We start from the raw sequence: 72089 nt of genomic DNA on the forward strand, positions 1-72089 counted from the left end.
CCCTCCTTAAGGCAGGCCATGTAGCACCCCACCCCACCTCTGTAGAGTGCCAAGTACACCTAGTCATGCCCCTGTGTCATCTATGTGTGCAGATGTGGCGTAGTGCAGGGGGCTTCTGTGTCTGTCGTGTCTGCCAACGGTAGCGGCACGCAACATGTCTTTCTTCTGTCTCCCCCCCCCCTTTTTGTGGTCTCCCTGTTCTTGTGTGCATTAGCATCATCAGGCGGAGGAGCAGTGGCACAGGAGCATGAGGGAGCTGCATCCCACATGGCCCTGGAGGGCGACAGTGCGGTGTCTGAATTCACCAGTGGGACGGAGGGCGAGGTGAGCTCCACGGCGGGGACAGGAGCTGACACCAGCGACATGGAATCGTCCTCTGATGGGAGCTCCCTTGGGGCGGCGGCAACATCTGTGCCCCCCGCATCTACAGGTCCAGCCGCCACCCCCCCTACCAGCACCGCCCTCCCAGCAGCCCCTCAGCTTTTGCCCCGTGCCCGCTCACCCAGGAGGGTGGGCATCACCTTCGCCCCAGGCACCTCAGGCCCTGCCCCAGTCACCCCTGCTGCCCTCAGTTAGGAGGCCATTGACCTCCTCAGATCCCTCACTGTTGGACAGTCTACCATTTTGAATGCCAACCAGGGTGTAGAGAGGCAGTTGCAACAAACCAATGTATTCCTGGAGGGCATTCATTCTGGTCAGGCGGCCCTTCAGCGAGCTTTTCAGACTCTGGCCTCTGCACTGATGGCAGCCATTGTCCCTGCGTCTAGCCTCCCCCCTCGAACTTCCTCCACCCCATCCCAATCCCTTGTACCTCAGCCTATCCCAAGCACACCTACAGACCAACGTGCACACATGTCAACACCCAAGGGAAGCTCAGGCAAACATAAGCACCACACATCCAACAGGCATTCATGCAAGCATCACACACATGCAGACACACCAACATCCACTGCCTCCACTGTGTCCCCCTCCTCCTCGTCTCCCTCCTCCCTCCCAGTCTCGTCTACACTTACACCTGCATGCACTACCTCTAGAGCCACTACGTCCCTCTCCATCACACCCACCACCACACCCTGCTCACATGCAGTCACCACCCCCACTACCATTCACACGTCCCCTGTGTCCTCTCCCAGTGTGTCTGTGACGCCCCCTCCCAAGATACACAAACGCAGGCACACACCCACCCAACAGCCATCCACCTCATGACAGCCTCCAGCGCATGCACCTTCACCCAAAGTCACCAAACCTACACCTCCTACAAGCACAACCTCTTCCTCCACTCCCAAACACCCTCCAGCTAACCGTCCCAGTGTGTCCAAAAAACTTTTCCTGTCCAACATTGACCTCTTTCCCACATCACCCCCACCCCGTCCATCTCATAGGTCCTGAACTAGCACCTCAGCCACAACATCTCCGGGACCAGTGGTGCCTGTAGTCACCGGAATCTGGAGTGCACCGGCCACCAGGGCAGCCAGTGCGGCACCGAGCCACAGCACAGACAGTCCCCCACCTGTGAAGCATCAGAAGTTGGTCAGTGCCAGGCGGGAGAAGGGGAAGACTCCAGCCACCAAAGCTGCTCCCAGGGGTCCCGGTGGGAGTGTGGAGTCAGCTGTGACACCTTCCCAGGTGGGGAAGGGCCACAAGAAACCTGGCAAGTCTGGGAAGAGCAGTATGGCGGAGAAGACCGCCATCATCCGCGATGCCCAGGAGGCCACCGCCAGCACCAGCCCAGCTGCCCAGGAGGCCACCGCCAGCACCAGCCCAGCTGCCCAGGAGGCCATTGCGAGCACCATCCCAGCTGCCCAGGAGGCCACCACCAGCACCAGCCCACCTGGCCAGGAGGTCACCGCCAGCACCAGCCCACCTGGCCAGGAGGCTACCGCCAGCACTAGCCCCGCTGGGCCATGAAGGACCGCCAGCAGCTGAGACCCTGCAATGGAGACCGCCATCTCAAGCACCGCTGAACAGGGCAGCGCTGTTATCCACTTGAGAGACTGTGGCTTTGCACTCCCCAGGATGGAACAGTGGGCAAGCCACCCACTGTAGAGACTTGAGAGACTGTGGCTTTGCACTCCCCAGGATTGAACAGTGGGCAAACCACCCATTGTAGAGACTTGAGAGACTGTGGCTTTGCACTCCCCAGGATTGAACAGTGGGCAACTCACCCATTGGAGAGACTTGAGAGACTGTGGCTTTGCACCCCCCAGGATTGAACAGTGGGGAAACCACCCACTGTAGAGACTTGAGAGACTGTGGCTTTGCACTCCCCAGGATGGAACAGTGGGCAAGCCACCCACTGTAGAGACTTGAGAGACTGTGGCTTTGCACTCCCCAGGATTGAACAGTGGGCAAACCACCCACTGTAGAGACTTGAGAGACTGTGGCTTTGCACTCCCCAGGATTGAACAGTGGGCAACTCACCCATTGGAGAGACTTGAGAGACTGTGGCTTTGCACCCCCCAGGATTGAACAGTGGGGAAACCACCCACTGTAGAGACTTGAGAGACTGTGGCTTTGCACTCCCCAGGATGGAACAGTGGGCCTGTGGCCCCCTCGTGGATTTGGCATTGTGCACTCAAGCGGCTGAGGTGCCCCCCCTTTCCCTCCCCCCGAGGTGCCTGTTTAGTTGCTGTCTGATGCCCCTGCAGTGTTCTCTCCGTCACGGTCGGGGATCTTGTGTGGGCTCCTGGTAGAGGAGCAGGAAGACTATTTCAGGGAGAATTTGGAGTTCCGGGTCCATGGTGTCCTCGTTCCTCGTGGAGTGTGTAGAGGTGAGCGTTTTTCCTTCGGAATTCCTGTTTCCGCCGTGTTTTTTTCCACGGTGAATCCGCCCCGGAAAAGGTGGCGGATTGGCCTGTCATAATAGTGCGGGCGGTACATTGTCTCCCGCCTATCTGTTGGCGGTGACCGCCAAGCTGTTTGTTTGTTCCACCGTGGTGGTCGGAGTATTAAAGTGGCTGTCTTTGTTGGCGGTTTCCGCCACGGTCGTAAATGCAATTTTTTTTCAAACAGCCTGTTGGAGGTCTTACCGCCGCTTTAACACCGACCGACAGGGTTGTAATGACCACCAGAGTCTCTAGAGTCTGTGAAGTCCTGGAATAACTTAAATTAATCAGTGGACCTTCACGTCATGCTGAGGAGTTTCACACACACTCCTGAGACCTTACTCTGTGTCTCTTCTATACCTTATATCTCTAGGTAGGTGACATTAATGTTAACTTATGTATTTTGCACTTTATTTTGAGGGGGCTGAGTCTGGTTGCTCAACTTAGAAGCAACATATGATTATAATCTTTGTCACATCGGTTTTAGATGACACGGAGGGCTTACACGTCCTTTTTCTCTACATACACGCCAGCTTAATTATCGGGGAGCAAGACACCGCACCCCCAACACAAGAATTTACACAAAAGAACTGTTTTGTTTATAGATCGCACCGTAAAAGATTTTGGATCCATACGTGCTGACTTACGAGTACTCCCTCATGAAGACTCGGGGATAATAGTGTTTTGCCCCCGTCACCTGATTCCCACTACTCTTTCTCTATTGATCGTACATTTTCTTGAAGAGTTTTACTTGATTAGGATAAGCCATTTATTTGTGTTAACACCTTACTTATATTTGACCCTGAGGAAGTCAATGAGATTAATTTCTCGGAGACGAAACACGTGTTGGCTGTTGGATGTTGTTGTGATGACCACATATGGAATCTTTCTGATGTGATGAACATGTATATAAACCTCGCACAAGAATAAAGACACTGAACTTTAACTCTATTTGGATTATATATTGATTCTCCGAAGACCAAGAACCTAACTGTACAGACTCTTATCTTATTTCATACAAGTGCCCTGGCCTTTTGAATCAGGAATAGTAGAATAGACTATAGGTTGTCCTACAGTCTGAATCATAGGTTTTTAAGTTACAGTGCTAGCAGGAACGCTAGCTGCAACCTGTACTTGACTCTATGTTACAACAACTGGTACAGGTTCACTTGGACCAGTACTAGTAGCTGCACTTGTCTCTTGTGCTGCATATGGTGGAGGATGACTTTTCAGGAGCTGCATTATAAATTCATCATCATCTGAGTCATCATCATAAGTCAATGATTTTCTACACTCATCTGACTTCGAATCATCTTCTTCAGTCCTTATTCTTCTTCTTGGTCTTTTGTCTGGCACTACTCGCCTTCTCTTGTGTAACTGCAGGAAACATTCCAATTCCCTGTAAAGTTTCAGTTCTCCAAAATGTTTGCTCATTGTCTCATCTTGCCTCTAATAATGTCTTCTCAGCTTTTCTCATTCTTCTCTTATATTTTATTTTCTCTTGTTGTCTGGCAACTAACTCTCAAATGGCTATAGCTTCAAATTGTGCTGGTCTCAGAGGAGGTTTTAACTCATACACACTCTCCTCAAATCCTCTAAAATTCTCATATTAAAAGTTCCATGGGCAGGAGACGCTAAGCTCCCTTTCTTCAGGGGGCGTGGCCTGGCCGTCCGGCAAGATGGCTGCCACACTGTGAGGTTCTGCCCAGCCCATGAAGGAAGGGTCGGGGAGGCTGCTGGTTCTGGCAGTTTGCCGTTTGGAATCCAGGGGACGCGCTAGCCTGCCCGGCCTCGCTGGGCGGGCCTGGATTGGTGCATGGTGCTCATGGGCATCGGCAGTGCCTGCCGACCTAATAGATGGAGACCGTACTGGTGAGTGCCGTGGGGGGCGGCCCCTTTTCATTACTTCATACCTCGCCCCCGCGATCAGGGCCGGAGACCCAGGGGTGGCCTTCCCAGCCCACGCAATTGACGCTTCGTCACCCCGCTCCTGCGGGGCCTATTCGGCGGCTGGATCGTCCCGAACTTGATTTGGTGACCGATGCCTCCTGCAGTTCTTCCTTATGCCTTGGTGACCTCGGGAAGACTGGTGACATCCTGGGAATGTGGGTGCCACCCCTGAGGCAGCTGAGATGGGGTATTTACCCCCTTCTTATTGCATAGTGGTGGCCGACTGGCAATCCGAGACCTAGCCTTTCAGACTTGGCTGGGGCCCCCAACTGACGACCTGCGGGCCTGTTCGTCGGCAGCTTCTCAAGCCGCGTGACCCCGTGGGTGAGAAGGCTGCTGCTGTGGGCTGACACAGTTGACTTATGTGTCTGCGATTGGCCGTGTGGTGACAGCCATAGGGCTAGCTTGGAGGCCTGGCACCCTCCCTCCTCCCCCATGCTTTGATGTGATGTGAACAACGAGCGGGAGTGAGCACCCACATGGAGCTTTTGTCTTTAGGTGGCCCTACCTCTCAGGTGACTTCTACTGGTGTGGTGTGGTGGCGCCTTGCTGGATGCCGGCCCGGCTGGCTGCGTAGAAGATGGGGAAGGCTGACCAGAAGCAGCCTAAGTTTGCTTTTGAGGGTGGGAAAAAGAAGGGCCATGTGGCCGGCCGGTCGGCGCATGACCTGCCACTTGATGAAGAGACTGCAGCTTCCTCCATGAAGGCTATGTTCCTAGACTTCAAGCATAGCCTGGCTAGCATTGACGCCAAGCGTGACCATTTGACCGAGCATATGGATCATCTAAAGGAACGGGTAGATGGTCATGATGCCCGTTTTGAGCAGCTAGAAACTCGCACCTCGAATTTGGAGGATGGTCGCCACAGAGACGGATAACATTTGCTACGCATGGAGCGAGTGCTTGAGGTGATCCAGAATAAAAGCAAGGACCTGGAGGCCCGGTCCCTCTGTAAGAACATTCGCATTTTAGGCCTCTGGGAGCCGACGGCCATGGGGCGCATGAAGGACTATGTTGAAACCATGCTCTCTTTGTTGTTTTCTGGCAAGCTCTCCTGGTTGCTGGTGGTGGAAAGGGCCCACAGATCCCTGGGGCTGCAACCACCGCCGGGAGCCCCTGCATGTCCTATTATTGTACGTTTACTGAACTACAGAGATAGGGACACCATACTTAGACTGGCCAGAGAGCGTAGACCTGGGATTCATAATAACACTGAGCTGAGCATCTTCCCTGACTACACACCTGGGGTGCAGGCGGCCCGTACTTGCTGGTCAAGTGCACTCTGAGCCAGACCGATGCTAGATACTCCCTCATTTATCCAGCTAACCTGTGTGTGCAGCTTAAGGGCAAGATGCACTTCTTCACTGACCCGAAACTGGATGCTAAATACACTAAATCTGTCCCTAAAAAGGTGCTGTTGTAGAGCCCATGGGTTGGTGGCGAAGAGGGAAATGCCCTAAGTGATAATGACTAAATAGCTTCTACTGTTTGGGGCCCCCGCAGCCTTGCTCGCTGCCTCGTGGCCTGCAAATTTGTTGTTGATTTAAATGTTAATGCTGACTTCTCTACATTATACCCTACATTGTGAGTCCCCTTGTCCTTCCATCACATTCGGGAAGGTTTGTCGGATGGCCTCGCTTACACCCCATTGGATGAGTCCATTCACATTGTTTATTATTATGTTGTGGGATTTGCATTTGGGGATGGGAGGGATTGCAGTACTGATCCATTTGGGGGGTCAGCGTGGGTGGGGGTTGGTAATGCTCTATACTTGGTTTACTCCCTCTATAGTTTTTCTTTCACTTCTGCTCCCCTCCCGGCATGCCGCTGATGCCTCCATTTTGATGGTATGGGAGGATGTGTGCATAGACAGGTTGCTGGGATAGCGCAGAAAAGCGTGACATCTGTGCAGTGCCTCACTTGGAATGTTCGTGGGCTGAATGATGGGCACAAGATGAGACTGCTGTCTGCCTATATGCAGTGAGATGCGATTGATATTTGTATGCTGCAGGAGACCCACCTGGTGGATGCCACAAAACACTGGAGAAGCTGCTGGTTGGAGTGTCATGCCGCAATGTATTCGCGATATGCTCGAGGCGTGGCAATTTTGATTCAGAAGGGACTGTAGTGGTGCACTGAAAAGGTACTTGTGGATCCGAATGGTTGTTATGTTATGTTGCGCGGCACACTGATAGATAGACCCTGCAGAATGGTGAGGATTTACGGCCCTAATACTGCTGACCCTGAATTTTTTGGGGAAGTGTGGTGGCTGATTGGCTCACTAGGTCCCGGGTCGGTTAGATGACATACTTTGCTTTGTGCGGTTCTCTGCGATCACCATCAACTGGTCCAAGTCTGTGGTGTTGCCTCTATCTGAGGCTACGGTGCAGTTCCCCTCTAGATCTCCCCTTGGCTGGGCTGACAGACTGGTGCGGTATTTAGGTATCTGGCTGAGTAGGGACGTTAATACGCTTTGGTCAGCAAATTACGGCAAAGCTATTGTGTTTGGAAGATAGGGTGGAGACGTGGCACTCATTGCCACTTTCGCTGACTGCTCGCATAGCGATAGTGAAGATGGTTACTCTGCCCATATTTCTATATTTATTGATCAAGTTACCTCTTACCTTACAGCAAGTTTTCTGAAGCGACTCAGGTGCTGGCCTGGGCTGGTAGGCAGCCCACAATTTTATGGGAAAAGCTGACACTCCTGTTTGAACCGGGGTGTTTGGCGGCCCCGGCTCTAGCACTTTATTATCAATGTGCGCAGGCACATTTTGCGCATTTTTGGCTGCACCCTACACGATGCCTGCCACATTTGGCACCTGAAAGTAACACTGTGTGGCCTGATAGATTACTGCGGGTACTTGGAGGCCCGATCAGACCCAGACTGCAAGGGTTCGATACTGTGGCCTGCACGCCGAGAGCCTAGACTGTGCTGCTGCGTCATGTTGATGTACGAGGGCCATTTACACCTTCGATGCCAGTGCTGGATGTCGCTGACATGCACTTGTCAGAGGATGCCTGAGTCAGTCAATTTCTTTGTGAGTCTACCTTAAGTACTTTGGGCTCCTGGTTCTCTGATGGATGTTCATCTCCTCGGAGGCAGCACTTGGAGGTGTGCGAGACACAGCGTTGCACCGATTATTCTTACTCAGAATTCGTGCCAGGCTCCGCGTGCATTACCACTGACTCCCTGCCATGCCCCAGGCGAGCCAAGCACTGGAACTTATATATCAAATATAATTATATTATTATATACATTATTTACGCTATTTATTAATAAAGTCGTACAAATCCTGTCCTCATGCACCAATGACGCTCCCACTCTCAACGAGCAGAAGATCTCAATACTGTTGTTCGCAGATGATTCTCTACTTATTTCCAAGACTCCGATGGGCATCCAAATCCTTTTGGATAGATTAAAGTCCTTCTGTGATGATCATGGGTTGGAACTGAATGTTAACAAAACAAAATAGATAGTGTTTACCCCTGGCAGTAGCCGAAGATGCATCATCAATTTGGATGGGGCCCTACTAAGTAGAGTTAAGTCCATAGGCTACTTTGGTGTGAGGCTCTCAAACAACTTGCATTGGGAGGAACAAATCGGCAAAAGTGTGGGGCTTCTTCAGCATAGAACGGCTGCTATTCTGCGCTTTTATAAGAATTCTGTTTCTAAAGCCATACCCCCAGCCATCAAAATCTATTTGGCAAAGGCGCAGGGTGCAGCCACCTATGGCGCTGAACTCTGGGGTTTCTCTGAGAGTAAAAGACTAGCAGTAGGAGAAAATAGCTTTGCTAGGGCCCTATTTGCGTGTCCCCAGAGTACTCCTATGATCCCAGTGTTTTTGGACCTAGGTTGTAACTGTATAGCCAATTTGATAGCCCTAAGACCCTTGTTATACTGGGTAAGGATTTGGACTGTCCCGGAACTTGTTGTATACAGAGATTCAGTACTTGACATTTTAAGGAGGCCAGGAGCGGCTACCATATCCTGGGTTATGCATGTATCTAATTGGTTTTCAGCTCTGGGTCTACGAAAATTTTGGGAAGAGCCACACAACTTGGAGAGAGCTGATAAGACCCTCCTGAAGACAATATATTGGTCCCATATAAAGAGCGATCTGGTTCGCTGTACATCCCATGGTAGATTGACCAATTTATTCATCAACTTCAAGTGGTATCCCCAGTTCTAACAATATCTTGATTTGATCCCTGACCTACTGGGGAAGGGCCTTTACGAGCGCTTCCGCTTTGGAAGCCTCCCGCTGTTATCTCTAACTAAGAATTGGGGCGGGCCCTCATATACTGATCTTTGCCCAGCTTGCCTTGTTTGCACAGAAACCATTGAACACGTTATGTTCTTTTGTCCTGCTTACTCGACTCCCAGATAAAAATGGATCCGTGAAATTTGCCAAGATCTGGGTTTGAGGTAGTGTCTTACAGCTATTAGGATTTTAAAGAGCGACACTTCCTAAAATGTTATCCACGCTGTCAGCAAGTTCCTTGCGACAGCTTGGCGTATACGACATCGCTCACTGAAATAAACGTATTATTCTATGTTAATATCTATTCAGGATTTAGGAATTAGATGGTATGAAGAAAAGGGATGTATTCCTCCTGTTATGTTTTAATCTATCTATATGTACATCGAGTTATTAAGTTAGTTTTCATCTTTTTATTGTAATTTTTTTAATTTTGTTACTAATGTATTTTTGTATGCTTTGATGGCCTCAACGACCGAATAAAGCTTTTATTATCCGGTATATATCAAACGCAATCCCCACGCACGATTATCACCATGCAGAAAGTGGTGTCTGAGTCTGAGATTAAACCACAACACACTGGGAGGTGGACATAGGTGAAGCCATTCCTGATGACGTGTGGCGACAATGCTGCGCACATATGAGAGAGCTGTTCCCTAACTACAGACTACTCCTTATTCACTTCAAATTTTTACATCGTTTGTATTATACACCCCGTGAATTGAAGAGTATGGGTATCCGAGCTAATGCGCGCTGCGAGAGGTATATGGCCCCTGATGCAGACTTTTTGCACCTCGTGTGGAGCTGCACTGCGCTGTGCAAAAACTGGACAGAGGTGCTGCACGCGCTTGAGGAGATTACTGAACTCGTGCTGCCGCACACCCCTAAACTTGCTCTTTTGGGATATGTTGAGGGGATTCCCATCGCGCACAGGAGACTGGTGGGGCAGTTGCTGCAGCCCGCTAAGCGTAGGGTCGCAATGTGCTGGGGGTGTCGCCGAGCTCCCTGTTGTTGTGAATGGTTGCAGGATGCTTCGTATTGTCAAGAACAACTAATGAGATACTGGGAACTTATGCCTGAGGGCTCCCGACCGAGAGACCTATGGGCCCCCCTGTGATCCTTTTTGGAGACTCGTCCATCGAGCGGCATAAAGTTGCCCAGAATTCCCCATTAACTATGCAATGATTATGCTCTCCTTTCATGCCACTGCCTGCATTTATATTAGTGATCTGACGGCTGCAATGTTTCTCTATTCCCCCCCTTTAGTTTTTAATTTCACTCTTCTTTTCCCTTTCTATTCTCTTCATTCTAATCTTAGCTTTCCCTCTGTTGCTATTACTTCCCTTCCCTTCATTGTGCACATCAGGAGGTCTCAAAGATATGGTTGTGTTTATACCATGATCAGAGGTGACATGGCACCTTTTTATTGATTTTTACATAAGATGGTTATACGACTTTCTTGCTCCTTACGCCTAATTTGTCCACAAGATGTAATTATTAACCTCTCTAATGTGTTACATTGGTTATATTATCATAAATGCAAAAATGAAATAAAAAAACAGCTACCTTCCTTCTATGTAATTTTACACTAGTGTTTCAACTAAATACATGCTGCTGTAACTTTCTCTTCAATTATGATATATGCCGGTGTACCTTCTGGTGTGGCAATTTCTCCTATTCTAACTGGAATAAAAGCATCTCCCTTAAGCTCACTCTTTAACTTTTTGAATAATGTCATCTTTACTTTGATCTGGCTTAAAACTACAATTTAAGTTCAAAACAGGATCTCTCAACCCTTTAGCCCTTCACAGTTGTCCACCAATCCGTTCACGAGTCCTGTGAATCGACCTATCGCAGCGCGGACCTAAGTGGCATCACACTCCTACGCTCAGCAGCTGACAAAGTCTTGCGGCTTGTTCTCCAAACTCTCAATTCTCATAAAAACTAGTGCAAACTATTGCGAGCAATAAAGAAAGGTCAACACACCAACTTGTGTGTGCTTACTACAGATAGGGAACACAATCACTTCAGAAGCAATATGGAATTTTCCACTGCGGCTTTTAGCTCTGACAACTACTCGTTCAACTTCGGCTTCCTCTGACTCGCAAGTGAAAATTGACCCACAAATTCTACCTTTGACTAATTCTAGTACCTCCTTTATCTCTCAGGAATCACCAATATCTGTCAAACTAGCAATTCCTTCAACGGACATTCTAAAAATAGTATTTGTCAACCACGCCCGCTCACCCAACTAAACCGACGAGTTACAACAACAACCAAGTGTATCCTACACTTGTACAATACTCAAATCTCCGGAGTCTTAGACCAGTGCAGACTACATATATCAACAGGTACGTGGGCAATGTTTTTGCACAAAGTGCCATGCCCAATTGAAGTTCACTGACTTGCCTACATACACCCTTGAGAGTATGCACACTCCCTAACAAACTACATTGGAGTGCGCAAACTCCTCAATTCTCACAAGCATCACAATTCACCTGCAATTTGCTTAAGCAGTGCAAGCGCAAACCCTAACCCAATCACAAATCACACTAGTAACTCTGAGAACATCTCAAAACAAGCATTGGCAAAACTAATTTCCATCCAAACAAGCATTGGCAAAACCAAATTTCTCATTTTCATCAAGCACCGGTAAAACTAAATCTCCCAATTTTTCCAAATGTCATATAATCAAACTCCTCCTATTGAGACATAACCAAAAACCGAAACCCCTCATATTGAGGCATAACCATCCTCTGCCCTTTCAAATTTGTGGGTGTGTCTAACCTTATATTTCTTTAGATGTATAGGGTCGCCATCACTTACCCTTAGAGGTTGACACAGACCTTTGGACACAGATAGGAGTAAGGTGGTTATCAACAATGGAATCAAATAAATAAAATCACTTCTCATATTGGAGTCAGTCATTTATACGCACCATGACCCATGTGGCCATGAATCACCACACCAGTTTAGTAAAGTTCAAACATTTATTGACCTTTACATTAACAGTGCTAAGATCATGTAAACCATGAGCAAGGCCAAATGATATAAGTACATGAATAACACAGGCTGACGAAACCTTCTAAAGAATCTTAGTCTTGACAGAATATTTATCACTAGTCATTCAAGAATCACCATGCAGAATAACAATAGTAGCAGATGTATGATAGTCACTGAATACCTTTATTTATTGCATATTAATTATTCACAATCAGCTTACGTAGAACAGTCAAATTTAGAATGTGACATCCTTAGCTATTACTCTAATTTGATTAGCATGTTTGGGCTCTATGCAAAAGAAAAGAAGTCAAAAATGTATTTGCATAACATCTGACTATTGCACTAGCCAAAAATAGCGTTAGGGTTTCTAAAAGAGAAAGAGTACAAATCTGCATGAAAGACATATGCACATTTTGGTTATACCTCTTCTACATAAATTCAGCAGGCAGCAAAGTCTTCATGAGTGGAGCATCTTCTGGTCATCTTCATTGGGCAGTGACATAATAGGAAACAGTTCAGTAATGTTTGCCTTAATGCATCTGAACTGTCAGTGGCAGAAAGCTAAACTCAGCACAGTATTTAATAAAGGCGCACAACTGAAAACAGAACTGCATGACTCTAAGACAGCAAGAAGAACTCTGTGCTCTAAACAGCAAGAAGAAAATCCGAGTTTATATCACCTAAACATTGGTATATTGAAGTCCTAGAAAGTACTTAGCCAGGCTTCTATTTATCAGTCTATGGGGTGGTTTAGGTCAGAACCAATTACACTTTCTCTATGTTCCCACATGTATCTTTCTCCCATAGTTTTCATTCTTCATTGGTTCAGCTTCTCTCACTGCCATCACCAGTTTCCGCAGGAGACATACATTTGTTGCAAGTTACATAAAATTACTGAAAGCCATTGTTCTCTGTGGAACATACTATATTGCAGGAAAGGCAAACAATTGTTACAACATGAGAACATGGTTCTTCTGTTGCGTACAAGTTACACAGGATGCTCTTGAGAAACATTTCCACAATGTTAACATTTTAAACATTGCTGCATTTTCCTAAACGTGGGCCTTTTTAAAGCAATAATAAAATATGCAATGTACAACACTTCAAAACATTTAAACCATAAATTATTTTTAATTATAAATGTACAAAATACTTTTCATTAGTCAGTAAATTATTATTATGTCAAACTAGATTATGGTTACCACCAGAGAGATAACATTTTCCAAAAATCACATTCTCAGTATTTCCTTTTAAAAGCACGTTATTTTAATTTCATTTTAGTCACACAATTTTATTAATAAAGTTTCTGCTTCAGCAACCTCAGGGGCAAGGTCCGTTCCCGGGTCTCCAGGCACCAGCTGCAGGCCAAGAAGGGTGGCAGTGGCCTTCCTAGTGCCCCATTAATAATCTTTCCCTGGGAGGAGAAGGTCTTGGCCATCCTTCATCTTGAGGATTTGACAGGAATACCTGGGGAAGTGGAGTCTGTAAGTCACAACACAAAATATGTCTCCAAAATGCAATGTCATGCATGCTCATAGATCACCTTTTGCCACTGTCTTGTTCATGTACCCCACTGACATTCAATACCAAGAGTATCTGAGATTAAACACTGTCAATGTATTTTGTGGGTCCCAACAGCACAGCTTCCAAGGCTCATCACATGCCATATGTCCAATGGGGCCTGTAAGTCTTTCAAAATACAATAATAATAACAGGACTCATGGTATGTCTCAACAGGTAAATGTATGCCCAAACCCAAATGCAGTCTACATACAGATATGTAATACTCAACATTTGTAAAGTGTTTGTAGTACAGAGAGTTACCTGACTGCAACTCCCAGGAGGCACTGTTTCTATTACTCCACACACCAGCCCAGTGGTTACTTGTCCCATTTCCCATGTTTGGAAAATCACAAATTACCTTCACTCATGTGGGAGGATTCTGTTTGTCAAGTGTGTGAAGTAGAGAGAGTGACCTGACTGCAACTCCCAGAAGGCACTGTTTCAGCAACTCAGAACACCAGACCAGTGTTCACTTGTACACATACCCCTGTTTGGTAAATCTTCATTTAAGCAGGAGCGGTTCGCGGGGCTTTGTTGGGGCGAGGAACGTAGGGGGTGTGAGGGAGGATGAATTAATAACAAATAAAATTAAAAACGAAAGAAAAATCAATTACATGCGTCTTTGCCGCCGCCATGCAGGTCTTCTGTCGTTGCAGGCACAGGCTCCCAGCCTGCCCTGCAGCCAATCCTGTTGTGGCTCAAAGCAGCATTAGGATTGGCTGGGAGCACCCAGCCAGGGACCTCCCAGGCAGACTGGGAGACTGTGCATGCTCTCTGCAGCCCAGCAACTATTCATGTATGTTTGGCCGGCCCGAGACGGGCAGCCAAACACATGTGCTCCAAGGGGAGTGCACAGTACACTCCCCTCATCCTTGTCATCCCCTATTGCTGTTCCCCTTTAACAAACAAAATGATAATATAAATGGTTTATTACTATTTTGTTTGTTAAAGAATTTGCAGCAGCTGCTGCTGGGGGGGAGGCGGTGACGCTCCTTCGCTCTAATGAAGGAGCCGCTACTGAATTTAAGTATACTCACCTGGGAGGATACCATTTGTCAAGTGCAGGAAGTACAGGGAGTGGCCTGACTGCTAAGGCCAGGAAAATGTCTGTAAATCCAACCACCAGCCCATTTGACACTTGCACAAATACCACTGTTTGGTAATTCTGAATTGAAGTGTATTCACCTGGGAGGATAACATTTGTATGGTGTGTTTACTCGAAAGAGTGACCTGGTTGTAACTCCAAGAAGGCCTTGAGTCTCTAACTCCAAACATCAGAACAGGGTTCACTTGTCCAAAGACCCCTGTTTGGCAACTCCCTATTGACATTTACTCACGGGGGATGATTCCATTTGTCAAGTGTGTGAAGTACAGAGAATGACCTGATTGCAAATCCCAGGAGGCACTGTTTCTCTGACACTCCAAACATCAGATCAGTGTACACCTGTTTAAAGACTCCTGTTTGGCAACTCTCAATTAAAGTGTACTCACCTGCGAGGTACCATTTGCTAGGTGTTTGAAAGCAGAGGTAGCAACATGATTGCAAAGCCTAATATGCCCAGTAACTCTAACTCCAGCCACCAGCACAGTGGCCACTTGTCCAAATACCTTTGTTTGTCAACTCTAAAATCAAGTATGCTCACCTGGAACTGATCAAGCAGACATCATGCCCAAATCACAGATGTATCTTTCAACATATCTCCATCTTGACTTGCTAACTCAATATAAAATATTTGAGGATAGAAATGACACCTTCCCTAGTGTGTATAACAAGTATTCATAAGGCCTCAAGATGCATCACCAGAATGGTATTGACAGCAGACACATTTCATTCACACTGCACTAGGCACATGATGACTCCAGTCACATATACTACACAGTCCTGGGTCTGCCTGCATCACACTATACTATGCCTCCTAATTGGCAAAGCCATGTCTTGCCTAGCCACTGTTTTGCCTGCACTGGTGGCAAGATGGCATTTTGAGGCCATCCACCCAAGTACTAATAATCTGCACATTTTAGCAGCAGCTTGAATAAAAATAAATTGGCCTGCTTCACACATGTCGTGTCAATACCATGGTTAATTGCCAAAATTGGATCAACTGCAGCTTAACTTTGTATAAGGTCTCAGCTCACTCTAACACTAAACTGTGGGAGGTAGATGTTACAATACAACCTGTAACATTGCATGTTTTACATCAACAGGTTGATCTGCCACTAGGCACACAGAGGCCACAGAACTGATTGCCACTACCCCCCTGGATGAAGCCCTCAGTGATTAAGACACTCCTGGATGTCCGGACGTGGAAGATGGTTCCGGCCCATCTGGGCAAACAGGTCAGATGGCAACAGTGAGTCTCACTGTGCCCACAATGTCACCTCCCAGCCCGGTTGCCTCAACATCACAGACAACCATTCGCCCCCCAACTTGTGTCCCTAGCACAGTGTCTACCATCTCATGCCCCCATTCCTGGATCCTGAGTTTCAGCGCTACACTTTCGACAATGAGGGTCCAGGAACAAGTTGGACATGGTACCCTGTAGCAAAGGCACAGGCCTGTGGGGGTAGGGTGCGTAGAAGGGATGCTGTGGGCCAGTGGGATGAGGCCACTGGGGATGCTCTTGGCCAGGACACCATCAGCCATTTCTTGGGGCTCTATCATGAGTCTCAAGGCGTGATGGTCTAGGTGTTGACTGAAATCCAGAAAATCAAGCAGCTCTATAGGAACATGCACAGAGACATGTGGGAACAGATGGAAGCCCACAATACCAACTTGGCCTCCCTAACAGGAGTGCTGAGGGACATTCACACCACCCTGAACAGGGCTTTTCAACAACAGTCTACCCCTTCCTTCGACTCATCAACACCAGGCACATCACCATCAGTGCCAGCCACTGGAGGGGAAGCCCTGCCAGAGGGAAAAAACAGCCCCAGACATCCCTAACTCTGTAGTAGCAGATTACCCCCCCCCCCCACGCACACAAGCGGGGACATCCACCAAAGAATCCAGGAGTTTCAGATGGCAAGACACCCACCACTGCCAGTAAGTTACCTCTTCCTAAAGGACATGCTTTGTGTGCCACACATTCACTCTTCTTACTGATCCTCAACCACCTCCCAGCTCCAATAGGAGGAGTACTCTGGACTTTAAACTACCAAAGGTTTGGCATCTATTTCAATGATTTCATTCAACATGACTGTCCCCTTCACTTTATATCTTTTGTTCTTTCAGTCCAAAATGTATTTTCTGCATTAGCATTGTAATAAATCCGCTGACCACAAACTCATTGTCTGCTTGCTTAATTTTCACATTTTGCAATTTAGAGATGTAAGACCATGTGAACCATAGGATGAAGACACAAGCTACTTGTACGAGCAGGGGTATGTTACAGATGCACAGTGTTCAGCTCAGGATTACAACCATTATAAACCAATACATTAGTGCCAGTGTATGGTCAAATCACAAATGTGTTATTCCAGCATACAGCACATAGGCTGTCAATATGTCTGGACTTTTAGAAACAAGAATATGTGACTCATACTGAGCCAACATACAAATTTCAAGGTGCAGACCACCAGACCATGGAAGGGAGGGATTTGTCAGGCATTGTTCTGTAGAATAGGCAAACATTAAAGTGGTTGTTGCCAGCAGCTTGCGCCTTATTACATACCACACCAAAGTAATCCAACTCCATATACTACAAGAAGCAGAAGGTGGCAGCACAACAGTCCCTGATCACAGGCCCATCATTATCCAATGTCCATGCATCTGATGGTATGACACAATCATATGTTAGTGTTGTGGCACAGGTACTGTGGCCTGCAACAATGAAACACATCTAAAGCTATATACTGATCTACAAAAATAGGGCCTCATTACAACCCTGGCGGTCAAAGACCGCCTGGGCTGTTTCGGCGATTGTACAGCCAACAGGCTGGCGGTACAATTTTACCGATTGCGACCACAGCGGAAGCACTGCGGTCGCACCGCCGGGACCGGCGGTTTCCCACCACAGTCGTCCCGGCGGATTCCCACCACGGTCGTCCCAGCGTTTTTAATCCGCCAGGGCGTGCTGCCCAGGGGATTACGAGTCCCCTTCCCGCCAGCCAGTCCATGGCAGTAGGAACCGCCATGGAAAGGCTGGAGGGAAGGGGTGTCGTAGGGCTCCTGGGGCCCTCAGGAGGCCCCGGCACAGCCCCACACTGCTTTTCACTGTCTGCACAGCAGACAGTGAAAAGCGCGACGGGTGCAACTGCACCCGTCGCACGGCCGCAACACCGCCGGCTCCATTAGGAGCCGGCTGCCATGTTGCGGCCGACATCCCCACTGGGCCGGCGGGCGGAAACTGTGTTTCCCCCGCCGGCCCAGCGAGGATGTCGAAATGGGCACGGCAGGAGTGCGGCCACATTGGCGGCCCCACAGCCGTTACACCTTGGCGGGTGGCAGTTGCCGCCCGCCAAGGTTGTAATGAGGCACATAGGGGGTGATTCCAACTTTGGCTGGCGGCGGGCGCCGCCAGCCAAACGGGAACCGCCAGAATACCGCTGCGCGGTCAAAAGACCGCCACGGGTATTCTGGGTTTCCCGCTGGGCGGGCGGGCGACCGCCAGAAGGCCGCCCGCCAGCCCAGCGGGAAACACCCTTCCACGGGGATGCCGGCTCCGAAAGGAGCCGGCGGAGTGGAAGGTGTGCGACGGGTGCAGTAGCACCCGTCGCGATTTTCAGTGTCTGCATGGCAGACACTGAAAATCATGGTGGGGCCCCCAGGGGCCCCACAACACCCCATACCGCCATCCTGTTCCTGGTGGCCAAAACCACCAGAAACAGGATGGCGGTATGGGGGTCGGAATCCCTGCTGCGCCGCCATGGAGGATTCCCCTGGGCAGCGGAAAACCGGCGGTACACCGCCGGTTTTCCGTTTCTGACCGCGGCTGTACCGCCGCGGTCAGAATTGCCCTGGATGCACCGCCAGCCTGTTGGCGGTGCATCCGCGGTACCCTACCCTGGCGGTCTCGGACCGCCAGGGTAGGAATGACCGCCATAGTGTTTAGTCAATGTGAAGGAAACATGACTTGGTCAAAAGCAAGGACTACATATTTACAGACCACATGATGACACACATGATGCATCAGGTCCTCCAGAATGCACAAAACAAGTGTAATGTGCACTTCTGTACCTCCACCCAAACATTGTGCAAACTGTCTTGGCACAGGTCTCATACAACCAAACTCTGCAACTTACATTACCTGGAACAGTCCATGCCAACTGTATGTCAGAACAGCATCAGAAACCTGCCAACGTCACAACTCTGAAATGCCCACATGACGATGCCATGGTGTACCTGTACAAATAACAAAATAAGGAGTATAGGCTTGATACCATACTAATGACACAAGTCACATAGCAGGCAACTGGAAAACAAAGTACTTTGTTTGAAAACTGACACAAACAAAGCAACATCCTCAAGGTTGGGATGTGTCAAAAGCTATCTTTACAAGCAGCCTTTGGCTGAACATTGCAGAGTGGCAGCTCCCTAACTGTTTCTAAAACACTCAACTCCACACATTCTCACAACTACAGTTCATCATACAGTCGCAGTCACAACTTCACATTACATACTCACACTCATGAAAAGTAGCTGTTGATGAGATCTGTCCACAAGTCAGCTCCTTCCTCTTCACCACCGGCATCCTCAGTTGGCATTTCAGGAGTCTCACCCAGTGGCACAGCAGGTTACTCTGGGATGTGTGGGATATTCCTCCACAGGGTGAGTTTGTGCAGCATGCAGCATGCAACAGTGATCTGACACACTTTCCCGGGTGAGTAGAGGAGTGCTCCACCAATACGGTCAAGATAGTGAAATTTGGCCTTCCGGAGCTGAAATCCCACTCCACTGGCTGCTGTGTTCTTCCATGGTCCTCATTGAAGCGGACTCACCCTGGTGTAATTGGATTCCTTAACGGCGACAACAACCAAGGATGGTTTGGACATGCGGGGACTCCTGTCAAAGAAGAATGAGACATAAGTGCAACAACGAGTCACTTGCTTCATGATTGTAGCACCTGTCAATGCATATACACAATAAGGACAGACATGACCTACAAACCAGCCAGGCCCTCTCTAGGTGCAGTTGTGGCATCAGCTGGAGTATGGTGCTGCCCAACATTATGAAGGTTTCATTGGCTGAACCCGGATAATGGGCACAGACATGTGCGATGTAGAGATCCACCAAACAGACTACTTGCACGTTGACGGGCTGGAAGTTCTTTCTGTTGCAATAGACTTGTTCAGTGGCCTGTAGTGGCACCAAGCCAACATGTGTGCCGTCAATGGCCCGACCTTATGTGGGAAGCGGGCAAAACCATAGAAGTCAGCCTTCACAGTTACTAAATCCTCACATTGGGTGAACCTGATATAGCTGTCAATATGTTTCAACATTGCTGAGAGGAAATCCTTCAACATCTGACTGAACAAAAGTTGTGACATACCAGCAGATAAGGCCACTGTATGTTGGAAGGATCCTGTGGCTAGGACGTGCAATACCGACATTACTGGACCAATGGATGGCATGCTGGTTGGATAACTAGTAGCTAGCATCAGATCTGGCGCCAACTGATGGCACAGGTATACTTTTATTTGTCTATCCAGACAATATAACATCATATTATGCCATTGTTCCATGAGCTGAAGGTCTGGCAGAGGACAGTAGACAGGAAGTTGTCACATTCTGCCTCTCCTAGGGTAGCTATGTATGACAAAACATGGCTTGTAACATTAGTTAGTGTTTCCATAGCAACATACATGAAGCATGCCAACAAGATCATGTGGCAAAGTATTTCTGATTGGATAATCATGACATGCAGTACACATCTGGCAACTACATAAAGGTCTTATGTGACCCCCATGGTTTTCAACATATGTCCACAACATGGATTTGTACGGAACTCAAAGATGTACGACACAATTGCCCTACAAAATGTGACTGTATATTGAGACTGCCAAAATGACCGTTGACGTTGGTGGCCCGTGGACCGCTGTAAAATGCCATCTGTGCTCACATGGTCACACTTTCAAATATGTGCATTATTTTCCTCTAAGTTATTACATTTTCTACGCAAATCCAACACTCAAAATACATGAATATTCATTAATAAAATCAGCGTTAACAATCCCTCCTCTGATGACTAAATGCGTCATCACACTAACCTTCTCTCAGAAATTTTTGCTACTGCTAAATTTCTGTCATTTCTACCCCTTCAAATTCTTGTTCCCCTTTCAAATTTCTTCTAAACAAATGTTCCCTTTTCTTTTCTTCCCTTCTCTAATTATTCTTTGTCCTCCTCAATTTAATCCTTTTACACAATTCGCATATTCCCTACATTCCAATTAAGTAAATCACAATAATTAATATCCCCTGTATTATTTTAAAAAATATCCCTTTTCCTATGTTGCTGAGCCATTTCCCACTGAAGTAAATCCTTTGCCAACTTCCTCCAAACAGCTGGTTCCTTCAACTTTTTCAAATCAGCACTTTCATTAGTCAGATTAGTATGTAAGCTTCTAATTTCTTTACTATTGTCAGGGATAAATGAATAGCAATGCCTAGAATTAAGCATTTTGCAAATTTCGCAATTTGTTTCTAAAAGCATGTCTAATACAAGGTAGTTCTGAAGAGTCATAGCTCTTTAAATAGCTAATTTAGGCCCTCATTACAACCCTGGCGGTAAATCCCGCTTACCGCCGTGCAGAAGACCACCAACATACCGCTGCTGCCGCAGAATTCCACTACAGGTATTATGACTCACAGCCCGGAATCTGCCACAATACAGACACCCACACAAGTCCGCCACACCAAAGGTCAGTGATAAACTGGCGATAACAAAACCTACACCGTCACGCCAACAGGAACACGCCAACACTATCACGACTCACGAATCAACGTGGCGGTCTTTCAACTGCGGTAATCCATTGGCGGTACATACCGCCGCGCTCAAAATACACACACATATACAAAACACAACCACATTGGACAATTCGAAATACACACACGTGATACACATACACACACCACACCCACACACCCAATCCAATATAAAGCACACACCCACATCACCCACAAACCCTTACTACCAGAATTTTGAAAGCACGCAAGAGAGAGACACTACCTAAAACAACACCAGCATCCACAGACACACAACACCATCAACTACACAACATCCATGCACCTCAAACAACACACACCAACACACCCCCTTACACATCACAATAGACACCACCTCACACATCACCCACACCACATCATGACACCTCAACGACACCCCAGGTTTTCTGAGGAGGAGCTCAGGGTCATGGTGGAGGAAATCGTCCAGGTAGAGCCACAGCTATTCGGATCACAGGTGCAGCAGACGTCCATTGCAAGGAAGATCGAGCTATGGCACAGAATTGTTGGCAGGGTCAACGCAGTGGGACAGTATCCAAGAACTAGGGATGACATCAGAGAGAGGTGGAATGATCTATGGGGGAAGGTGCATTCCGTGGTCTCCAGACACCAGATTGCTGTACAGAGGACTGGCGGTGGACCCCCACCTCCTCCCCCACAACTAACAACATGGGAGGAGCAAGTCTTGGCAATACTGCATCCTGAGGGCCTCGTAGGAGTAGCAGGAGGACTTGACTCTGGTAAGGCAACTCTTTACTACCTTATCCCCCCACCCCACCTGCATGCCATCACATACTCCCACCCTTACACTCACACCCATCACCTCAAAAAACCCACAGATACCACACCCACACAACCCACACATCCCAAAACCAAGCCCTGCATGTAACACCAATGCATGGACACCCATCACCCAGCATGTCCACTACAGAGACTCACTCATGCCCCAAAATCACTAATCACACAAGGACCAAGCCAATAATGCAAGCACTGGAGTTGAGGGTCAACCACCCATTGCACACAATGGCACACACACATACAATAATTATTCATTTACACCCCAACAGGACCTCAACCCAATGTCACTGGACAGGAGGTGCCAGACATATCCAGTCCCCCCACACAAGAGGTCCACAGTGATGACAGCAGCTCTGCACGCCTGGATCAAGATGACCAGCCCGGCCCATCTGGGACCTCGGGACAGTGGGTTCCCCTGACACTGTCACAAGCCACCACAGAGCCTCCCCCTTCAGAGACACCAGCACAGCACCCACCCAGCAGGCCCATCCCTCTGTTCCCAGGACACATCAATCAGCAGTTTGTCCACCACTACTGGGAACCCAGGCAAACCCACCAACCCAAGAAAATCAGGGACCTGTGGGCAGTGGCAGTGGGCACACGGTTCAGGGGACAGAGGCACAGGATAACAGGGAAACTGGGAGGACTGCTGTGCGACAGGGGGAGGACAGGCCCAGGGAACCCACTCTCCACGAGGCACTCTCCAACATCATGGGAGCTTACCATCATTCACAGGAGACGATGGCAAAGGTACTGGCCAAGTATCAGGAGACCCAGCGGCTGCAGGAGGAACACTACCTTGGGATCAGGGAGGACTTGAAGTCCATTTACACCACCCTGGTCACCATTGCAGGGATGCTGGCAGACCTTGTCAACACCAGAAGGGACAAAGTGGCACAACAAGGGGCCCCTGACACTAGCCTGAATGATGAACAGCCCTCCACCTCCACTGGCGCTAGTGGACAGGAGGCAACACCACAGGAACAACAGGACACCAGCACCCCATCCCCTGCAGATGGAGAACCACCCCGTAAATGGTCCCTGAGATCCAGGAACAAGACAGAGAACATTGCCAAGACCCCGCCAGGAAATGAGACCCCCTGAATGTCACCCTTCTATCCCACTATGTCACCCTGTCCATCCTTAAACTGCCATTGCTCCACTTCCTATGCCCTTTTGGACAATGCACCTGTGAAACAAATAGACTGTACTCTGCCATGGACATTCCTCCACCACCCCCCAGCCCATTTTACAACCCCCTCCACTTATTAGCACAGGATTAAACGCACTTCAATCACAAAACAATCTGGAGTCAGTCTGTGCTTTCACAAATGTGTAATTGCAATAACTATGGAATATAGCAATGTCAATTTACTTGTTCACATACCAATGTAACACAGCTGTAGGCCAGCAGTAAACATAGCAGAGGGCACAAAGTGGGACCCAGATCTGTGAAATGAAAAGTCAAAGTGACAAGTCAGGGTCCATACACTAAATGAAAATGACACACTTATGCTAGTTCCAACAATAGAATGATATGTGGGAAGCAGTGGCATCTTCTCACCTGTGTCTCACTTGAAGTATTGCATGATGATGTTGTTTCGGTTGTCGATATCCTCTTCTTCTGCTTCCACTCCTTCACTGTCCACAGGCTGCACAGCTGCCACAAGACCACCATCTAGCCCATCCTCCTGGAGAAAATTCACCTGGCGCCGCAAAGCCAGATTGTGCAGCATACAGCAGGCCATGATTATCTGGCACACCTTCTTCGGTGAGTAGTATAGGGAGCCACCTGTCAGATGGAGGCACCGGAATCTGGTCTTCAGGAGGCCGAAGGTGCGTTCGATCACCCTCCTAGTTCACCCATGTGCCTCATTGTAGCGTTCCTCTGCCCTTGTCCTAGGATTCCTCACTGGGGTCAATAGCCATGACAGGTTGGGGTAACCAGAGTCACCTGCAAATGTTGAGAGACAACTGTTAGACACACACTAACCCTTAGGGACAGCCCCATACCCAGACACCTATGTCAACTGTATTGGGACCTTGGCCTCACCTATTAGCCACACACTGTGCCTCTGGAGTTGGCCCATCACATAAGGGATGGTGCTATTCCTCAAAGTGTAAGCGTCATGCACAGAGCCAGGAAACTTGGCATTCATATTGGAGATGTACTGGTCTGCCAAACACACCATCTGCACATTCATAGAATGGTAGATCTTCCGGTTTCTGTACACCTGTTCATTTCTGCGGGGGTACAAATGCCACATGCATACCATCAATGGCACCTATGATGTTGAGAATATGTCCCAGGGCATAAAAGTCACCTTTCACTGTGGGCAAATCCTCCATCTTAGGGAACACGATGTAGCTGCGCATGTGTTTCAGCAGGGCAGACAACACTCTGGACAACACGTTAGAGAAAATTGGCTGGGACATCCCTGATACCATGGCCACTGTTGTTTGAAAAGACCCAGTGGCCAGGAAATGGAGTACAGACAGGACCTGCACTAGAGGGGGGATTCCTGTGGGATGACATCAGGTCTGGCTCAAACTGGGCACACAGTTCCTGGATTGTTGCACAATCAAGTCAGTATGTGACCAGGATGTTTCTCTCTTCCATTGTCGACAGGTCCACCAGGGCTCTGTACACCGGAGGATACCGCCATCTCATCACCTGCCGCAGCAGACGTGCCCTATGGAGGAGAACAGCGAGCAGAGATTCATCCAACACTGAGGTATCACAATGTCTTATTTTCAGAAACGTTATTAATCCGTAATGTGCCGGTGTCTGTCTATATTCCCGGCGATAGGCGTGATGCAGTTAACATCCATCCCATGTGGCCTCCTGAAATGGCAGCTGCCTGACCTGTAATATGGGACAAGGGGATATGAGGTAACTGCTCTGGCATTGTACACTGTCGCAGTGGGCGGTCGAAGACCGTGACTTAATTCTGAATTGGTTAACATTGGGCCCTATGGCTCCCAGGAGCCAATGACGATGTACGCCGGAGGTGATGGTACACACCGCCGCGGAATTGACCGCCATTTTCTAGCTGTTCACTCACTTGATACCTGACCTTCAACAGGAGATGACCTACAATGCAAGTGCTGCTGTGAACTCAGTCTGGAAGCAATGTGTCTGGGGAAAGGGCCCCTGCCTTCAGTTCAGAGGAGTTGGAGAAACTAGTGGATGGGATCCTCCCCCAGTACACGCAACTGAACGGTCCTCCAGACAAACAGGTGAGTACACTGAACATGCTGCATGGGCAATGCCTGTTTTGAGTGGTGTGGATGGAAGATACATGGGGGGCTGAAGCCTGCATGCACGGATGGTGAGTGTATGTGCGTCAGGAAAAGGGTGGGAACTGGGGGGCAATGAGTATGACGGTCCGGATGGGTAAGTAATTTCCTTTTCCCCTGTACCATTCCTCTAGGTCAGCACCCACCAGGATGCCCGGACCCTGGGGGTCTACCACACACGGTGCACCCACTGTCGTAAAAGATGGGAGGACCTGCGCCGCTGGAGCAAGAAGACGGCGGAGGCCCAGCTGGGGGTGGCATCCCAACGTGGGAGGGGTGCCCGTCGCACCATGACCCCCCTCATGTTCCGGATTCTGGCAGTGGCCTATCCGGAGTTGGAAGGGCACTTGAGGGTATCACAGCAGCCACAAGGGGGTGAGTACACTCTCATTCAGCTGACTTTGCGTGCATTACGAGGTGTCTGGGTGGGGGAGGTGGGCAGTGGGTTCCCCTAGGTCAGGGCAAACTTGGTACGCAAGGCCCCTTGTGAGGCAGGCTATGTGACACCCCAACCCGACCAGTGGTAAGAGCCATCTACACCTAGTAAGGCTCCTGTGATTTCCAGGTGTCCATCAATTGGTCTTAGGCCTCGTACCCCATGGTCAGCTGAAATTTCTAGAAACTGTTAGTGCATGGCGTAGTGCAGAGGGCTGCTCCCTGTGTGTTGTGTCCGCCAACGGTAGTGGTGTTGCATGCACTGACCATGTCTTTCTTCTGTCTTTCCCCCACTTTATGTGGTCTCCCTGTTCTTGTGTGCAATAGCATCATTAGGCTGAGGAGCATTGTCACCGGAGCAGGAGGGAGCTGCAACCCACTTGGCCCTGGAGGGTGAAACAATGGAGTCTGAACCCACCAGTGGGACGGAGGGCGAGGGGAGCTCCACGGCGGGACCAGGAGCAGACTGCAGTGACAGCGACTCCTCCTCTGATGGGAGCTCCCTTGCCGTGGCGGGCACTTCTGTGCCCAATGCATCAACAGGTACAGCTGCCACCTCCCCTACCAGCACCGCCATCCCAGCAGCCCCTCAGCGTGTGACCCGTGCCGCTCACCCAGGAGGGTGGTCATCTCCTTCGCCCCAGGCACCTCAGGCCCTGCCCCAGTGAGGAGGCTATTGACCTCCTGAGATCCCTCACTGTTGGGAAATCTACCATTGTGAATGCCATCCACGGTGTTGAGAGGCATTTGCAACAAACAAATACATACCTGGAGGACATTCATTCTGTGCAGGCAGCCCAACAGAGAGCATTTCAGGCTCTGACTTCAGCACTGATGGCAGCCATTGTCCCTGTGTCCATCCTCCCCCCTCCAACTTCCTCCACCCAGACCCAATTCCCTGTACCTCAGCCTATTCTAAGCACACCATCAGACCAGCATGCACACTCATCAACACACAAGAGTGGACATGGCAAACATAAGCACCACACATCCCACAGGCACTCACACAAGCACCGTCCCCATGCAGACACAGCAACATCCACTGCCTCCACTGTGTCCCCCTCCTCCACATCCTCCTCCTCCCTCCCTGTCTTGTCTCCACTCCCACCTGCATGCACCACATCCTCAGCCACTGCCTCCATCACGTCCATCACCACGCACCGCTCATGTGCACTCACCACCCCCACTACCATTCACACATCCCCAGTATCCTCTCCCAGTGTGTCAGTGAGCCCTCCTCCCAAAGTACACATACGCAGGCACAAACCCACCCAACAGCCAACCACCTCACAACAGCCTCCGGCCCATGCACCTTCACCCAAATTCAGCAGACGTACACCTCCTACAACCACTACCTCTACCTCCACTCCCAAACCCCCTCCATCTTCCCGTCCCAGTGGGTCTAAAACACTCTTCCTGGCTAACATTGACCTCTTCCCTACACCTCCCCCGTCCTTCCCCTAGGGCCAGGCTTTCCAGGTCCCAGCCCAGCACCTCAGCCACCAAATCCCCAGGCACAGTGGTGGCAGCAACTGCGTGGTCATCGAGTGTGCCACACATCAGGGCTGCCAGTGTGCCACGTAGCGAGGGCAAGGACATTCTGCCACCTGCCAAGGTGAAAAAGGTGCTCACATCCCAGAGGGAGAAGCCGAAAGTGCCAGCCACCAAGGATTCAGCAAAAGCCAAAGGGGATAGTGGCAAGACAACTGCGGCACCATCAAAGCTGGGGAAGGGCCAAATGCTGAAGAGCAGGTCAGGAAAGGGCATGGTGGCACCGACTGAGGGACCAGTGTCACACTTTCTGTCCATGACCATGCCACCCTCTACGGCGGCGACCACCGCTAGCTGCCCCGCCACCTGCACTGCCACCTGCACCGCCACCTGCATCGCCACCTGCACCACCCCGGCACATCTGCAGCCTCAACGACAATCCCCAGCCTCTTACCCAGTTGGCTGCCATCCGAGGCTGCAGGAGACGTCCTGCTGTGTCCCTCAGCAGGTGCTGACCCATGCACCGCCACCAGCACCGCCGCCAGCACAGCCACAAGCACCGCCGCAAGCAGAGCCGCGACAGACACCAATGCAAGCACCGCCACCTGCACCGCCCCCAACACGTCTACAGCCTCGGCGACAGTCCCCAGCCTCTTCCCCAGTGGGCAGCCATCCGAGGCTGCAGGAAACATCCTGCTGTGTCCCTTTGCAGGTGCTTACCCATGCACCGCAGCCAGCACTACCGCAACAGACACCGTGGAGGAGGGGGACAAGCACCACCACTGGCTCTGCGGCGTCCTCGGACACAGGCACCACCGCTGACATGGCTACCATCCCCAGGCACAGTGGTGGCAGCAAATGCATTGTCATCGAGTGCGCCACACATCAGGGCTGCCAGTGTACCACGTAGCGAGGGCAAGGACATTCTGCCACCTGCCAAGGTGAAAAAGGTGCCCACATCCCGGAGGGAGAAGCCGAAAGTACCAGCCACCAAGGGCTCAGCCAAAGCCAAAAGGGATAGTGGCAAGATAACTGCGGCACCATCAAAGCTGGGGAAGGGCCAAAAGCTTAAGAGCAGGTCAGGAGAGGGCATGGTGGCACAGATTGAGGGACCAATGTCACACTTTCTGTCCACGACCACGCCAACCTGTCCGGCGGCGAGCACCGCTAGCTGCCCCGCCACCACAACCGACACCTGCACCGCCCCGGCACATCTACAGCCTCAACGACAGTCCCCCAGCCTCTCACGCAGTGGGCAGCCGTCCGAGGCTGCAGGAGACACCCTGCTGTGTCCCTCAGCAGGTGCTGAGCCATGCACCGCCGCCAGCACCGGCGCTAGCACCGGCGCCAGCACCACCGCAAGCACCGCCGCAACACACACAGCCGCAAGCAAAGCCGCGACAGACACCGCCGCAAGCACCGCCACCTGCACCGCCCCCGGCACGTCTACAGCCTCAGCGACAGTCCCCAGCCTATTCTCCAGTGGGCAGCCATCCGAGGCTGCAGGAAACGTCCTGTTGTGTCCCTCTGCAGGTGCTGACCCATGCACCGCCACCAGCACCGCCGCAACCACCGCCGCAACAGACACCGTGGAGGAGGGGGAGAAGCACCACCACTGGCCCCGCGGCGTCCTCGGACACAGGCACCACCACTGACATTGCTACCATCCCCAGTGGTCAGTCGTCTGAGGCTGGAGGAGAGTTCCTGGACCCTGGGCAGCTTCAATGAGGCATTTCTTCCATTACTGTTTACACCTGCAGGTGGAAGGCGCAGCCGCAGCAGTGTGGGGTATGTCGCTGCCTCCATGGCGTATCATGCTACCTGAACCTCGCAAATCTCGTGGTACGCACACCCAGGTGAGGGAATTGTACCGGCCACACTGCACGTGGAGCACTCTGGGCACCAGGCCCCCTCCAGAACAAATAGAGAAAGGCATCCACTACCTCATTCCTTGGCAGGATGAAGCACTCTGGGCACCAGGCCCCCTCCAGAACCAGTTAAGAGATACATCCACTACCTCAGTCCTTGGCAGGATGAAGCTCTCTGGGCACCAGGCCCCCCTCCAGAACCAGTGAAAAAAGGCATTCACTACCTCAGTCCTTGGCAGGATGAAGCACTCTACGCACCAAGCCCCCTCCAGAACCAGTGGAGAGATACATCCACTACCTCAGTCCTTGGCAGGATGAAGCACTCTGGGCACCAGGCCCCCTCCAGAACCAGTGGAGAAAGGCATCCACTACCTCAGTCCTTGGCAGGATGAAGCACTCTGGGCACCATGCCCCTCCAGAACCAGTGGAGAGAGACATCCACTACCTCAGTCCTTGGCAGGATGAAGCACTCTGGGTACAATGCCCCCTCCAGAACCAGTGGAGAGATACTTCCACTACCTCAGTCCTTGGCAGGATGAAGCACTCTGGGTACAATGCCCCCTCCAGAACCACTTGAGAGACTGTGGCTTTTCACTCCCCAGGATAAAGCAGTGGGCAACCCACCCACTAGAGAGACTTGAGAGACTATGGCTTTGCACTCCCCAGGATAAAGCAGTGGGCAAACCACCCACTGGTGAGACTTGAGAGACTGTGACTTTGCACTCCCCAGGATAAAGCAGTGGGCAAACCACCCTATAGAGAGACTCGTGAGGCTGTGGCTTTGCAGTCCCCAGGATATGGAGCCCCCTCGTGCAGCAGTGGCGTTGTGCGTTCATCAGGCTGATGTGCCCTTCTTCCCGTCCCCCTGAGGTGCCTGTATATTTTCCATCTGATGCCCCAGCAGTGTTCTCTCTGTTTTCCAGTCAGGTATCATGTGTGGGCCTCACCCATGCATTTTGGGCCCAGTGGTCCATGGACAATGATTGGTACACTATCCGGACTTGTGTAGATGGTGTACATATTTGTATATACTGAATTTTGACTTTTGACTAGTGAATTTTCAATGAATACAATGGTTACAATCATTTCCTTTTGTCCTTGCGTTCTTCCAGGGGGTAGGGGGGTGTATATGTAATGTTGCTACATGTATTTCTGTGTATGTTGTTTGTGAGGGTGGGGGTGTTGCGTGTTGCGTCTGTGTGTCACTCTCTTTCTTCCCCCTTCCCCTGTGTTTGTAGGTGCAGTACTCACTGTGGTCGCCGCCACCGCCGTTCGCACTCCTTGTAGAAGAGGAGGTAAACCAACATGGGCAGTACGTGTAGTACGGGCTCCATGGCTTCCTGGTTCCTCGTTGGGTGTCTCGAGGTAGGTGTTTTCCCTTCTGTGTACTGTTTCAGCCGTGCTTTTGATAGCTTTGGTTCCACCCCGGAAAAGGTGGCGGATAGGCCTCTTTTAATAGAGTGGGCGGTACTTTGTCCCCTGCCTGTCTGTTGGTGGTGTTTGTTTCTACCGCCGTGGCCGTCGGAGTGTAAAAGTGGCTGTCTCTGATGGCGGTTTCTGCCACTGTCGTATTCCCATTTTATTTCCGCCGGCCTGTTTGCGGTATTACCGCCGCTTTAACACCTACCTCCAGGGTTGTAATGAGGGCCTTAGCATCTTTCAGGAGTATGGCTCCTTAAGAATTTGTCAGCATGTTATCCACAATATTAGACAACTTTCGAATCTTTATCGAATTCAGATCAACTCCTACTGAAGGAATCATTGCTCCAAAAATATCTCCCACTTTACAAGAAGGAGACTCTTTCCTTTGTCTATTGTGATGTAATTCAGTCACTTTTGGAAATTTCTTAAAAACATTAAGTTGGAAAATCTTTGGGGAAAACTATCCCCAAATAACACGTCCCATACTATCCTCTTGGAAGATGGTAATAAGCATTAGAACCACAGATGTGATATATCCCAGGAATCGGTGGATCCTGTCCATTCAACATAAATGTCCATTTACTCTGAAACAAATACACATGTCTACATTCACTCGTTATCACAAATAAAGTGTCAGTGCAAGTTTTAAGCCTATATACCCAAAGCTTCCCTATGTGTAGCGCATCTAAAGCTAATTTCCCTTGTGTTTTTATTGCAGTATAAGAATAATCATTTGTATAAGTCCTTTTCTCTGAACCCTTTTCTAAATTCTCCTTCAACGCCTTTCTCCTGTCTTCTGTGTGATCTAAAAAGCTCTTTTCTAAAGGTTTAAGCAAGCATGTCAGATTGTTTCTGTGCACATAAGTTGTCCCAAAAGTTAATGAAGGCTCAAATAAACCTCTAACTAATACTATGGGGGTCATTCTGACCTTGGCGGGTGGCTACTGCCGCCCCCCAGGCGGAAACCGCCATGCGGCCGCACTCCCGCGGCCCCCATTCCGACATTCCAGCTGGGCCGGCGGGAATGAGGCTGCAACACAGGAGCCGGCTCCTAATGGAGCCAGCGGTGTTGCGGCCGTGCGACGGGTGCAGTTGCACCCTTCGCGCTTTTCACTGTCTGCTATTCTATGCTATGCTATGCTATGCTTTGAGGGCCCCTGCACTGCCCGTGCCAGTGGCATGGGCAGCGCAGGGGCCCCCAGGGGCCCCAGGACACCCCTTACCGCCAGCCTCTTCCTGGCGGTGCAAACCGCCAGAAACAGGCTGGCGGTAAGGGGGTCATAATCCCAAGGGCAGCGCTGCTTGCAGCGCTGCCCTGGTGGATTATCACCGCCAGGGCATAAACGGCGGGAAACCGCCGGCCCCGGCGGTGCGACCGCGGCTTTACCGCCGCGGTCAGAATAGGAATGAAAGCACCGCCAGCCTGTTGGCGGTGCTTTCAGTCATTTTTGCCCTGGCAGTCTCGGACCGCCAGGGTCAGAGTGACCCCCTTAGTCATTATCCTTAGCTACTCTACTTAGGAATCTAATTATGGGGACAAACAAAAACACAACATCATGATTGGAGTAAATATACTGAATGTACTCCTGGTTATAGAATCTTGTTAGTAACAGACTACAGCTTATCCCATAAGTAAGTGGCAAACTATGATAATTAAATCCTTCTTCTACTGATGAAGGAATCTGTGTACACACAAAACTATTCTTCTCATCCATCGTCTCAACATACTCACTTAGCAAGTGATAGAAGACATCAGAAGAAAGTTCCCCTTGGGCATTACCACCTACATGCAGATACTTCTCATCTAACCTAAATTTCTCCATTGCTGTTAAGGCAGAGGTTGTCCTAAAGCTAAAGTATGGTTGGCTTTACTCTTGTCAGGAACAGCCATGCCCACAATCAATATCACAAACAATATGAAATGCACAACTGCCAAACCAATACTCATGTATTTACAACACCTGTTCTTCCTACCCTGCTGACTTATGTTACTCGTGATCCGTAAAGAATCAGAAAGCAGAAGAGAAAAATTTGGAAACTAGGCATTAAAATCAAAAACAAAAATCTTCTTTTTCTTTTAGCAGTTATTTACAGCTTTCAGTCTCACTTCTACGATCCTTTGTCAAAAACTGGTTTAGCAGCTTGTCAAATCAGGTTTTCAAAACTCAAATCAGGTTATCAAAAGTCTTATCCGGTTACTTTTCAACAGTGTCTTTCTCTTTGTACTTTCCTCAAATTTGTCTCATTATTTCCGTTTGTTAGCTTCCTTCAAGTGCCAAAATATTGACCTGGAATGTCTTGATCAAAACAAAAAGACACAAATTATTTTTACCTTTTACTTGTAATTGCATACACCCATTCAGGACCTTTGTATCTCCGACTTGCTATTCTCTTTCTTTTCAACTTTCGATCTCCATTCAGTTCTCCTTCACTTAGATCTTTTCTCCTTGTTGTATCTACTTCTTCCTCAGTTGTTGTTTCAACAACTACGTCCTTTCTCTTGGCTTGTGACTCCGGCCATTTATATCCTTTAAGTGGACCGTTGGTCAATGCTCTTTTCAGTGTTAAACTTGTAACTTCTTCTTGCTCAGCAGGATTTTCTCTTGACGGACCTGTGACAGGTTCAGGAAGAGTTAGATCACATTAGCTTTGATCCACCTCAACTCCTTCTCCCTCGGGGTCTGGCAACTGCTCTGTTAGTCTCTCAAGATCGTCTGCTTCTGGGAGAGCCCTCCTCTGACTAGAGCCTCCTGCTGCCTCAATTGAGATTGTCTCACTGTCAACTTCCTGGAGGTCTTCTCCTTTGTCTCTCACAGGAGTGAATGAACCGTCCTCTTGCTCAGATCAGCCCTCAGTTCCTCTTTGTCCCCCTTCCGGCTCTGAGGCTTGTCTTGTTGTAGTTGTTGGTACACTCAACATCTCATCTTCAGTGTCCAAAGGACATGCCATTTTTTTCGTGTGGCTGGCATGGATCCAGTTCGGAACTCCAACGCACTTCACAGCTGTGGTAATAACCAGAACTACCTGGAACGCTCCTTTCCAGCGAGGCTCCAAACACATCTTCTGCATGTGTTTCCGAACCACAACCCAGTCACTGGCTCTCAGGTTGTGCCCTGAGTCATGGATTGGTGGCAGTGTGGTCGAACCACATCAGCCAGACCTTTGCAGTAGACCAACACCATATCATCTGTAATTTTGACAAGTGAATTTGCAGCCACCCCTGGCAACCTCGTGACTCAGCACAGAAGGATCTCATGCAGCGACAACCCTGTTTTCCTGTCGGGTATGTTTCTCATCGTCATCAGTACTAAAGGCAGTGCGTCAGGCCATTTCAGATTTGTGGACACGCACATCTTTGCAACTCTTAACTTCAAGATACCATTAATTTGTTCGACTAGTCCTGATGCTTCAGGGCGTTATCTACAATCCAGCTTCTGCTCAATGCTCAGTGCTGCACACAGTAATTTACCTACTTCATTGTTTAAGTGACTTCCCCTATCGATTCTAAAGAGATTGGAAACCCAAAACGGGGTATTAGTTCCCTAAGCAGTAGTTTTGCTACTGTGAGGCTGTCATTTCTTCGTGTAGGGTATGCTTCAATCAATGACTAAAGACGCAGACAATCACCAACACATATCTCAAACCTCCACACATAGGCATCTCAATAAAATCCATTTGCATTCTGCTGAATGGACCTCCTGCTCTTCCAATGTGGCTCAAGATAACCGCTGTCCCTTTTCCTGCATTCATTTGCTGGCAAACGACGCAACAATGGCAAATTGCATCCAAAACTTGTCTAAACTTTGGATTGAACCAACTGTGCTTGAACAAACAAATCATGGCATCCTTCCCAACATGTGCTTAACCATGATAATACCTAGCCATTTGCAACAACAGACTATTTGGCAAAACCAACTGACCCTCTTCTGAAACCCACAATTCATCTTGTCGCTGTACACATTTCATTTTGCTCCATGAACGTTTTTCTTCCCTGTCAACATTATTCTGCAATGCTTTCAACTCTTCTAATGTATCTATCATGTGCCATGCAAAACTTGGACATGTTTCATCTTCTTTAGGTAACAATTCCCACTTATCTTTGAAAGATATACAGTTCAATGCGCAAGACCTTGCAACTTGATCCGCATATCCATTTCCCATTGAAACAAAGTCTTGTGACTTCAGATGTGGGCTGCATTTCACCGCTGCAATGTTTTTCGTCTTTGTAAGTAGGATCTCAATGGAGTGAGGGACCATGATAGTTAAAGGGTGTCCCATCACAATGCCTTCACACTCTGTGAGGCTCTGTCCAACCAATGCAACTGCACGCAGACAATCTGGTAAAGCTGTTGCAACTGGGTCCAAAGTAGACGAAAAATATGCTACTGGGCGGTTTACATCCCCATGGCCCTATGTCAAGATAGACAAAGAACATGAATCATGCTCATGACAAAAGAATGTGAAAGACTTTGTGTAATCAGGCATCCCCAAAGCCGAAGCTTTGTACAGACTCTCTCTGAATTCAGAAAACACTTTCATGCAAGCCTGGTCTAACACTATGGGATCGTGACCTCCTTGTGGGTCAGCTTTTGCATGGACTTGGAAATGACTGGAAAATTGGGAATCCATTGACGACAGTAACCTACCGTCCCTAAAAACATCCTGACATCCCTATGGGTGGCTGGGGGACTCATCTGCATTATGGTTGTGACCCTTTCTCTGGAATTTTTCCATGATCCCTTCTCATTCTGGTGATCCAAGTATTTCACTTCCTTCTGACAGTACTGCAACTTAATTGGAGACACTTTATGGCCGTTCTTTCCCAAATAGTTCAGCAAGGCAATAGTGTCATACTTGCACTCATCCCTTGTTTTGGATACAATCAGAAAATCATCAATGTACTGTTCTAAGGTCGTTTGGAAAGGCAATTCCAATGACTCCAAATTATTTTCAAGATTTGATTAAATATGGATGGTGTCTCTGAAAACCCTTGAGGAATTCTACACCAACAGTAAACTCGGTCCAAATATTTGAAACAAAAAAGAAATGGTCTGTCATCATGAAGAGGCACAGAAAAGAAGGCTTGTGACAAGTCTTTGACAGTGAACGACTCAGTATCACATGGAATCTGAAACATTATCCCAGCTGGATTTGGTACTATGGGACAAAATTTGATCACAATGTCATAAATTTTCTCAAATCCTGAACAGTTTGAACTTTCCCACAGGGCTTTTTCAATCCCATCATCGGTGAATTACATGGGCTGCTAAACACTTCTTTTAAAACCTCTTTCATTACAAATTCTGCACTTATCTGGGCAACCGTTATAAGAACATCCTGTGGCATGTGGTACTGGCAAATTTGAGATCTTTAACTGGCTCAACTCCCTTTATCAAACCTATCTCCTTTCCTGTCGAGTCCCACACTTCCTCTCCAACCGTTCCCTGTAAATCAGGAGGAAGCTCCTTCACTGTGAACACTGAGAAAAAATTAATCAGAGGGTACTCTTCACTTATTGTCTCACACTCTGTCTCTGGAGTTCAGTCATCTTCATTATCACCGTTCATCTGTATCTCGATTCCATCATTTGAACAAGTAACCAAGCACCATGGAAACCTACTGTTGCATTGGCTGCAACTGGGTCATTTGTACACGTCGTATTTGTACCTGCTGCATGGGTTGGAAAATTTGCATTAGATTCACATTATTTTGGAAATTCGGATTAGGCCCTGTCTGTTTAGGTCCTCTCATGTTTTGGAACAAATTGAGTCACTTGTTTGCTGAACAACACCTTCCTGCACCAACATTGATCACTCCCATTTTCAATGTCCGATCACTCCGCAAGCGTGACAAGGCAACAATTTCTTCATTCCCTGCACATCATTCTGAACCACAACAGCACCCATGTCTGGACCATGGTTCACATTACATCCGCGACCTCTTCCTCTCATCTGATTTTGAAATACCATGTTTCCCTGCTGCTGCTGTGGTAGCTGTTGTGGAAAATGTCCCTGCATCCCTGTTTGTACAGCTTTAATCTGCATCACCATCGCATTTTTCTTAAACTTTCTCTTTTTCAATTCAATCTTGTCACTACAGTACTTCGCATACTGCAACACCTCATCAATCGGCTTTGCTTGCCAGAAAATCAAATGACTATTAATCATTGGGCTAATCTCAGGTCTTAGTCCTTCCACACATCTGAAAACAAAATGAATCATGTCTTTCAGCTCATTTGTCTCGGTACCACTGTAATGCTTGAACTCCTGCAACAATCATTCATGGTTTGCTGGTCTCGGAGGGTGTTTCAGGTCATACAACACCCTCCTCAGATTCTCTAAACTCCTTAAATTAAATTTTCCATTGATAGGAAACGCTAAGCTCCCATCCTTTTCTGTCACTTTGCACCATTGCTTTAGCCAAAGACATGGTGTAGCGCCCTTTTCTTCTAATACAATGTAAGCTGGTGTACCTTCTGGCAATGCAATATCCCCTATACTCGTTGTAATGTACGTATCTCCCCTTAAAGCACTTGTTAAAGCGTTGAAAAATGTCCTCTTTTCGACCTTTATGTTATTCAAAATCAAATCAGGAAGTGACTTTTAATCCCAGAATTCTCTTCACTCGCCTTCTTAACCAATTGTGCTTCACGGACGGCTGCCAATCTGTGCACGACCCTTCTCACTAACCAAACTATCCCAGCGCAGCTCCAATGGCGTCACATTCACACGTACTGCAGCTGACAAAGTCTTGCGGCTTCTCCACCCAAACTTAGATTCACACTAAACTGATGCAAAATATTGCGAGTTCGAAACAAAATCAAAACAAAATGTGTCCATTTACTACAGGTAGGGTAACACAATCACTTCAGAAACTTTACGGATTTTTCACTGACGGCATTTCGCTCTAACAGCTACTCCTTCTTTCTCAGTTTCCCTGATTCGCGAAGCCAAATTCGACCCGCAAATTTCACTCTCAACTGATCAGTGGGTCTATCCTGGTGCACATAGGACTCGCTAGATCTCAGTCGAAAATTTCTTTCACTCACTTTCACTCATACTCTGCCTTCTCAACCATGCCCAATCTACCTATTGAACAAGACAAATTACAACAAAAAACAAGTGTCTCATGCACTTTTCTATATACTTCGGAGTCTTAGACCACGCTTTTCACAAACAACCACGTGGACAATTGTTTAGCACAAAGCACCCCACACATGTGACATTTGACGACTTCCCTACTCTCACACTTCGGAGTACGCACACTCCTTCTACAACTTCATTTGTAGTACGCAAACTCCCTTAACCCACACAAACCCCGCAATTCACCTGCCCTTTGCATAAGCTGTACAAGCGCAAAACCCTACTTTATTCACACTGTCACTAGGGAGCTGAGAACATCCTCAAACAGCCATTGGCAAGCTCCAAGATTCTGGGAAAGTCATTTCAAGTACTCAGGGGCAAATCTTCCCTCCAATTTGTATCATTGTAAAAATAAATCCAAATCACAGTGATGATGAGCTCTTTAAAAGCAAAACCATGTACCAGGCCTGTATGTGGGCTCTAAAGGAGACAAACCATCAAGCTGCTACCATCTCTGCTGGCGCGTCTGACCTTAATAAGTAAACTTACAAGGGGACTCGAATAGGCTGGTGAACCTTTTGACTATGCTTAATATTTTCTCACCCTATGAACCCCATATCAATACCAATCAATAACAAATAATCAATTGTTAGCATTAATAATCAATAAGAGTCAGTAAATGTCACACATCGTGACCTTCCGGTCATGAATAACCACACCTTTATGTAAAAGTTAGAATATTTATTTCCCTATATTAACAATGCTAAAGTCACATAGGTTAATCTCAAAATCAATTGACAAACATACAGGAACAGCACTGGCTGACCGAAACGATGAATAAATCTCAATCTAATCAAAGTTTGAGCTACCACACATTCTAGAATTATGGTACAAATTAATAACAAGAATACCTGCGCAAACGTAATAACATACGTTTAGGTTCAGCAAAGAAAAGACATCAAATGTTATTTCCTGTAACGAATTTCATTAGTGAGGACCCTAACTAACACCAGATTAGAATATCATGTTTGGGCTTCATGCAATACAATTTATTCATCACAAATTTGGAAAACATCTGACTATGGCTCCATCAAAATAGCAGTTGGTACCTAGAAAGAAAAGCAAATAGACATAGCAAACAGTATTATAGTCAATATGCCTATCCTCAGTTTGGATCAGCAAGCTGTGACAGTCTCCATCCTCAGGACATCAGTTCAGTCAGCTAGGCATCGGGATTCAGCATCAAAGTTCAGAAAAGGCAAAGTCTCTTTAAGCAATACAGTTAAGTATCTCTTCTCAAGACAGAAAAATGGGTAAATACGCTGTCTTCGTTCATGCAGTCCGGCTAAACTGGATTTCCTAAAACTACTTCCCAAGTCCCTATTGGTCAAGAGATCGCATATTCACACTTTGTCCAACAAAACAAAAACTTCAAATCTACATTTCTACTAGTACATGGTTCACATTTTGATGATTGGCTCCTTTCGTTCTCATCATCCGGTTTGTCAGGTAACAATATTATTGCAGCTTATACTCCAGTCAGAGTCTCCATGGTATTCTCCGGAGAAAAGTTAGTTTCACACACATTAAGTTAACAATGTTGCATTAGCAAGTACATCATCTCCTAGTAAGCAGTTCTCATGTGAAAAACTTTCAGTGACAAGCATTTGGTTAGCACAGAGGAAAATTGCAATATAGTTTTCTACACAGCAATTTTATTAGACACTTAAGAAATACAGCTTGACATAAGGCCGTGCAACTAGGCCACGACCTCCACTAAGTTAAGGCCTACAATTAATAAAGCTAATACATAATGCACAATCCTTAATATGACATATTACCACATTAGACATGCATAAGCTCAACATTTCATAATAATAAGCCATTAATAATTATACTTTGTTTACACTGGTGGCCACTCACGTAGTCACACCTTCAAATGCGTGCATTATTTTCCTCTAAGTTATTATGTTTTCTATGCAAATCCAACACTCAAAATACATGAATATTCATTAATAAAATCAACGTTAACAAGGCAAAAAGTTTGTGGATCACCCTACAGAAAGTGCCAGGTCTAACAGACTCCATCTCAGAAAATGTGATATGTTCAACAATGTATGTCCTTTTTAAAAAAAAATCAGCAGGAACTGTAGTAAAAGGACCCCACATATACCAGAAGCTCTCTCAAGACGGTGCAACAAATAATTGTTTGAGGAGGCAGCAAAAACATCTGAACAAAGATTATTGGGTCAATGCCCAGCTCATACAAGGCCATATTTTCTGGGATGCAAGGATAATTCGCACTAAGTACAAAGGGGGATATAAGCACTCCTCAGCAGTGCTTGGAACAGAGAGCTGAGCAAAAGGAACGTGAGAATTTGGGGACTAATGTCAGTCAGTGTTTTTTTAACATGTATTTATTAGATTCTGTAAGAAACAAAAAGAACATCCAGCAATGACAATTTAACTGGATGGGATAGCAGGTATCTGTAAGCATAAATCACAGTAGAAGTAAAGTAATTGCAGTGATAGGTAAAAATGCAGTCTGTGTGGCCACAGTGAATGGGTAATGGGGAGGAGAAAGGAATGTACGGTGGGGAAGAAAGGGGGAAGAGAGAGGCAGGGGGGATGGCCTGGAGGGAGAAAGGGGAGGGGGAAGAAGCAGAGTACTTCATTTTTATAAAGAAGGATCAAATGGATGGGTTTGCAGAGGTCAAGCACCAATAGAATGTAAATTCCAGTATTGCATGTCCAGTGCCAGAAAGACAGTTTTGCGTAACTGGTGTGTATTGATGGTATTGATTCAGCTGCCAGCGTAGTTAAATATGAAGTCAATGGTGACCAGATATTAGAGCTCGCTGAGATATTGTCCCAATAAGCCTGCAATCATGCAACCTATCCGATCTGAGCAGCAGACGACATCGTCCTCAGTACATAGCCACTTGTCATTTAAGCAGAAGGAATAGCATTGCCACGAGTCTGCACTCATCATCAGGCACATTCTTGACATAGCCAAATAAAGCAATCACCAGGAAGCATTCAATACCATAACCAACAAAAGCTGTGATAGTGTCAAAGACCTCCCCTCAGAATGCTTGTCTTCCGTGGCGGAGTCAGGCAAATAGAGAAAGTCTGTGTGAGGTGTTGCGCACCGGATACAGCGTGCCTCATCACTCGAAGCTAAGGTTCGAAGCCGCTCGGGGAGAAGTACAGCCTGTGTTTGAATTTAAAATGGAGCAAGCGCAGCTTGTAATTGGGGGAGAGGGCTTAAGATTTTATACAGCAGTACTTTCATTGGGCATCTGTGATCGGGGGATCCTAAGTCATCAGCCCATAGTGTCTGATATTGGGGTTTGCACATCCTGCCGTTGCCCGCATCACAGCATATCATTTTGTGATTAGGTGATGTGAAGATTGCATAGTTAGTATCATCTCTAGTGTAATGTCTCGGGAGCTTGTGGTAAGGAACTATGCTGAGCACACAGTGAAACCCTCAACTGATGATAAGTGAGGTTGTTTAATATGGTGTCTATGGGGCCCTGAAGAGTCTGCTGTAGTGCAATGAAGATGCTATCTGGGTATGCCTCTCTGTTAGTATACAATTGCAAGGTTCGATCCGGGTGCCGGTGTCTGCAGTTATGGGCAGGGAGGGATTACTCAGTAAGGGTAACAATGGAGCAAATAGATGGTCAACCCAAGCTCTATGCTGAAGTTCATCTCAGGCCTACAACATGCAGGTGCGGTGTCAATCAGAGTCCTTGGTCGGCAGAGGGAGGTACAGAGCTGTATTCAAGGGACACAAATGCACCTGGTTGTGCTCCGGCCGTGTGAAGTTGATATTGGATGGGGTGTATCCAGAAAAGCACAAACTGGGCTTGCATGCAGTTATAGTACTGCTCCATATACGAAGCTCCAAGACCTCCCTGCTCAAAGGGAAGCACAAGTAGTTCATCTTGGCTATTGGCAGCCTACCAGCCCACGTGACTGAGACAAGACATGAAAGCAGTCTCTGGCAGAAAATAAGTGGCAAGGGAAGGGGAAGCTTCTGATAGCGCGTCCAGTCCTTGTAAATTACTTATACTTTGACACGCCGGAGGTCGGTGAACCTTTTGACCGGGTTGAGTTCTCCTCATCCAAAGAAATCGTTGGATCCCTCAAATCAGTGATCAATAATCATTTATAATCAATAACCAATACTCAATTAGTAATCAATCAACAAGTTAGTTAAACAGAAATCAGTAATTAGACACACCATGACCTTTCAGTCATGAATAACCACACCTGTTTATTAAAAGTTAATGAGTTTATTTCCCTATATTAACAAAGCTATCACAATGTAAGTAAGTCTCAAAATCAAATGATACACATATACGAACATTACTGGCTGGCCATAGCGACGGAAGAAACGCAACCTACGTAAAACTAGAATAATTATACACTCAGATATAGCTATAGAAATCACTAATAAAAGTAACTGAATTTGACTAATTGCATACATCGGTCAGCATAACAAGATTTCAATTCAGCACGGTGCATCAAATGAATACCTCAACTAACTTCTGATTAACATTAGCATGTGGGGCTTCATGCAAAATGAATTTAATCAACATAAATTTAGAAAACTTCTAGCTTAGGCTCTGTCAAAATAAGCAGTTGGTACCTAAGAAGGAAAACACAATGATTAGTACTTTTATCCTTTCATAATTACCAAATACAATCAGCATTCAAGGTAAGTCTTCGTCCTTCAGGTACTGGTTCGATCAACATGGGGCAGACTTCAATGGGGCAACGTTTAAGTCAAGTTTTCCTTGTAGCAGAAAGGAAAATGGAGGGCAAAAGTTATTATATGGGCAAGGCAAAGTAAAGTTAAAAGTTAAAGTCTCTAGGGTGAGAATTCTTTAAAATCTCTCTCTCTGGGATAGAGAAAAAGCATCAGAGTGTCATCAAAATGGCTTCTCAAATCTGGCTTCAAAATGGCATCAAAGAAAATGGCTGGCTTCTCTTCGTCTGATGGGATTAAGTAAGAAAAGTTCAAAATTCTTCAGGTTCTTCCATTGGAGGGTCCATGGGGTGATTTCTCTTTGACCAATGAATAGTGTCTTTTCTCTTAATACTCATTTACGCATAAGGTGTCCTTGGAGTTTTGGAACATAAGTAGCAACAAAGTTGCCAATTAATTCTGCATCAGTGTCTTCATTGTCTGCACCTGCAGAAACTGACCTTGAGCTTCAAAGGGGATGAAAGTTGCCTAGCACGCAACTTTGAGATAAGTGTATTAGTCATTCTACTGGAAAAATACAGCTTTTAAAGATTCAAAACACGTCTTTGTTCATACAAGTGAAAACTACGCAGTTACAATTGAGACCAGGCAACTAGGCCAAAGCCTCTGCTAAATTTAAGCTAAGCATATAACAGCTTTAACGAGAAAATCATAGAATATAGCTTCAATTATGACATATTCATACATTTGTCGGTTTTCATGATTAATTAAGCCTGTTTATACTAATGGCGACCTACTTCGTGGGTACATTTTTCTACATACATTATTTTTCTTTGCTAAAATCACATTGTCTTATACAATTTTGTTATATGATATTTAAATGTTTGTTAGTCTTTCCTTTTCTGCTTCATCACTTCACAAACAGCTCCAGGAATTCGTAGAGTATCACCATTTTAGCTATAGCTAGCTGGTCTGTCAGGGAGAGCGGCAGTCTACATCGGTGTTTCCCAAACTGTGGTCCACGGACACCCAGAGATCTGTGACACATTCCCAGGGGTCCGAAGGCCTGGGATGACAGAAAGATACCTCTCCAGCTGAGGCCTGACAGAAACACCTTAGTGTTTTTATTTGTGCAGCAGTAGTTAAAGAACTTCAAAGTTCCTTGTACAACAAGCAACTTTTGGGTGAAAATAAAAGCGTCAAGATAGCGTTGGTGGTTAATGTACCTGCTGGAGAGAGATGGGAGTTTTGTCTAGTGGCAGGTTCTAAGGTGTTTCTAAGGCAGATGATTAATGTGCCTGATGCAGAGAATGTGTATCATGCAAAGAAAATTATTTTATGTACATAGGACAGTGGGTTACTGCTCCTGTCACAGATATTAATTTTGTTACTGTGCAGTTCTCAAGTTACAATCGTATTCTAGCACAGTCAGCTATGAATTGCCATCAAAACATTGTATGCAAACTGCATGGCACAAATTAGAAAGTTTCTTTTTTTCTCTGCCTTTCATTATCCTTATGCTGCAAATAATAAAAGGTTTGCTTCCGTAGAAACACATTCTTAATAAAGTAAACGCTAACCACTGTGTTATGTTCTGAATCCTTAGTTTGTGCTTCTCCAGACCATCACTCTTAGAAAAGGCCTACCATTGAGAATGACATGTGAATTCTACACCTTGTAGTCACCAGAAAAGTGCTCCAAAACCCTACACTTGCATGCGAGGTGCTATGAAACAAATGAATTACACGTGACAGGCTATGAAAACTTGAGAGGTCCTAATGGTTTTACTTCCTTTCCCCACCACAAATTTATGTGAAAAAACGTTCTCACATATTATATACCCAAAAAATAAAAACAGAAATCACTTGAGAAATGTAGAATCTGACCTGAGGAGTCAGATTTCCTAAATAAAACCAAATAATGAAAGGTTAGTCACCAAGATGCAGCAGCAAACTTCTCATTAAAATGTTTTGATTTCTACATACTTTTTCAATATAAAATAATTATATAATTAGTAATTCAAGTATTTGTTTGGTGTGTACTTGTTTGTGGATTTTTTATTAATTTCTGTTTTAATGTTTGAGGTTTAAATTGTACAAATTGTTTGGGGGTCCCCAGATTCTAGTAGTGATTCAATGGGGGTCCTCAGGAGTCAAAAGGTTGGGAACCACTGGTCTACATCACTTCTCCAGGCAGTCCTCCAGCCAAGTGAGGACTCGTCGATAATTTGACTAACATATGGTCTCTACTTAACCGGCTACCAAGATATCTCACCCGTTCTGTAGCCCAGCATAGAGAACTCTGATGGCTATTCGTCAATGAAATCTGTGAGTGGAAATATAATGGACTTAGCTCAAAGAATCGTAGTACCAAAAGTCCCCCAAAAGCAATGAATTCTCGAATTAGAGCATCCAGATTATCCTGCGGGTTATTAACATAGAGGCGGACATTATCAGCATTCATGGAAACAAATACAGCCCTGGACATAAAGGCCAGCCCCCGGGGGTATGATGTAAATGCAAACACACACCTACAGGCTCCATAGAAATTGCAAATAAAATAGGAGAGAGATGGTGCATCCCTGAGAGATGCCTCTCGTCACTGACAACGGGAAAGATATCATGCCATTAATGCCCAGCTGAGCCACGGGATGTTGGCATAGGCCTATTAAGCAGAGAAACTTAGCACAAAGGCCAAGCCAGGATAGTAGAGCAAATAAGTATGGCCATTCGAGTGAGTAAAACACCTAAGTGGAATCTAGAAAAACAGCAGCAGCACTTCAAGTTAGGTCAATCATCCATGTAACAGCAAAAAAGGTACATACATTTTGAGCCGTGGATCCGTCTAGCACAAACCCAGATTGATTGAGGTGAATAATTTGCAGGAGAAGGGGCAGCAATCAGGTGGCTATTAACTTTGCAAATATCTTGTTATCAATATTTGTCATGGTGAGTGGGTAATAGGACGCGCAACAATGCAGTCCACATTGGGCTTCAGGATAGTGATGATCACCGCCTCATGCAATGAGGGGGGAAGCAGTCCCACCTCCAGTGCCTCTCCATACATTTCAAGCAGCTCCGACACATTCTCCTTATAGAAGGTCAGCTTCGACACATACTCCTTAAAGAAGGCAGCTGTGAGTCCGTCCAATCCAGGAGCGTTGTATCCAGGTAGCTGTTTAATTACCTGAATTATACCTTCCACTGTGAACGGCTCATCAAGAAAGGATCTATGACCTCCTTCTATCAAAAGGAGTTGCATCGGGTGGAAATATGTAATGAACATCTTGGAGGGTGTGCATGTGTAAAGCGAAGAGAAGAAAGACATCATTGTCTGCCAAATAGTCTCTGTTCCCATATGGGATTGTTTGTGCTGATCTGCTAATTCAAAAATGTGATCACTGGCCCAGGATCTGCGAAGGAGGTTGGCAAGCATCTTGCCAGCTCTGTCCTCCTTGCTGTATGTCCAATCACACTCCTCAGAGCCCAGGTAGTGCACCTTCCTCTGGACCACCTCCTCAATGCGACCTAGTTGGGTCCTAATCTCAGCCAATACAGACTGATCACAATCAGCAAACTACTGGTGTTCAAGGGTGCGCATCTCTACCTCAAGCTCAGCAAGGTCCCTCAGCAGCGATTTTAATATTCCAGCCTGCTCAGACGGCTTTCCACTGGGGCTGCTGCTGATGGCAGTGGTGCTGCTTGTGGCGGTGCTGGCCGCTGTGCAGGTGGTGATACTTGCGGTTGTGGTGGTAGCCTCCAGGCCTTCAACTGGAGCCTTGGACGGCTGCCCACTGGGGCTGCTGCTGCTGGCAGTGGTGCTGCTTGCGGTGGGACAGGTGGCGGTGCTGGCCACGGTGCAGGTGGCGGTGCTGCCCGCGGTGTAGGTGACGATACTGGCAGTTGTGGTGGTAGCCTCCAGGCCTTCACCTGCAGCCTCGGACAGCTGCCCACTGGGGCTGCTGCTGCTGGCAGTGGTGCTGCTTGCGGTGGGGTAGGAGGCAGTGCTGGCTGCGGTGCAGGTGGCGATACTGGCAGTTGTGGTGGTAGCCTCCAGGCCTTCACCTGCAGCCTTGGACAGCTGAAGTGCCATGGCTGGTGTTCTGTGCCCCTTCCTGCCCTTGGCAGATGGTGGTGCCTCCTTGCTTCTGCCAGCTAGAGCCTTTGACTTGGCCTTGCTGGCTGGTTGTGCCTCCTTCCCCTTGCTGGATGCTGTCCCCTTCTTGCCCTTGCCAGGTGGCGGACCCTTCTTGGCCTGGGCAGGTGTTGGTGGCACACTGGCTGGGCTGACGTGTGCCTCCTTGAAGCCTCTCACAGCTGCAGAAACCACAGCGGCTGTGGACAGGGTGGCTGAGGTGCTGGGTTCTGGCCACCCTGGCCCGAGGTGAAGGACGGGGGGCAGGGAAGAGGTCAATGTTGGCGAAGAAATGCTTCTTAGGGACACAGGGGCAGGAAGAGCGTGAAAGTTTGGGAGTGGAGGAAGAGGGAGTGGTTGTAGGAGGTGTCAGTCTGCTGTGTTTGGGTGCAGGTACATGAGCTGGATACTGTTGTGAGGTGGATGGCTGTTGGGTGGGTGTGTGCTTGCGTTTCTGTACTTTGGGAGGAGGAGTCACAGACACAGTGGGAGAAGACACAGGCGATGTGTGCATGGATGTGAGGGTGGTGACTGCCAGTGAGGGGCATGTAGTGATAGGCGTGCTGGTGATGGAGCTAGTGGATGGGGATATAGTGCATGCAGGTGTGAGTGGAGATGCTACTGGGAGGGGGTGGACGAGGAGGAGGAGGGGGACACAGTGGAGGCAGTGGATGTTGGTGTGTCTGCATGGGGATGATGCTTGTGTGAGTGCCTGTGAGATGAAGTGTGGTGCTTGTGTTTTCCTGAGCCACTTCTGTGTGTTCATTTGGGTGATTGCTGGTCTGAAGGTGTGCTTGGAATATGTTGGGGTTGAGGTGATTGGGACTGAGTAGAGGAAGTTGGAGGGGAGAGGCTGGAGAAAGGGACGATGGCTGCCATCAGTGCGGAGGCCAGAACCTGGAAGGCTCTCTGTTCAGCCGCTACACCAGAGTGAATGCCCTCCAGGTATGCATTTGTTTGTTGCAAATGCTCTGCAACACCCTGGATGGCATTCAGTATGGTTGACTGCCCAACAGTGAGGGATCTCAGGAGGTCAATAGTCTCCTCACTGAGGGCAGCAGGGTTGACTGGGGCAGGGCCTTGGTGCCTGGGGTGAAGGAGATTCCCACCCTCCTGGTTAAGCAGGCACGGGAAAAGCGTGGAGGAGCTGCTGGGAGGGCGGTGCTGTACGTGGGTGGCGGCTGTACCTGTTGTTGGGGTGGGCACAGAGGTGTCCGCCACAGCCAGGGAGCTTGCATCGGAGGAGGAGTCGCTGTGGGAAATGTCCCATCCTGTCTCAATCGTGGTGCTCCCCTCGCCCTCCGTCCCACTGGTGCCCTCACTGTCGGTGGATTCTGCCTCCAGGCCCATATGAGATGCAGCTCCCTCAATCGCCGGTGCCTCTGCTTCTCCGCCAGATGATGCTAATGCACATAAGGAAAGGGTGAAAAAGCAAGAGGGGGGAGAGACAGAGGATACACCAGCAACAACACTACCGTAGGCGTACACAACACACAGGGATCAGCCCTATGCACAAGGCCATGCACTACCAGTTACAAAGCTAGTCACCAGCCCATGGGGTACATTGTTTAAAGCCATTAGCTGCACACCTGAAACCCACAGGACCCTACCCAGTAGTAGATGCCCACTATCACTATTGGGGTTGGAGTGCTTCAGAGCCTGCCCAACAATGGACCTACCCTGCCATGTTCGCCCTGGCCTAGGGGCACCCACAGCCCACATCCCCCACCCAGGTAACACCTTAACACACGCAAAGTCATGATTCTGAATCTGTATTCACCCCCTTGTGGCTGCTGTGATGCCTTCAGGCACCCATCCAACTCCGGATAGGCCACCGCCAGGATGCAGAACATCAGGGGGGTCATGGTACAACAGGCTCCCCTTCCTCGTTGGGAGGCCAGCCCCAGATGGGCCTCCGCCATCTATCTTGCCCAGCAGCACAGGTCCTCCCACCGTTTGCAGCAGTGGGTGCTCTGTCTGTCAAAGACAGCCAGGCACGCCAAATACCCTTTTTTGATGGGTGCTGACCTGCAGGAAAATATGCATAGAAAAAGGGATTAGTCTTACCATCCGGAATGTTGTCAAATGGTGCGAGGATCCCTGAGGCTTCAATGGAGTTAATGAGTCCCAAGCGCTAGGGAAAAGTATGAAAATCATGCATTGCACTGTTCCCCTTACCCAACCTCAGCAGGCCGCTGCTCTCTTCATAGAACCACAGTGATGGATGTAGGCTGTGACGCTCCTCCAGTGACCATTGGCACTCACCTCGAGCGAGCATACAGCACACAGACCCTTCTAGAAAGAGTGAGCAGCTTGCAAGGCCGAGTCCTCTAAAATCACGGTGGTGGCCTGGACCCCCTGAGGTGATCAGGAACCTCAGCAGGAGGAGGATCTGCTTACACAAAGAATCCAATCAGGGAGATGCAGGGGCGCCACCAGCAAAGGAGCGCCATTGATCCAGAAGTGATTACTATGCCAGGAAGGCCACACCCAAGAGGTATGCATCACCCATCAGCCAGTGGCCAACAGGCAGCCTAGAGAGCACACAGCTCGTGCAACGGGGCTAAAATGGGGCAACCACTCTGCTCCCCAGTCACAGCAGGAGTACAGCTATGTTCAGCGGTCACTCATGGGGTCTCAGGAGGGGGGTAAATGTCAGATGAAGCACTTTGGCCAACCTAGCCTCTCATAGTGGCGACCATCTTGCCATCGGACTCACGAGCGCCACCCTCAGTCAGTGTTTTTCCTTGTATCAGTAGCTAAATCACTCTCACTCCTCTGATACTGTATCTTCTTCATACTGATCCCTGTTAAGGAGAACTGCAGCAGATTATGAAACCAGAAGATTTTGTAATATTTGAACCATGAAACAACCTTTGCTTGTCAATTACGAGAAAAGAATCAAGCAGAAGCAGTAGTACATACACCTATCAGAGAGACATCAGAATAGAAGTAATTGATCAGCTCAGTTCGTTGATCGGATGTTGTTGCCAGATACTTTACAGTCTGTTCCTGAGGTTTGAATATAGTCCTCCTATAGTTATATGGATGTAGTTTGAAAATCAAATTCCTATCAATGCATAAGTGTCGATTTTCACTATGTCATTTTAACATCACATGTGAAGAATACTGAATGAACAAAATATAGGCATATTAAAAATTGTCCTCCCATGGCCTCATAGTCTTGAAACCTTGATATGGAAGGTGTTTTATCAATCACTTTTCATTTTATTAATGGTTATATTTCTACATTGATACTGCTGTTAACCATCTCAATCAGTTTGTGATATCTTTGGGGAGGTTTACTTGCCACACACAGAAGTTACACATTTTTTAATTTGGTTTTCCTGTCAATAAAACAACTTAGTATTTCATACAATTAGGCAAGTGGTTATTAACAGGTGCAGCATATAGTGCAGCATAAAAGCACAATGTCCGGTTATGAGAGAAGATCAGAGATTTAATAGTTCACTCTGCACACCAATTAGAGTACTGTGTGCTCTGTGGCACACAAGTAGCATCTAATAATCTTTATTCACGAATGAAAGCTCCTTCTGAACATGTTAAACAAATAATTGCGAGTCCACCATATCCTCATCTAGTTTTCTAGTGTTCGTGATGAGTACCACTTCAGCCTTTGACGATTTCTCTACATCATTTTGCCAAGATTCCATTATCAACCCTTCCAGATTCATCCACTTAATCACTGCTCTGAATGTAAACAATACCATAGCATGGGTTTTCTTCTAACGTCGTCATTAATGGTTAGAAGTGATATGAGTCAGTGTCAACATGATCTGGAAAGTACTAACAGGATTTACTTGACATACATTGAAGTAAGGGCATCTGGCAGTAGAATCAGTTAGGTGGTGCTATACCTTTGGCCTTTAATGCAGATGTCTGTCCAGGCAGTGCTGCTTCAGGCTGAATCCTTGCACGCATGGATCATTTTTGAGTAAAGCTCGTTGCTGGCAGAGATTATTTGGGAGAGGTGGATTTATGGCACTTCCAGTCCTGGAAACACAGTGACTCTGTGTGAAACACGATTTCTTGTCTCATCACATGGCCACTTGGTGAAGAGCTACTACAATGTGGTAATTTTAAAACTCTTGCACAGAATAGGTTTCCAATTTAGGTGTGAATGCTCTGCGCAGTTGATCTTCAATTAAAAAAAACCTCCTCAGGACACGGGCGGTAGTTCCAGATTATTTTGTTGTTTGCGCGGAGGGGAGGTGTGACTGTTTAGGCAAGGCAGGTGGTTCAAAGTCCCACTCTCCATTACTCAACTTATTCGGAACATTATTCTGAGGGTGGGAAGTCTGCACTAGTAATAACACACCTTTTCAATCCACTGTGAGGAGCAGAACAGGGTGCTATTCATAACATGGTTGGCTCCAAAAGCATGAGAGAGGAAGGCTTTTAGAACTTGGTTTTATCAATGGCAAATCAAAATGAACATAGAATTGAGAGGAATCTTGCAGTGGTCATTTTTTTCTGTTTTGTCTCCAAGAAGCTGTATCTGCACATCTGCATGGATGAATTTTCAACACTAGCCCCTGGGCCATTTGAGGGCCATGGCAGTGGTTGACTTGGAAATTTATACTGTAATATTCAAATGTTTCTTTTTCTTACAACTGCTTGCTTCCAAATACAAGATGAATGTCAGTAGTGGTAGTAGATGAGGCAAATACACATTTGGGCCCTCATTATTGGGGACCGGGTGGAGGGCAACACAGCAAGTCACTTTGCTGCACTGCACCAACCCAAAGAGAAAGAGCAGGAATGCACAGTATTTATGCAATATGGTGCATTCATACCCTTTTCCCCGTGCTGTTGCTGTTTCAGCAGCCTAGCACCAATACAGGCACCCTTGAACCATGGTGCAATTCTGCCGGTGTTGTCGGCAGGATTGTTTTTGCTAAGGAAGGGGCACCGTTCCGCACAGAAAAAACCATAGAGGTGTTTTCCTCTTTCAGTGCATGCTACAGAATGCAGTGCACAGAGAAAGAGGAAAAATGAGGAGAAATAAAGATATTTCTTCTTGCTAAGTCTGCCCTTGGGAGGCGTAAGGTTTTCGCGCATCCCCAGGTTTACAGGCTCTCTTAAATCTGGGGATGGGATGTGTCAAAATCCAAGGGTGTTGCGTGGGAAACCCTCCGCAACGCCGCGCAATGCTCCCTGATGCAGAGTAAGGTAACACAGTGATTTGCATGTCCTTACTGCATATTTATGAGGGCATTCTAAGTCTCATAGCTACGATTTTGTAGTCTGTGCAGCCCCAGCATCACAGAAAGTGATGCTCGGTAGCACACGGGCTCAAAAATGTAGCCTTATTGTTTAACCCAATAGACACAAAAATATGAGTGCAAGAGTCAATAAAGAAAGCAATGTGCTCTGTAAATAGTATTCCCTCAACAATGGTGCTATAGCAGGTAACTCTTTTGACACACATTTGTGCAAAGTTACATCACCAGACATACTTCACAACTTTTCTTGACCCTTTTAATATCTTAAGGAGGAGAACATACCTTAAAAGGAGGCAGAGAATGCAACCTGGCTAGCTGTACATGTGACCTAGTCACTTACATTTACAAACAACTGGCATTTAGCACTCCCTGTGCCATCACTGGAGGGGACATCTACACCTCCACACTGGTTTGACATATGTGATCCCATCAGGAAGGTACTGGTTATAAGTTCTGTATCAATGTGAGCAGTTTGTTGGAGATCTTGGGTGGTGCATTGCAGTGGCTTGCAGTTACAGTTCCCTGCCAAAATGTAATATATTTTCCCATTAGGACCCAAAACAATTAACATTGATGATTTGTTTTAGCCAAGGGGTGCATGGGATGAAGTCTGGGTATTTTGAGTGGGTGTTCTGATTTAAGCATATTACATAATAAGGTAAAAGATTCAATAGCAGCAAAAAAAAGAATCTGCAGCACAACCATCATGCATGCCATCCCCACTCCTTGATCGTCTTTGCTCTAATAGACCAAACATAAACACTCTCCAGAAATTTTGCGACTGCACAGGCGGACACAGGTCTGGAATCCGACCTCAAAATTCTCAGTGCAATTGCGCTATAATGTGTTCCTAAAGTCCTAGCAACAGGTTTAATCCATGTCCTGCTGGGCTTTTCACACAGCCAGCATGCAAAAAAAGACATGACCAACTGTTTCCTTGCATTGCTTGCAGCCAGGGCATAAAGGTGAAACAGCAGAATCTATTGCTCAACAACTTGTGAAGGACCTCAGGGGAAGGGACCCTATTCTAAAATGGATATACATCTTCCTCTCCCCAGGGACCAGAATAAAATCTAGATGAGGTTCTAAAAAACAGCTGGCTTTAAAATCCATAAGCCCACTTGTTAAAGTGCCTCTCCCTCCGATGCTAAGCCCTCCTGCAGGACCCAGGCCCAATAACGTCTTTTTAATTCTGCCTTGGATGGAATCTGCTCTCGATGTTCCGAACCCAAATCTATCTCAAACTCCAAGGTACGTAACATCATCTTTACGTTTGGAAGTCACGGTATCTTGTGTACCCCAACACACCTTAATAGCTCCCTAAAGGTGGCTGCATATTGCTCAAGCTCTTGTGTAACCATCAGCCTTCTCCAGAACAGCAGTGGGCGCAACCTCGCCTTGTCCCCTATGGACTTCCACCCCAGGTCCAGTTTTAGATGAAGAAGTGGGGTGCTAGAAGGTACCTGGATGAGGCTTCTAATAAACTTGTGTTCCGTCTGGGTCAGACCACTGAGACCAGATAATCCCCGGATCTCTGCACCATACAGTGCTGATGCCACAGCTTTGGCATCATAGATATGTGTGGGCACTGCCATGGTCTTAAAAGTGACAGCTGTATGCTCCCTGCTAGAAATGGGGTTTCTGGTTGGCTAGGATATGCACCTAAGCCAGACAGAACCCACCCACTCCAGTCAGGGCGAGGGAGTTACACACCCAAGATAACCCCTGCTCACCCCCTTGGTAGCTTGGCACGAGCAGTCAGGCCTAGCCCAGAGGCAACGTGTAAATCGCTTGCACAACACACACAGCACCCTGACACAATAAATACACCACAAAGGAAACACAACACCAAGTTAAATAAAAATAAAATGCATTGTACACAACATCATTAGACCAAAAACAACATGTCAGTAATACCCTGCCACCCAAATAGCTGTCAGAACATTACACAGTTACTATTACTCTGCAAAAGCTAACAGTAGTTGGATACAACACATAGGTTATTGGTTATCCTGCAACATAAGCAGTGGTCAGGTTGTTATTACCACAAGAATGTACACGTCATAATAAGCATACCATCATAAATGCCCATAAAAGGAACATCAGAGAACACATGGCAAGTAATGAAAACATATCAGTATGCACAGGTCATCAACAAATTGTACCCTCGTGCACAGAAAAAGCTATTGTTCTAAGGTGGAATAGGTTAGCCTAATAACCAGGGCTGCCATGCCCTAGGGCGAAAACAGGGACGTCCGTGTCCCAATCCTGGAGCTCCTCTGAGCTGAGTTCTGTCAGGTGCAGAATGGCCCTTAGTGGGATGGGACATCCGTTCAGGCCTCGGTCCATCCTGCAAAGTAATGCCCCCAAGAATCAAGGCCCCAGCGAGCCCCAAAATATGCCCGGGGAGGAGAAAAAAGAACAACAAAGAAAGCACGCATCTACGCAGGAGGTGACCCCACTCCTCATACAGGGGCCGCCTTCAGCAAGAAAACCTCCTTCATCCAGGGAGACTGTGCACCTCCAATCTAACATAGTTATCTGGCCCTCAAGCCTGCTCGGGACTGGGAGGCCACCTCACCTGCCCAGCCGGCGGTGCTCCTTGGGACCCAGCAGGCCGATTTGCCTCCGGGTGACCCCCGGAAGTCTGCAGATCTCCTCCTGAGTGCGTCATGGTCCTGGGTAGCGCGTCTCCCACACAGGGAGAGACCCGCTGGCACAACACTTGGGCCGTGGCGGGGCTTCTGTCCATCAGGTTGTGGCGGTAGGAGCACCTGAAATACGTGCCTGCCTGTGCCCTGGGGACACTTTCTTCAGTGTTTCTCGCCCCGGGGGCACTAATAATGGTGCACTTCATTCGCGCTGGCTCCCGGCGACCCGCTTGAGTTGCAGCGGTGATCCTTCACCAGGGGGACCATGAAGAAGCACTCCTCCACGTGCTTTAAGCAAGAAAAAAGGAAACAAGAGCTACGCTGCCTAGCAGGAGCAGACAGATGTAGCGCTATCCTTGCACTGTGAGCAAACAGCAGCAATCAACCACCACGCTTCCCTTCCGCTGGAGAAGCAGGGAATAAATAGTTTTTCTGGCGTGTGACGCAGGGAACAGGGGCCTCAGCATCCAGACCCTGGAGACAGTCAAAGGGCGCAGAAGACGGTAGGGCCCTACTAAGCAGGCCAGCACAAAGAGTTGCAGTCAGTCGCAGTTCCTCCTAGTGACCAAGCAATGCACAGGGCAGCACAGCTGCAGCAGTCCAAGGCAGTTCCTGGTGAGTCCCTCCAGCAGCATCCTGTGTCCATTTCAGTAGTCCATGGGTGTCTCTCTTTCATGGTGAAAATTCCCTGTACTTATACTCAGTTTTGCACAAGCTTTTACAAAAGAAGGTGAAGAGGTTCCAACCAGTTGTAACTGGTTCTAAGAGCGTCCCCTTTCTCCTCCAGCACAGGCTCCGGTCATCATTTGAGGGTAAACAAGCCCCTTTTGTGAGGCCGGGGACAGTCTTTACAAATTCAGATGTGCCCCGCCTTTCCTTCTCTCAGCCTAGGAAGACGATTCAGTAAGCAGATGTACCTCTGTGACACCTCCACCCTCCCTATGTATAGGCTATCTGAAAATGTTGCTCAAAGTCCAGCTCTCCCTCTGCTCCAGACGTGGATTGGAGTTAAGCTGGAAAACACCAGAATCATAAGCACAGAGAAATGCTCACTTTGTAGAAGTGGCATTTCTATATTGGTAATAAAAAGATCCACCTACGCCAGTACTCAGTATTTCTCACTACCATTGCAACCATACCAAAGATGCCTACGCTACCCCTCATAGATCAGACTTTATCCCCTAGACATAAGGCAGAGCATTTTCAATGCAAACCTATGAGCAAGGCAGCACTCACAACAGTGAGAAACCAAATAGGCTGTTTGTCACTACCAGGACAGGCCACACAACCAGGCGCATGTCCTGCCTTCCACATACGTAACACCCTGCCCATAGGGCTAACTAGGGCCTAACTTAGGGGTGACTTACAGGTAGTGAAAGGGGAGTTCCAGCCCTGGCTAGTAAATTTAGATGCCAGGTCATTGTGGTAGTAAACTGCGCATGAAGACCTTGCGCTAGCAGGCCTGAGACAGACTTGAATGGCTACTTCTGTGGGTGGCGCACGCAGCACTGCAGCCCCACTAGTAGTGTTTAATTTACAGGCCCTGGGTATAGGGATACCACTTTGCAAAGCACTTACAGGTAAATTAAATGTGCAAATTAGGTGTAAGCCAATCATACCAACTTTAGAATGGAGAACTCCTGCACTTTAGCTCTGATCAGCAATGATAAATTGCTCAAAGTCCTAGAGTCAACAAAAAGAGGTCAGAAAAAATAGGAGGAAGGCAAAACGTTTGGGGATGTCCCTGCAAACAAGGGCCAGGTCTAACACTCTTGCAGTATTACTCCTATTACCTATCTTAACTTGTTGCCCATTTTGTTAATGTGATGATGCCAAATCATATTATCTGCCAGCCTAATACTTCAATAATCAAAGGTGTTCACTCTCTCAAGAGTCTCACCCTGCAAGGTAAGACTCCCCCTGAATGCCTTATGCGGGTTTATAACTAAAAATGTTGTCTTGTTAGTGTTAATAGTCGGGCCCGGGTTCTTACAGAATGCCTCAAATCTACCCAGAAGCCTTTGAAGACCAGCTTGAGTCTCAGATACCAATGAGGTATCATCCGCATAAAGTAAGGTTGCAATCTTTTGCTGCCCAGTTGAGGGGGTGTCAGCCAAGGGTCATAAAATTCACATCCTCAATCAAAAACAAAGAGAAAAGAGTTGGGCGCAAGGACACACCATGCCACACACCTTTATCTATTGTGATAGGATCAGTAACTTGTCCTTGAGCCCCCCGCCACCGAATGAATGTTTGATTATTCTCATGCAGGTGAATAAGAATGGACAAAATGTCGCTAGGCAGACCCATATCCACTAAGACAGGCCATAGATTGTCTCTAGGGACTGTGTCAAAAGCCGATTTTAGGTCGATAGATGCAATGTTTACCTTGCACTACAGTCCTCCAATATAATAATACAAATCTAAACATTTGATCAATTGTACTAGTCTTTGGCCTAAAGCTGGCTTGATAAGGAGATAGAATGTTCCAATCCTCAACCCACTCTAGAATCTTCCTCAATAGCGCCCTGCTAAAGACTTTCTGTGCTTATCTATCAGGCTTATAGGCCTATAATTTGTGGGGAAATCCCTTGCCCCCCTTTATCAGGGTGCCTAGCATCACACACACACACCTTTGCACCATAGTGCAAAGCTTTGCATAATGTCTAGCATAGGCTATGTGCGAGAATAACAGACTTCCAGTACAAAGTACTATGCTTTGAAATCAAAGTTGGAAAAGCTTGGACAAAAAACGTTTCTCCTACTTTCTGACTTTTTTGGCTACTGAGGAGGAAGGAAGGCGGATGCATCAATGTGGGAGGAGGGGCCAGAGTCACAGCTGGAGGTCAGACCATGTAGAAAAGGAGCGCCTGTTCACCACTCATAACCCACCTCCTACTGAAAAACACAAGCTGTTTCGCTACTTATCCTGGTTTGGCACAGTAGTCTCCCGGGAGCTATTCACCACTAGCCTTAGGGCAATAGTAGCACAGACAGCTGGCTGTATGGGCTACAAGACCATAAGTACTGCAGGAGCACGTGCTGTGGTGGCAATGTGAGCATAAGTGCGCCAAGTGAGCAGAAAATGTTGAGCATGCAGTGCATAAGGCACAGCAGCCTCAACCCTAGGGGAGGGTGCGGCTAGCCTAGTGACTGTTGTGGTTTGCACCTGGGTCAGAAGGGCCATCAGGGGAATCAAACACGTTCTCAAACTAGGATTGGGTCTTATAATGCTACCCCACACACTGCTCTTCAACCTCCAATGTGCTATATGCAATATAGCACAAACGCACTGCCACATTATGAGCATTCTGTCCTGTGGCCCATGCCTTCTCTATTCTCAGCCGCTGCCTAGGTCCACACTTGATGGGTGTGACCTGTTCTGCCGCCTTCACGTTATGTGTGGCTGTGCTCGTGCTGTACACGTGCTCCCGCCAGCAAACATAATCAATATTGCTGCCCATTGCAAACCATAGTTCGGGACCGTGGGAGGAGGAAAGGCCAAATAACCATACAGTTAGCAAACCAGAGGTCAGGGGGTAGGCGGCAGCACTTTCAACATAGAAGTTTGTTACAGCTGCTGAGTCACCATGCAAGTACAGATTTACATTGATGCAGGCTATAATCAAACAGGTTGCAAATCAGAAAAGGCACACTAGACTTTGTCTTTTCAGCTGCTTCTGAAAGCACCCTTTCACTCATTTTTTCTAGAGTGGAAATTGCTACATACTTTCTTCTGGCAATCATGATATAAGGTATAAAAACGTGGCACCAAAAGGTTGTACCACAGCTGCCAGCAAATTAAAACCAACGAAGGCAGGAGGGGCAGACAGGAGGTAACCGAACAGGTTCAACAGGTTCCGCCTCCATCTAACATTCAAGCAAAGGTTAATGAAAGCTTACTTTTCATTATGCATTACCTGTTCCCCAGTAACAAAGAATCACCACCTGTTTCAGCTCACCCTGATGTCTGTTCTACTGCACTCAATGTGAAACCCGCTCCACTGTCTACGCGGTTTTGGTTAAGGGGCCAGCAAGCTGGGCAGGAAATCACCGGCAATTCTATTATTGAACTTTCCTAAGAGTCAGGTACATTTGTTTCCAGTGTCACAGATTTAGTAAAAACCAATGACCCCTCTCCAGCTCTGCTGACTTTGCCAACCCCCATAATAGTAGTGACTGCCCAAGTCCACCAAACTTTGGGGCAATCTAGTCTGACCTATGCTTTAGGCTTAGCCTCCTGAACCCCTATGGGCCATAAAAGCCGTGTGCTATATGATTACCAAACACAAATTAACAATTTAGATTTGCACTCAAAATCTCCATCGAACTTTATTTGTATGCCTCTGACGAAATATTATTAGATTATTGTAGGTGCTTATCAGGAATGGAAACCAGTGTAACTGGCCAATAATCCATTGAAGCTACCCAGCTGTCAATTAACTCCACTCTTCTGGCAGTCACAAATGCTGTAACCTGGCAGTTCCAAAAATTAGAACTCCATACTGATTTCATACAATCTTTTGCAATCACAATTTCCAGACTGGATTTAAAAATAACAAATGTAGACACCAAGGTAGTTACACACCAAGCAGACAGCCATCAATATGCCCTTGTACTCCTGTAGTGGACAAGCTTTGTACCCTTCCAGAATTACTTTCTATTCTGATGGTCAATATGAAACGTACCCATACTACCAACCTAGAGCTCAAAACAACAACCCAAGCCAGCATCTTAGACTCAGTAGAGAAGGGTAAAAAGTCAGAAGGCCCAACAATTCGGCCAGTCCCCATTGGTGGTTGCAACTCCGCAATTTTTCAGAAGGACACCACAAGTAGCAGCCTAAATGAATTTGTAATGTCATCTACCATTCCTATATCTAGGAGGCTGAAGAAAAGGTTGAAGAAAAACATGAAAAAAGTGATGATTCTAGCAGGCCTTGTCCAAGTCTTTAGCTCTGCACATAGATCTATCACTAATGCTTCCCCTCAGCCACATCTGCCCTCCAAATTGTTTCCAATTTTTCATTTTGCTCAAGTTTCTACAATAACTCAGGTTGGGAGCTCTACTCTCCAGGCACAGGCGGACTGACAACCTGTGCATTGCCCCGGTCGCCCTGCATCTTGGTTCCACAAAATTGACCAGACCGATTATACCTCAAGCATTGCCAAGACTGAAAATTCTCCACAATCCAACCAGGAACAATGACGTTTGTGGCAAATGATTTATCACAATCATCAGAAATGCACTTAGACAAGATTCTGGGTCAGCACACTGTGGCTTCACCTTCTATGACATTTGCTAGTTGACATCTATATCAGCCTACTTCGGCTAGAGTAATTCATTCAGTAGATCAGCATCAGCTGCAGCAGCAAAACTTGAAAAATAAAATTATAATAAAGCATGTCTATTATCGTTTTATTTTTCACCATAGAATCAAGTCTAAGGGGCAAAGCCATGGGGATGGCAGGCATGAGGGGTAGTGGTAGGTGCACTGTTGTCAGTGCGCATGTGAGTTTGACTGGCCTTCTCAACCGACATGCGCCCTGAGCTGTCTCCAACCAGAGATGTATTGCCTGGTTGGAGACAGTAGGCACAAGCTCCCAGTCTGTCGGGGAGCGCAAATTGAGGACGCTCAGGCCAATCCTGATGCTGCTCTCCTGCAGCAAGCAGCATGAGAGCGGTGCTAGGATCGACGGCAGGGCAGTGTACGAGCCTGTGCCTGCAGTGAAGCCAGAAGAACACCGATGCGGCAGACATTCAGTAAAGTTTTGCTGTTGTTCTTTTTTTGTTTTGTCCCCCTCCATGCCACTTTGCCCTGAAACAAGCCGCAACTGCCTACAGCAGATGTTAATTCAGATGAGGCAATAAAATGTAACAAGGACGCCGACCTCCTCTGCCTGCAGGTAACACAGTTAAAGTGTCCGGTCCTGTTAGCAGGTTTGTATGGTCTACACAAATTGTCTACTAAAACAAAGCGTTTTGGATGTCCTTCAGGTGGCCTTGCAATTTACTCAGCCACCAACACTAATCTTGGCACTGCTGCAGCAAACACGAACTGTCCATCCATCTCAGCAGTCACCAATAAAGGGTGTACTCTTAACATAAGGACGAAATCAATTTTGTTAATCAATGTGGACTTAAACATCCATGTAAGCAGCATAACCGTAATTAATTCTTCCTTCTGCTTGGTACTCACTGATTCATTCTGCAGGTTCCCCACTAACGAGACTATAATAACTGGTGACTTCAGCTTTCACAATATAGACAGTACAGAAGAACTGCACCCTGATTCTATCCCTTTTTCATTAGGGGATATATCATAAAGGTGAAAAACCCACGAACTCATGTCCTTGTATCATAATCAAGTTGTATTAAAACTGTTAGTACATTCATACACTCATTTAGAGGCATTTCAACACCAGATACACCTTTGTAAGTGCGTAGGTACTGACCAAATGCAATTCCTATACCATAAGGGAATGCAACAAAAGATGATCACTGCCAAGTATAATACACCTTTATGAGGCTGTTCCATCTCCCAAAATACACCTTTGCTCGCTACTTCGATTGTAGTTTAGTTTGCATGGCCAGGACTTTGAAAGCAAGGCTGCTGTCCTCAAGCATTTCTATGCCACACAACAAGCCAAACTAACCACCTTAAAAATTAATGGTTTTCCAAATTACCTACGTTGCTTCGACCAATCCAAGGCCTTTATATCTAAGAAAGGCATCTCTTGGCCTAGATGTTAATCTGAGTAAATTGACAGCCCTAAAAGCGCCTTATTCCAGCCTAACAGTTATCTAGAGGAAGCAGGTCGCATACAGCTCGAGGAAAGCTGACTTGGCAACTGTTCATGCTATCAATTATGCCACCCCAGTTTTAAGATCATACGAGGAAGCGCAGTTGCAATACTACTTAAAGTTAGCTTTACCCGAGGACACTCAGCATTGCATCCTCAGAGCGCCTGAGGTATGGTTCTTCCAATTAAAGTCTTCTTATTACAGTGGGCAGGGAGATCAGGGATCATGCCCTATAGATTCTGCGCTTATAAAAGAGAATCTATGTTACATTTACTCGGCTGCTCTCCGGAATTTTTAACTGCATGTCATAGTTTGCTAAAACCAATGTTCAGGTCAAATGGGGCTCCTCCTGCAAAGACGCTTTGGAATTTTGCATGTCTTTTGTGATTCCCATGGAGCTTTGGAAAATTTAAAAAGATTTTCACCTCCATTTGGCAGCGAAGGGCTTGATTGTGTTGGTTATCGATGCTGCCTCAGAACCAATGTTTTAAAGATATATCTATGTATGCTTGCAATGGAGTATTGTTTTATGGTTCTGTTCTTGATCAATTTTATTATTTTTGAATGTTTCATTGTAATTAACTATCATTTTCAATTAATAGACACAAATACAACTACTATACATTCATATTTTCTGACAAAATGAGGTGCACTTTTTGACACAAAGACCTGTTTAACCCCTTCGCTGCCAGGCCTTTTCCCCCTCCTGTGCCGAGCCTTTTCTGGCTATTTGGGGCAGTTCGCGCCTAGGCCCTCATAACTTTTTGTCCACATAAGCTAGCCAAGCCAAATTTGCGTCCTTTTTTTCCAACATCCTAGGGATTCTAGAGGTACCCAGACTTTGTGGGTTCCCCAGAAGGAGGCCAAGAAATTAGCCAAAATACAGTGAAAATTTCGTTTTTTTCAAAAAAATGGGAAAAAGGGGCTGCAGAAGAAGGCTTGTGGTTTTTTTCCCTGAAAAGGGCATCAACAAAGAGTTTGCTGTGCTAAAATCACCAGCTTCCCAGCTTTCAGGAACAGGCAGACTTGAATCAGAAAACCCAATTTTTCAACCCAATTTTGGCATTTTACTGAGACATACCCCATTTTTATGATTTTTTGTGCTTTCAGCCTCCTCCCAGTCAGTGACAAAAATGGGCATGAAACCAACGCTGGATCCCAGAAACCGCAACATTTCTGAAAAATAGACAAAATTCTGAATTCAGCAAGGGGTAATTTGTGTAGATCCTATAAGGGTTTCCTACAGGAAATAACAACTGAAAAAGAAAAATATTGAAATTGAGGTGAAAAAAACATCAATTTTTCTCTACGTTTTACTCTGTAACTTTTTCCTGCAATGTCAGATTTTCGAAAGCAATATACCATTATGTCTGCTGGACTCTTCTGGTTGCGGGGATATAGAGGGCTTGTAGGTTCATCAAGAACTCTAGGTACCCAGAGCCAATAAATGACCTGCACCCTGCATTGGGTTTTCATTCTATACCGGGTATACAGCAATTAATTTGCTGAAATATAAAGAGTAAAAAATAGCTATCAAGAAAACCTTTGTATTTCCAAAATGGGCACAAGATAAGGTGTTGAGCAGCAGTGGTTAATTGCACATCTCTGAATTCCGGGGTGCCCATACTAGCATTTACAGGGCATTTCTCAAATAGACTTCTTTTTTACACACTGTCTTACATTTGGAAGGGAAAAATGTGGAGAAAGACAAGGGGCAATAACACTTGTTTTGCTATTCTATGTTCCCCCAAGTCTCCCGATAAAAATGATACCTCACTTGTGTGGGTAGACCTAGCGCCCGCGACAGGATATGCCCCAAAACACAACTTGGACACATCACAGAAAACAGAGCTGTTTTTTGCAAAGTGCCTACCTGTAGATTTTGGCCTCTAGCTCAGCCGGCACCTAGGGAAACCTACCAAACCTGTGCATTTTTGAAAACTAGAGACCTAGGGGAATCCAAGATGTGGTGACTTGTGGGGCTCTGACCAGGTTCTGTTACCCAGAATCCTTTGCAAACCTCAAAGTTTGGCTAAAAAAACACATTTTCCTCACATTTCGGTGACAGAAAGTTCTGGAATCTGAGAGGATCCACAAATTTCCTTCCACCCAGCGTTCCCCCAAGTCTCCCGATAAAAATTGTACCTCACTTGTGTGGGTAGGCGTAGCGCCCGCAACAGGATATGCCCCAAAACACAACGTGGACACATCACAGAAAACAGAGCTGTTTTTTGCAAAGTGCCTACCTGTAGATTTTGGCCTCTAGCTCAGCCAGCACCTAAGGAAACCTACCAAACCTGTGCATTTTTGAAAACTAGAGACCTAGGGGAATCCAAAATGGGGTGACTTGTGGGGCTCTGACCAGGTTCTGTTACCCAGAATCCTTTGCAAACCTCAAAGTTTGGCTAAAAAAACATATTTTCCTCACATTTCGGTGACAGAAAGTTCTGGAATCTGAGAGGATCCACAAATTTCCTTCCACCCAGCGTTCCCCCAAGTCTCCCGATAAAAATGATACCTCACTTGTGTGGGTAGGCCTAGCACCCGCGACAGGAAATAGCCCAAAACACAACGTGGACACATCAAATTTTTTCATAGAAAACAGTGCCTACCTGTGGATTTTGGCCTCTAGCTCAGCCGGCACCTAGGGAAACCTACCAAACCTGTGCATTTGTGAAAACTAAAGACGTAGGGGAATCTAAGATGGGGTGACTTGTGGGGCTCTGACCAGGTTCTGTTACCCAGAATCCTTTGCAAACCTCAAAATTTGGCTAAAAAACACATTTTCCTCACATTTCGGTGACAGAAAGTTCTGGAATCTGAGAGGAGCCACAAATTTCCTTCCACCCAGCGTTCCCCCAAGTCTCCCGATAAAAATGATACCTCACTTGTGTGGGTAGGCCTAGCGCCCGCGACAGGAAATGGCCTAAAACACAACATGGACACATCACATTTGTTTTATAGAAAACAGTGCCTACCTGTGGATTTTGGCCTCTAGCTCAGCCGGCCCCAGGGGGGCAGAAATGGCCTGAAATAAATTTGTCCCTCACCCTCCCAACCCCCCCCCCCGGAGCGACCCTTGCCTACGGGGTCGCTCCCCCTGCGTGACATTAGCGCCAAAAAAAAAATCCCCGGTGCCTAGTGGTTTCTGACCCCTTGGGGGCAGATTGACCTAAAATCGGAAATGGTCTAAATACAATTTGCCCCCCAGGGGAGCGACCCTTGCCTAATGGGTCGCAACCCATCTCCCAAAAAAAACAACAACAAAAAAAAACACAAAAAAAAATTTGCCCTGGCGCCTAGAGGTTTCTGCCCCCCCCCCCCAGGGGCAGATCGGCCTAATAACAATAGGCCGATCTGCCCCCGGGGGGGCAGAAATGGCCTAAGATAAATATGCCCCCCCACCCCTCCAACCCCCCCTATGGGGTCACTCCCCCTGCGTGACATTGGCGCCAAAATAAAAATCCCCGGTGCCTAGTGGTTTCTGTCCCCTTGGGGGCAGATTGACCTAAAATCGGCCATTCTGCCCCCAAGGGGGGCAGAAATGGTCTAAATACAATTTGCCCCCCAGGGGAGCGACCCTTGCCTAATGGGTCGCACCCCATCTCCAAAAAAACAAACAAAAAAAAACAACACACAAAAAAAGAAATTTGCCCTGGCGCCTAGAGGTTTCTGCCCCCCCCTGGGGGCAGATTGGCCTAATACCAATAGGCCGATCTGCCCCCGGGGGGGCAGAAATGGTGTAAAATAAATTTGCCCCTCCCCAACCCCCCCCGGGAGCGACCCTTGCCTACCGGGTCACTCCCCCTGCGTGACATTGGCGCCAAAAAAAAAATCCCCGGTGCCTAGTGGTTTCTGCCCCCTTGGGGGTAGATTGACCTAAAATCGCCAATCTGCCCCCAAGGGGGGCAGAAATGGTCTAAATACAATTTGCCCCCCAGGGGAGTGACCCTTGCCTAATGGGTCGCTCCCCAACTCTAAAAAACAAACAAACAAACAAAAAAAACACAAAAAACAATTTGCCCTGGCGCCTAGAGGTTTATGCCCCCCCGGGGGCAGATCGGTCTAATAACAATAGGCCGATCTGCCCCCAGGGGGGGCAGAAATGGCCTAAAATAAATTTGCCCCCCGCCCCCCAAACCCCCCCCTAGAGAGCGACCCTTGCCTACGGGGTCGCACCCCCTGTGTGACATTGGCGCCAAAAAAAAAAATCCCCAGTGCCTAGTGGTTTCTGCCCCCTTGGGGGCAGATTGACCTAAAATCGGCCAATCTGCCCCCAAAGGGGGCAGAAATGGCCTAAATATAATGTGTCCCCTAGGGGAGCGACCCTTGCCTAAGGGGTCGCTCCCCACCTAAAACAGAACCAAAACAAAACAAAAAAGAAAATAAAAAAAAATGATCCCTGGTGCCTAGAGGTTTCTGCCCCCTTGGGGGCAGATTGACCTAAAATCGGCCAATCTGCCCCCAAGGGGGGCAGAAATGGACTAAATATAATTTGTCCCCTAGGGGAGCGACCCTTGCCTAAGGGGTCGCTCCCCACCTAAAACAGAACCAAAACAAAAAAAAAAGATCCCTGGTGCCTAGAGGTTTCTGCCCCCGGGGGGGGGGCAGAAAAGGCCTTCCCCAAAAAATGCCCCCCCCTGGGAGCGACCCTTGCCCAAGGGGTCGCTCCCTTATGTCAATTTCACACAACAACAAAAAATCCCTGGTGTCTAGTGGGATTTCAAAAGCCGGATTGCAAGCAATCCGGCTTTTGAAACCCTGGGAGAGACTTCAAAGGGAAGGAAATACATTTCCTTCCCTTTGAAGCCCCTCCGGACCTCCCCCACGTGATTGAAAGAGAAATGCTGAGCATTTCTTACCCTGTGACTAATCAGAGCGCGCTCGCGCACTGACGTCACAGGGGGGGTGGGGAGGGTCAGGGTGGAAGGGCCTCCCCTTCCATCCCTGACTTTGGAGGGGTGGGGGGAAGCACACAGAGGGAGCAAGAGCGCTCCCTCTGGGCTGTGTGCCAAGGACGTAGTGGTTACGTCCTCAGCACAGCAGCACTGTGCCGGAGGACGTAACCACTACTTCCTCGGCACAGAACGGGTTAATTGTTTTGATGCAAAGCAACATATAGTAGTGCAAAGCACCATATGCTTGGATTTTAGACAGCTTTTCTGCACAAATAAAGTTTTGGGGCTGCCAAGCATAGTTGTACTTTGCTAAAAGCCACAAGAAATCTAAAGCCTAAAAATGAGGACTAATTGTTATAAAGTGGGATGGAAATGGACATACAACACACCTGGGGACAGACTTATGGAGTCTTTGTGCCACTACAAATTCATGCAAAATGGCACAAAGCATTACAAAGTAAAGGGCATTTACTTTTGTACTGATTTGCACCACTTTGCATCAAGGGGGTGTTATACTGGGTGATATTAGGACAGGCCTGTACAAGCACCCAGGTTGCCTGTCTTCTAAAACTGTCAGACTGGGCACTGCAATAATGCCTCCTTGAGGAAGGCGTAAAGTCGGCCATGTATATTTGTTCCTCCTAGTAGTCCACACATTTAATGTGTGCTGCACTATATAGCACACAGCCAATGAGTGAAAAATGTAAAAAATAGTATGTTTAGTACTTTGTATTGGTGAGGGTACCCTTCCTCTACTAAACCTATACTAGACATCACAGACACCGCTATGCACAATGGTGCAACTGGGTGTATGTTGTACTAAGCAGCCTTTTTTTGCTCCAGTGCATGTGATTGGAGCAGCAGCAGGATATTTTTAATTAATGTCTCTGTGCTGCTCTCTTCCCTTGCACAACACTTTGCAGAAACATTGGCTGTTGCACCGCCATTCACTAGATTTTAGAAAATATACTTGATGCTCTTTCTTATCACTTTGACTGTTTGCCTAAGTGATGGCTATTTCTGTATAATACTGTTCACAAATACCCCTGGAAATCCCCTGGGAACGGGGTGACTCACATGGCAAAGAATGATATGCAGTCAGCTTTTTGCTTGCTACCAGTGCACCCATCAGATTTTGAGATTTTGGGCATTTACTTTGATGGCCAGTGGTTCCTCAATAAATCACTTCTAATGGGCTTCTCTATCGCCTCTGAACTGTTTGAGAAGTTTAACACCTTCTTACAGTGACTATTTACATTTGTGACTTGAACAAGGACTCTGGCACATTATCTGTGAGACTTTTTTTGTGGGGGCCCCTGGCTCTACAGACTTCCAGTGTATGTTGAAATTTTTTTATGGGCTCATGGGCAAACTGGGGTTTTCAAGGATATAACAGTTGAACCTATAATGGTTTTGGCCTCTTTGGGGACTGAAATTGACTTGGTAGCCATGGTGTCGTGGATCCAGTTTGGTTCCCTACCTAGGCACAGGAGAAAGCTTAGCTTTTAGCTTGGGGACCTGGTGCCCTTTTTACCTGATCCCCTTTGACCTATTTTCATGCTCTGTTTTATTCTATTTAATTATTCCCTTCTAGCACTGTTCGCAGATGTGTGTATTCTAGAGAAATGATTTCATTTTCCTAATCAGTGACATTCTGAGAAAGGGCCATTATCAGTGATGTATATGGGCAATGTCATCATGCTCCTTCTGTTTTTCCTTGACAAGAACAGAATGCAAACATGTTAGGTACTTGTTATGTAATTGCCAACACACGTTTGCGTACACAATATGATGTTTAGGTACATGCTCACGTCAGGATTCCTGCACAAACAATAATATGAGCCCTGTAAAACCACCTCAAAAGACCAAGGTCATTAGAGGGGGTTCCACAAGGATCCACCATCTAGACTCCATGCTGCTTTGCAGTGAATCACAGCCTTGTGTCTCTACGATTCCTGATCCGGAGACTAAGGGGCCGATCTTCTCCCAAGGTAACAGGGTTGGGAGTGTTTCTCATGGACACTGTACTGGCAGATTAGGCTTATCATGCCTAGTTCTCGCTTTAGGGTAAGGTTTAGGTCTTATTACTAGGAACTGCATATGTCATGTTATTGGAATATGTTGGGGGTTTCATATTTACAACTTTTACCTTCATCATTATGCTTCTGTTATTTCTCATTGTCATAATCATTGCAGCACATGCATTTTATTGTAAATGTCATTCTCTTAAATAAATATATTGAAAGTTGTCCTGCATCTTCTTTATTGCCTGTGTGTGCGTGAGAGACTTCTTTCTAAAGAGAGAAAAGAGGTGATATTTGTTACACCACAACTTCCCTCAAAGGTCTCCAGAGTCCATGCTCTAAGCTGCCAGAAATCACCTTTACTGCTTAGGGTTTGGGTGAGGTACTGCGAGAGAGCCGGGAGGTTTGAGCCAGAATCTTCTAACTGGCGTCAGAGTGAACAAAAGGGTTGCTGCCCCTAATCTAGCAGTCCCGCTGAGAGGCGAGAGTCATTCAGGACATGGTGCCACCAACAAGGCACTAATTTACAAATCACCCTGAGTATCTCTGTCTCACATATAGCAGGTACCCTATGTACCAATTTATGGAGACATCTGGAGTCAACCCTCCTCAGTTAAATAGAGAGTATCTATCTAAACTGTAGGTTGTTCAAGTTTGAACTTTAAAAAAGATTCTCCCCATTTGGTGTTTTGTTCTCTGTTACCTTTCATTAAACATGGCTAACACCATGAATATTTCGGAGAAGTGCAGACTAGCCTGAATGCAGTATCTCTTAGCTCAGGGCTTAACAGATGAGGGCAGGAAGTAACATTTCTCGTAGAAGCAAATGGAGTTTACCAATCAGAAACATTTTACTCTTGGGTTACCTTTCCTGCAACAAACCCAATCACACGTCTTTCACACATACAGAGTAGTAAACATGCCACAGCGGTACCAAGCTTATCAACACCTAGAAATGCCACTTTCTTATTAAGATCAAAACTGGTTTAATAGCACCCTACCAAATGTAATACAACCTATGAGATTAGGTCCTCCAAGTAATAATAACTAACAAGGCCTGTTCGCCACACACACACACACACACACACACACACACCACATCCTGGCATACAAGCTGTGCAAGTTGCTGATGTATGCACACTTTACAATGAACTAGTAGCAATTTACAGACAACTAGTACATATCGTTATGCAAACTTTGAAAACCGTCCCAGCAAGAGCTGCACCAGCTGAACACCAATTGACAGCGGAAGGTGTTAATCCACAAACTGTCCACTCAATCATGTGTAAAGCACCCACAGAGCTGGAGAAAATTCTGTTATGGACAGCACAAAAAACAAATCAGCTGGAAGCAGTTTTTCCCCATATGGGACTTCAAAACAAACATGGAATTCTCACAATGTGCTTGCCATTCGGAATGGTTCCCTCAGTAGAGGACTGCGCCACTTGGGGTACAATCTTCGCCACAATTTACACTACCACACATGATACTCCGACACTTGCTAATTTATCAGAAGTGTTGAAACAAATTCAAAATTAACATGGGGCTTCCCGAGCCCTAGACTTGGGGATGATACTGATGCGCAACTTTGACACAGTCTCCTCAATTATTCTCATTAACATGAGAGGGGAAGCACCTGCATTGGCAATCCGCCAGCGGCTCCGGGAGGTTCCTTAACAGGTACAGAAGTGCGAGCTGCCAAAAATTATTTCTGAAACCTATACAAGTATAGGACAAATTAGTCTGGGGACCAGACCAACAAAGCAACACATACAAAGTACCACCCCCTAAGGAAGGTACTAAACAAGCACAAGAGGATTCTAAATAATGCTGGGAAAAACAACACAAAATAAACAAAAGAAGTCAGAGAGCAGATTCTCCACATCCGGAGACCTCTGAGAGGAGACACAATCTTCGATATAGAGGCATTAAAAATACCCAATGGTTATCAATATACTGATACACTTCCTTTTCGTTCCTTTCAGGACACGCTGGATGACCAGAATGAAAGAGTGGGCCAGTCAGAGCAACGCATTGACTACATAAAGACAAAGAAGGACTCACGGTGATCCACAGACAAGAAGGAGCACACATCTCCTCAACAAAAGCCACAATTTAAAAAGAAAAAGGTGACAGCAATATCTACAAAACGTTTCAGCAACATTGAGAATGTTGCTGAAAAAAAAGACGTGGGCAGTGATTCTGCTTAACAACATGGCAGTGGTCACGATATGTCACCAGAATCTGATAGATCATCTGGATGCAACAGCAACTAACGACTTCCTTGTACTTGAGACTGAGGACAGGCACGTCTCTGCCCCGATAGGGTTTATGAGACAATTTCAAGATAGAAGGAGACATAGAGTGCACTATAGAAGTAATTTTCTGGGAATAACTTAATTGTGATATTCTATTGTCAGAAAAAGATTGGCCACCTGAATTTGTCCTCAAGCGTCTACATGGGGAAGATGTCATTTTGCCTTCTTTCTCACCTCTTGTCGTGATTTAGTAAAATAAGCCTATGCTGTTGACTGGGCTTTAGCGCAGGCACCCACGCTGTACCACAACCCTGTAAGGTGGGATAAGGACTCTCCCTACCATGTAATACCTATTCGGACCACACTGCAGCCTCCACCTCAATATCCCATTAAACATTAGTCTAAAGCCCCAGTGAGAGAAATTCTCACCCAACCCGAGTACCAGGGATCAATTGAGCCCTGTGTCACTGCAATGAATAACCAGTTATTCCCCGTTGCAATACCAGACCATTCATATAGAACAGTCTTAGACTATAGACACTTAAACAACTACACACACCTATGCAATACAAAATGCACATGGCACCGCACTTATCAACAATATAATGCACATGAAATAAAAAACAACATTGGATATTTCCAATGGTTTCTACTGCCAAAACTTAGCACCTGAAAGTCTGGACCTAAGTGCATTCTCATTTGGCTCACAAAAATGCTTTTGCCATTTACCACAAGGCTATAAGAACAGCCTGGGGTTGTTTTCAACCTGCGTGACATCGATGTTCCATGATATTGATCCAGAGGCATTGTTCCATGTGGATGACATCTATCTCAAAGATGACGACCTCAACATTCATCTTGCCAGGATCGATCGAATCCTTAGAGGGTTGCAGCAATATATGCTAGAAGCAAAACACTTACACACCCATGACAACAAAACAAACTCGGTCATTAGAATAATTGCTGGTGCCATCAGGTTTACCTATGTCACCTTCAATGAGGATGACACGGTACCCATAACATACAAATGACATTTTCAATCAAATGCAGAACAACGTTTTGACCCACAGAAAAAATCTAACTGCTGTACAGATGACTGTCAATATGGAGAGGCCACTTGCCTAAGGGAAGCACATTATTGTTAATATCCCGGTGCCAGCCTTAGAGTCGGTCCTCAAAGCTAGAGTTCCCAACGCTAAAGCACTACATCCACGCTGGATTCAATGGGCAGATTTTCTGACTGCCATTGATGTTGACTACATTTTTGACCCAAAATTACAAACATAACAATTTCTCCAACATGAACATGAGTACCCCACACCTTATAATATCTTGCCACTTGATCAATACTAAACTGTAATTTACACTGATGGCTCAGCACAGCCAGCTGTAGACACTAAACATCACAACTCAGCTG

This window comes from Pleurodeles waltl, chromosome 11 (assembly GCF_031143425.1).
Source record: "Pleurodeles waltl isolate 20211129_DDA chromosome 11, aPleWal1.hap1.20221129, whole genome shotgun sequence".
Lineage (NCBI taxonomy): Eukaryota > Metazoa > Chordata > Amphibia > Caudata > Salamandridae > Pleurodeles > Pleurodeles waltl.